The sequence below is a fragment of the Rhea pennata genome, chromosome 1, assembly GCF_028389875.1.
Source record: "Rhea pennata isolate bPtePen1 chromosome 1, bPtePen1.pri, whole genome shotgun sequence".
Lineage (NCBI taxonomy): Eukaryota > Metazoa > Chordata > Aves > Rheiformes > Rheidae > Rhea > Rhea pennata.
This window is the reverse complement of record NC_084663.1, coordinates 102,677,916-102,744,554: the sequence shown is the minus strand read 5'-3', so window position 1 is coordinate 102,744,554 and position 66,639 is coordinate 102,677,916. Positions and strand designations below refer to the sequence as shown.

At 44.2% G+C, this 66,639-nt stretch overlaps 2 protein-coding genes across 2 annotated transcripts; both read right to left on the bottom strand.

The window, feature by feature from the left end:
- Window positions 1–6,193: 6,193 nt before the first annotated feature.
- Window positions 6,194–19,826, bottom strand: CD2 (CD2 molecule). The gene is made up of 5 exons (XM_062572802.1): window positions 19,757–19,826; window positions 16,514–16,807; window positions 12,931–13,173; window positions 8,854–8,970; window positions 6,194–6,747 (listed from the first exon to the last, which is right to left on the bottom strand). The coding sequence occupies exons 1-5, from the start codon at window positions 19,815–19,817 to the stop codon at window positions 6,539–6,541; spliced, it is 924 nt and encodes a 307-aa protein (XP_062428786.1). The 5' UTR covers window positions 19,818–19,826; the 3' UTR covers window positions 6,194–6,538.
- A 10,039-nt stretch (window positions 19,827–29,865) lies between these two features.
- Window positions 29,866–39,914, bottom strand: LOC134139826 (uncharacterized). The gene is made up of 6 exons (XM_062574631.1): window positions 39,854–39,914; window positions 38,788–39,066; window positions 36,421–36,672; window positions 32,693–32,827; window positions 31,928–32,047; window positions 29,866–30,026 (listed from the first exon to the last, which is right to left on the bottom strand). The coding sequence occupies exons 1-6, from the start codon at window positions 39,912–39,914 to the stop codon at window positions 29,866–29,868; spliced, it is 1,008 nt and encodes a 335-aa protein (XP_062430615.1).
- Window positions 39,915–66,639: the final 26,725 nt, after the last annotated feature.

Sequence of the window (66,639 nt, the reverse complement as noted above, 5' to 3'; positions counted from 1 at the left end):
AGCGAGAGCAGCAAGGCCACGGCCGGCACCGAACTTCCTCAAAAGCAGGCAGCCCAGCAAGCTCCTTCCCTGCCCGTCCCGTGCCGCAAACGCAGCGGGCTTTCGGGTGCCTCTTTGGGTGCCGAAGGGACTGAGCGGGCTTGGAGAAGACCCCGTCATGGAAATGGGCAAGACGCAGGGAAGTTTGATGGACAAGCAGCTGGAGATCGGGGCGTTCTTCCACAGGAACTCGTTAGCAAACTGCATCCCTCGTTTAATTCCCATTCGCTGCAGGAAAGCTCACCTCGCCTGGGATTTCCTAAGAGATGAGATAAACATTCAGGGAAAAAAGCACTTTACGGAACAAAAGGGATTCGTCCGACTCAGGCTGCTCACAGGAGCAGTCCTGGACTACCCCACCGGGCATTACTTATCAGGCTCTTCGAGGGAGAGCCGTGCTCGTGCACCGACCTTTCCGCCTACTCCAGCTGTTCGCAGCCACGTGGCTCTTGCACCGCGCGGTCACCCCGTGCTCTCGCCTGCCCCGACCCACCGAGAAGGGCCAGAAACGAAAGGTGCTGGAGAAGCGGGCATTTACGTGGGAGGCCAAGCGCAAAACGCTTTCTGTTATTATGTAGGCAGAGAAGCGCGTGGGAAACGCAACCAATGAGCACCATGGCGCATCTGGCTTCGCTGTTGTGCGGTTATCTCTTCCTGGTATCTTAACTGAGACATGTCAGCAGCGCTGAAAACGGAGGCCCTCCAACAATCACACCCAAAACAAAGGCGCACAAAGTGCCGGCACCGCTTTGAGGTTGGTGCTTGCTGCCCACAACTGAGAGGGCTGAATCAGGCTTCCGCTTACTCATTTCGCCGCCCCAGTTTTTGTCCCTTCCTTCTCTCCACAGACGCTTCACTCAAACCGCTAGCCTACCAGCAACACCACGCCACGGGCTCCCTGCCAAGGCGGCCACCATGCACTCAGCGAGGCTTCAACAGAGACGGGGGAGAGAGAAACCACGGCACTAAAACAGTTGGGCAGAAGCAGATGAGGGGATGTGAAGCAGAGACGGAGAATCAAGCAGTGAATGCTGAAAACAGCCTGCAAAATATCCCTTTAACAGGAACGCATGGAGATCAGGGAATCACACAGACAGGCACCAGCTAACCCACTGTTTTGCCAGACAACATCGGTACCTCTTTGCCCATGCTTCCTAAGCGCCCGAGCAGCTCACAAGCTGGTGTATTTATCAGTACGACAGGACACTGAAGTAGGAAGGTCCCAGGATCCACCTCCTCCGGATGGGGTCATGTGGCTAAGGACACATGCGTAGCCCAAAGCAGAAGAGGCAGGGGAGGCTGTGCATCCCAGGCAACCTGCCTCCTCTGCAAGGAGACATATCCCTGCGCTTATCCTCAATCCTTTCCAGACCAAACAGTTGTTTCCAGCAGCACAATACAGGCTGATCATAGCAAAGAAACCAGGAGAGGGGCTTCTTGCAACAAGCACGATTCTGGAGCCACTCAGGAGCTTCGGAAGTCCCCTCTCCTCCTGCTCAGCTGGCACATCATCTTCAGGCTGAAGTGTAGGTGGACTGCAGAGGTTTCAGAGGAAAAATAAAGTCTGAGTGGGTGGTTTGTAGGCAAGGAAAACGAAAAGAGAAAGTAACACTAAAGTAGTGCTGCCCGGGAAAGTGTCACAGAAGGCAAAAAAATCCCATGCTGGAATTACAAAAGCAGGGGGAGGCAGGAGGCCCAGAAGGGTATGCATGACATGCCCTCACTAACTGTTAGTCCAAGGGGTAGGACACAGCACAGACAACATCTTCACATAGGGAGAGAAGCCTCACGCCAGGACTGGGAGCACAACAGAGTTACACAACTTGGTTCTTGCCCCTCAGACATTCAAAAATCTAAGGCCAGACCTTGATATCCCTCACAGCAGGAAGGCAAGCTCTTAGTCTCTCTGGGCCCAGGATCACCAATACTCCGTTTGGAGATCAGGTGGTGATGGCCCACCCATTTCACTGTTGCTGCCTCCACACGGCGCTCACCAACCAAGGTGAGCTCTGTTCCTGCCACTGCCCACAGTGCACCCCTAAGAGGGCTGTGGTCTGAAAAATGAACTCAGCATTTGTTGAGCCTATTGCAAGGTTTTGGTGCAGTTGGAGAGATGATGCCCTGTCAGTCAGAACAGAGAAGAGAGCTGATGGGCAAGGGAGTCCCAGCTGCACTTTCCCTCCACATCAAGGCCTGAAGATTTATTGCAGAATAAAAATGAAACAGATCTCTCCTTCCTCATGCTATCGTTTTAGCAAGCACTCTAAGACAGACATCTGAACTAGCCATGAGCTCCTGCTTGAATTTTCACAGGCACAAGGTTTTATTTTAGAAATGAATTTATCTAACTATAGATAGATATAGATAGAATGCTCCAGCACTGACTATGAGAGGCCCCCCTGGAGCAGCTAATGCCCAGGTAAGATTACAAGCAGGTCTTGTGTGCTTTACTAGAATGGCCAAGTTTGGGTAGCAAGCTCTGCTGATGTCAGCTGAGTCAAGCAGCCCAACACTGGGATAAGAGGCAGGCCTTTGCTCTCGTAGCTGCCTTCTCAGACCACTGTGTAACCGGTGAGTGCTGTGTGACCATAATACTACTACGGCCTCACTCTGATCCGAGGGTTGCACTTGCTTCCCACTCCACTGGCTCTGCAGCACATCACCAAACAGAACAGGTTCCTGCTACCATCTGCAAAGCATAACCTGCATTTCCCAGACTGGGGGAGGATAAGCCAACATCCTTAGGGAATGCAGCTCGCCCTGTCAGCCCTCTTGCCTCATTCCCCCGAGACATGTGGGGAAAACATCTTGGTAAACAAGCAACATGCTGAGAGATGCGTCTGTGAAAGAAGAACCAAGAAAGGCTGCAGCAAGTATCACCAGAGCGGAGCACTTCCTGCCATTTCTTACACCTTGATGTCAGCTCGTTTTCCAGAAGCGAAACATCCTCTACAACATAAAAGGTTAAGATTTGAATGTTCCATGAGACCCCTTAAGAAAAATTGCTGCCTTTTCAAATATGCACCAAGCAGAATCTGTGGGTTACCTCCCTCAGAGCACACCAAAGGAAACATGAGCCATCACAAAAGCAGTTGTGACTACTAAAAAAAAAAAAAAAAAGGAAAAGAAAAGAAGAAGAAAAAGATAACAAAGGTAATGGAATCAAAAATAAGCATTGCCCTGACGAGACTTCCCACTGTGTGGGGTACTCTGTGCTCATAGTATTCCCTTGTCCATGTGAGGGATGGCTGCATTTTGGTGCAGCTTCTCCCAACAGCGCTCTTCCGACTTAGCTTATGGTCCCTTGGCAGAGAAATATTCAGCTGGAAAGTACCACAGCAAGAGTATAACAACCTAGAGGAGCCCTCAGCAAGTTGCACTGAGACCAGAAGTGCTTTTTCCAGCTATGCAGAGGGCAGTACTAAAACAGGTACCTTTGCACTTCACTCACTCCTGCTGCTGCAGCCTGTGGCCTACCCTGCGCTCAGGGCATCTGCTGGCAGACACGCTCTCCAGAAACAGACACCAGAATTAGGGTGTGCTCAGCCCTTGCATATCTGAAGCCAAGGTAACACAGTTTTCATGGATCACCAGATGTCTCAAAGGTGGGTTTGGACCCAGTCTATAACCAGTGGCAGCAAAGTTTCTTGCCTCTCATTCACAGTGCCTAACCCTGTGCAGCTATTCCTTGCCAGAAGATCTAACACACCCCTACACTGGACCAGAGTCATCTCAGCAGTGCTCTGCACACCCACTGGTGCCTCCCACAAGGTGCTGTAGCAAGTGTTACCCCACTGGTCACAGGCATCAGGGGAAGCAAAATGTCAGGCAGCAGCTAACAGGAAACCTAGGAGGGCTCATGAACCATGTGGTTCACAGCTTCCTGCTATGCACATGTCTTGCTCTGCCTGTCAGTCACAGCCTTTCATAGTTAAAAGCAGAGAACAGGAAACCACAGGTAATTTACAGGTTAGGGTATTTTCTGTTTGCAAGAGGACTAAGCAGAGAGCTAAATGCAGTGCCTTGGCTCTCTTCAGCTGAGGAGCAGAATAAGGAGCTGAAACCAAAACCATGAGCATCCACTGCTGCTACAACCATGACTAAATCACAGAACATTCCCTGCCTAAGAAATCAGAAACCAGCAACAGGGATCCAGCAGAGGGTAAAGGCCTGCTACCCACTTCATAGAAAGGTCAACTACAAGCAAGAACCAAGCTGCAGTAGAGTACCTAACCTGCCACATGCTTACCTTACAGATGCTTGTCTAGCTGCCACTCCAGAGAGCCATAGGCACAGTGGCTGTATCACGGGCTCTGCATAATTAGTGCCAGGTGATGAAGAAAAGCAGCCTGGCACAAAGCAACAGCTAAAGGGATCCCCGCTGAATAAGCCAGAAGAGCTGGTTCGATGCCTCAAGCAGGTCTCTCTACAAGAAAACCGCTTTACAGAAGCTCACCAAGCCTTAGCAACAGAGTAGGAGCACCTCCAAAGAACTCCTACAGCAAAACACTTATCTCAGTACTTCAGTACCCAGCACACCTGCAACCCCTTCACATATCCCAGGCATGGGGTGGGATACCTCCAGAGCTGCCCCCTAACAGCTGTGGCAACTGCAAGTGCATTTCTCTTAAACAGCTAGCACACCCCCCCCACCCAAGAGTGCTCATACAGAGGGAAAAGCCTGCCATTTCTCAAACAGCCCCTGTTGCTATGCCTCCTAGCCCAGGAGGATGTTTTAGCAAGGCAGCAGGGAGGCTCAACAGCAGCATAGCTCTGCCTCAAGGCTCACAGTCCTGTTTCGCTGGAAATCATCCCAAGATACAAGCATATCACCTTGTAAATCAGAGACTGTGACTTCTCCTCACCTTCAGCCCCTCAGGTCACAGTAAGCCTTCCTCTCTCCCAGGAATGACCAGTGTTACCATAAGTGCACACGAGTCCAACCTCAGCTGCTGGCTCTGCAGAGGGCACCAATAAAGCTCTAGCCACCCACAACAGGCAGAGCATGCCAGCACAGCAAACAGCCTGGCCCAGGGGCTGTGCTCATCCATGCTGACCTGAGACCATGGGCTGTGGGTGCTCACATGGCCATTGGTCCCTCCTGGGATCTGTGTAAAACCTCCTGCATCCGTGTTTTTGGCTCAGGGGCCAAAATATCTTTCTTGTCTCCTTTATACCAAAGTAAAATACAGATACTGAAGTACCATTGAAGTATGAGCTAAAATCCTCTTCACCCACTCTTATCTTTATTCATTCACCACAGGGTGAAATAAACTACAAAATATTTACTAAATGCAACTTTAAATATTAAAAGCCTTAAAACAAGCTGCAGAAGGCTGAAGCAAGAACACATAACACTCCCATTCCTGTGTCCGTGGTTGGGGGAAAAGTTAAAGCAAAGTGACTGAACTCTGGAGGAGGCAGAGGGACCTCCTTCTTCCTCACAAGGTACTTCAGTGCCTCTGCCAAAACACCAGAAGATAAAAATAGCCACATTTCTGAGGAGAAATAAAGGATGACCGTTTAACTCCCCTAACATGAATAGGATAGTCAAGTCTGAAAGGCAACTACCCATTCTTCCGCCTAATGCATCAAAATGGAGGTCAGATATCTCACTGTCTGTGGCTCTGGTAGCTCTCTCTTTCTCCACGTGTGCCGTCTTTCACACCAGATAGGCTAGTTTATCCATTCAGATTTTGCTCTGAAGAGGTCTTTCTTCTCTTGGCTCCTCAGCTCCCCAAAAGAGGAATTTATGGACATTTCCAAAAACAAAATGAACAAGCAGGGTTCATCCAGCACACGGAAAGTGGTGCAGAAGTATTTATTGCAGTCCAGCCACATACCTGTCCCTCTGAGAAGGAGAGATCTCTCAGTAATTGTCTATAATCACCTGGTTATACATGAGGAGCTTATCACTGTTCCTCATCATTGGATGAATGGCAAAGAAACTGAACAACTTACTCCTTTCCCACTTGCTTTTCTTCCCACACACATGCAGAGGCTAAACAAGTGTTTAATTACATACAATTATTTTTCTGTCCAGGAGATCATGGATTTGATGCTGAAGCCAGAGGGCTGTCTGAATGTGTGGAAGCAGAAAAGACAAACACATGACAAAACCACATAAGAGCAATAAGCCCATGTTGTCTCACTAGAGCTTTAGATCCTTCTTGATATAATCCATCCAAAAAACAGGAAGACAATGAGGTGCAATAAAAACAAGTGAATTATAGAAAGACACAGATTTCAAGGCTCAGTGCTCCATACCCTAGCCTGGAGTCACTTGAAGAAAAATAGCCAAAGGTATGAACCTCCATCACTATGAATCTCCTCCACCTGGAGTCATTTGATGCACTCTCTAGTTTTCTGCAACCAAAGCCGCCATTTCATAGCTAAGCATTATGCAAGCCTAGGGCAGGAGGGGTTGCTGACTTTAGAAACTTTCTTTTTCCAGTGAATCATGGTGCGAAGAGTCCTCCATCATGCCCAGGGCAGCCATTTAAGGTCTTTCCCTTGTGCGGTTTGGAGTTTGCTGCTGAGTGCGTGGCCTGGGCCGTGGGGGCACTGCTTGCTGCTGCATCTGTGGCTGTGGCAGAGGCCTCTGCTGCACACGCGGCTGCTTCACGGGAGGGTTGGATGGAGGCTGAGGGAGCTCCCGGACCATCATTTCTGTGTCCACTTGGCGAATTTGCTTCATTCTCTCCTCATCTGCAATGACAGCAGAAGAATGATAGAAGGCTCAAGTAATCAGGCAAAGATTCAAGTCTTATCAGAAGACAGTACTTTCATTTATAGTGAGCAACTGGGAAAAAGTGTTGGCCTAAGGAAAAAAATTAAAAGGTCAAACGTTGGTCTTGTCTGGAAGGCCACTGTCAGTCTCAGGTAGCCCTGTCACTCCAGTGGACCAACAAAAGTCAGCATTGCCCAGTAGAATAACCAAAGTCAGTGTTGCTCATTCCCATCAGGCACATCTGAGAGCTTTTTGGCTGCCAAGCTGAGGTCAAGCCATGTGGGGGCATTTGGGGCAGCTTTGCCCTCTCCATTCTGGGAGACCTGGCTCTGCTGGGGATGTCCCATTTGTCACCAGAGATCCCCAGCCTGAGCTGCTCTCTCGTCTATTGGAAATGGCTCACTGAAGAGAAAGTGAGATGCACCTGCAGGGAGCAACACGTGGCAGGGAGCAACTGTGCCCTGCCACTATTTATGCTGTGATGGCCCTGAAAATTTCCAGGCACTTGTAAAACTGAGTTCCTACATTTTGCCAGCATTAATTTCCCCTCATGTAGAAGAAGTAAATTCATGTCAACTGATTTTTGACTACTAACTCATCATTTATGAAATGTCAGTCATCTTAGTTTAGGGATTGAGGAATTTACCATTTGGGACATTGAAATGACCTTCAACACACACTGAACAAACAAACTGGTCACACTCTTAACTTCTCATTTTCCCACACTTCTGTGCTTCTTGTGTCTTGCTGAAGCCAGACTCCAGAATTAAGAATATGCTATCACTGCACAGTTAAAGGGAGTAATTTATCTCAGTCAAATAAGAACAGGAACAGCTGTAAAGTAAATAATGCTCAGCTACGTTCACACTAGCATTGTGCTTACAAGCTAGGCCAAGCTTTCTGAGATGATATCGTGTGGTTGCACTGTAGTGAGCTCTCCTGAAGGACAGGCAAAGCACTTGTCTATTTTTCCTGGTCTTAGCTTACAGGGTAAGTGAGAGGACCCAGAGGGTGACCTGTGCACAGATGGAGAGAGATTGCACTCCCGCTCAGCCAGGGAATAGGTTATGCTCACCCTAGCTGCCAGCCTGATCATAGCACCTTTGAGATAGCAGCCAGAGTTTCTTTCAGACTTTATCCTGTTTATCTTGATAACACTGTTGTGGTGTGAAAAGGAGCTTTTGACTCCATTTTGTAGACTCACAGAGAGATTAACTGTTATTTAAGACCACACAGGAAGCCTAGCACAGTGTGAGGGTAGGGGGACTTGAAAACAAGCCTTCAACGCCAAGCTGCCTGCCTGGCTGTAGGACAACCTCCCTCTTGTTTTAGGCTCCCCTTCCAGGTGGGTTGGCCAACTCACCTTGAACCACAGTTCAGTATCCTCTGGTTTAAGTCTGTCTGTCCACACTAACCGGGATGGGCAATGCTTGGGTTATAATTCAAGCTACCCTCTCCATCAAAAAGGCCACACTGAGAGAAGGCTTTGACCAAGTATTTTCTATGGTCTCAAAGAAGCCTGAATTTCAGTCAACAAATGAAGGTTCTGCCCATTCTGAAAACCTGATCTCTTTAAAGTGCTCCATGTTAGACCTCTGTCATTGATGGGTCTCTAATAACTTTGTTTTTTTAGAGAGGACAGGCTGTATGAGATGCCTGAGGAAACTCATGGAAAAACTGAGCCTTTCTTGCCCCTTCCCCCCTACTTACTTAACCTAGTGATTTCAGAGACCTCACTTTTACACTACATAAACTTAATGAAAAAATCGGCTGACAGAATACCTGATCTTAAGTTTAGTCCTGTGGATGTTCATGGCACATGGCTGGGGCCAAGCCTCAGAGGAATCATTCTTCCGTTATGGGTAAACAAAAGGACTCAAAAACAAAAAAGTCTTTTATGCAAAGTGTATGTCAGAAACCAAGACTGACAATGGCAGCTGATCTTCTGGGACTCGCCACATGCCAAACTGAGCTCTCGCTCACACAAAGGCAGATAGTATGCTCCTGCCCACAGGCATGCTGTCAGTGGCAAGCTCTAAGATTTTAGGTGGCTGGATAACAACATAAAGCTCTCAGAGACTTACCATCTTCTTCAAGCCTTTCTGTTCTCTTCTTCCTGATACAATAAATAAGCAAAATCATGAAGACGACAAAGATTACGCCTCCTACTATGCTTAAGATGAGATAAAGGTCCAGCTGGCCTAGTTAAGAGAGTGAAAGAGGATGTTAGAGGGGAAAACAAATCACTGCAAGACTAAGCCTGTGGTTCAGGCCTGATCTTCTGAGAGAATATATGTATGATCACATGATTATATTTTTGTTAAGTAATGCTTTCTTTTCTTTTTTTTTTTTTTAACAAAATAGCGAGAACACTTTTGTAAAGAAGTAAATTAGATGCAATAGCCATCTGACCCACTGATATCAAGACCTGAGGAAACTTAAGAGGCAAAAATGTCAAATAATTGGCCTATGGACACAGAAAACTGGTGGAAATGTTTAGACTAGAAACAAGGAGGCCAGACTCCAGGAGTTAGAGTCATCTGACCTGATACAGAGGTTGGTCTACATCTGAGTTAGTCATCCGAACTTGCATAACATCTACATTAGACAATTTCATGGTGTGACTCATCCTAAAATCAGACAAATAGCTACTAGAATTCTGTATTCTTCCCCATCAACTATAAACGCAGCCCAGGTGCGTTTGCCATCTTTGCCCTTTCTCCATACATGACAGAAAATTACTGGCCCTCACTGTGGAGAATTTGAGTTCTCCCAACTGGATTCAAGTTCTACAGAAAATTGAAACCAGAGCATTCATTTGTGCCAGCACATCTTATTTAAATTACTCCAATTGCTCTTTTCCTGCCAACAATGGACAAACACAAAGACACTTCATAGAACAGCACAAAAACTTCTTGATATGTCTCTGAACCCTTACAAGGACAACAAGCATCTAGACAGTGCTCAGCATCTAACAGAATTAAACATTTTGTAAGTACTTCCTATTGAGCTGGAAACACTCAGACCAGCTTGCCTCGTATCATTTTGGCACTTCCTTTCCAATTTTTGGCCGTATGCAAATTTAAAATAACAAAGAAGAAAAAACAAACGTAACCAAATATCTCACAGATTCAACATGAGAGTTCAGTTTGTCTAGTGAGCAAAGATTTATGAGTGTTCTTTATTTTGGCCAGATAAGGCTTGCTGGATTCTAGCCTTCCTATGTCAAGTTCCCTTTGGGTTATCCTGCCAGGATTTGGTGCTCATGCTTGAGAATGGGCACTGTGGAGCAACGAAAGAGCTGAATCCAACAGAAGTGCACCTTCCTTTGCTCCTTGACAGACAAAGTTTGTAAGGAGGATAAACCACTGGCACTATGTTTAATATTCACTGGGCAAGCATGTGTAGGGCAAGGGTTATGACACCAAAGTTGATGTATCAGCACTACAGAGGCCAGCACCTGCCTGGGCTTCTCTTTGGAGTAAACAGAGAGAAATGAGGCCCCTCAATGATCTGACTCTTCTCACTTATTTTAGCTATTAGGGCTGAACTGAGATCTATTTTGCCCTTAAAGTGCCTGTTCCTCCCAGTTAGCTATGAGTCCACTCAGATTCACTCATAGTTACACTTACATGAAAATTCAGCTGAGCTGAATTGTCTCTGGAGTGTGCCTTGCTCACTGAGGGTCAAAATTTAATGTGATTGGCCTCAAATTCAGGATACTTATTCTCTTCTAAGATGGGATTTCTACTACAGACAAATTTCTAACAGGTGTTTCGCATTCCTTAGTCCAAACTCCCACTGAAAGGCAAGGTGGGAGAAGTTTAGAATAAATACTGCTGGATTTTGTCTAATTCTGCCTGGATAGAGGAAAAGTAAGGCAGTAGCCAAGGGCACCAGCAGTGGGTACACCAACAGCCCTCCCTCCTGTCCCACAGCTCTTCTGCCCGAGGGCATCAGGGTTGGACTCAGCCCAGTACAGAAGGTCGGCCCCATGGCTACATGCAGGTCGGCCTCGCCACTGTGAGGCTTGGCTCAAGAAGGGCTGGCAAAGGTGGGCAGACATTTTAACTTTAAGAACAGTGCTTATACCAGTTAAGACATTTTAATTTTAAAAACAGTGCTTACACCACTATCCCAAGGGCTTCAGCTCCCCCTAAGTGCTGTGACACTCATTGACTCCACTTCTCAAAGCACTCTAAGATTCTCAGATAAAAGATACTTTACTGATTTTCCATTATTATTATTTCCTGACTGGCTTCTAAAGTAGGCAGGCCTGCTTCTGTAAAAATGTTCAAGGAGGGCAGTAGGGTGGGAAGGAGGTTTGGCTGAAACCTGAGTGATTTTTAATCTACTGTGGAGCTGTGTAACATCCTATCCCTATACTAAAACATCTGTGAGGTTTTTAGTTTAAGTAAGAAGGGTACTGTTATGTGGTTTCAGCGTTTTCTCATGGTTTGACACATGCTGTATTTGTACCTAAAAAACCAATGTGACAAACATTTTACTGTTAGTAATTTGAGAGAAAATAAACTCTTCCATCCAACTCACCCTGTGCAAAAACAAACAAAAACAAGGAGATTTGGCTACTCCATCTTAAGGGTGACCAGTTAAATCAAAATATCTAGCTGAAGGATCACACCTGCCTGCACCAGCAATGCAAGCCTAAACTTGCCCTGCTCATGCCCAGGGCTGCCTAGGCACAAGCCAGCTTCAGGCAGCATGACCTTATTAAAGCAATGTAACTAGGCTAATTTTCCCTGCCTTCAGTGAATCTAATCCAGTAGCATGCTTTTATGCCTGGCCCCAAAGTCCATACCACATCTTGCTCCCTCTTACCCCAGCCCCTTTCCAACACCAGCACCACTGTGGTGGTGCAGCCCATCTGGGCAGGCAGCTCGTACAGTGGAAAACACTTTTTAGTCTTTATTAGGTGTCAGGGGATCCTTTAGGAGGCTCAGGCTGCAGGAGAGTGGGGGCCACCCCATGCATTAGCTGTTTGTCCTTTGGTCAGCAGCAGCAGACCTTGGCATCACTTCAGTAAGACCTGGATAAGCAAGATAGATAGTCCAAGTTCCCTATATGAAAGCATCCACCCACACCCACATGGAGTTGTAGTTGCCCATCACCTTTACAGGTATTAGTGTGAAAAGGAGAAAAATAAAACCATGTGCAACTGATTTTCACCCTATGAGAGTGTAACTGAAGTGCAAATCCCCTGACATCAATACCATGGTTTTATATTCATTGAAGACAATCCCAATCCACATTTACAAAAAATGAGCTGTTAATTTATATCCTGGTACTTTCTCTACTCAGATAGTTTTATTCTACCTTACTAAAGTCATCTCTTTAGTTCTAATCCTTTGAAAAGTACTGCTGGTTTTAAAGGAATAAAGAAGGATAAAAATGAGGGGAAAGTTCTTTCAGTCTCTTGCAAACTATTGTGTGCCATTAAAACACATGCCTACCTCCCCAGTTTCTCCATTACTTTGTTGCTTTATCACTACTGATGGCTGACACCATTTGAGTCTGTCAGCATACCTCTTGGTCAGTAGTGATGAAAGGCAGGGTGAACCCAATGGGGTGAGCAAGATTCTCTTGTTCCCTAATCCCCCGACCAGCTTGATCTCTCTGGCAAGCTGTGGTTTCCCCTCAGAGATCTCCTTTCCATGTGGAAGCAGCGTCACAGAGTGCCTGGGGCCTCCCTGCCACCCACAGGGCTCTTACCCCCAGCCAAATCTCACCCTGTTCCAGCGACCCCAGCCCCCCCTGACCATGGGTCACCACCAGTGGTGGCACTCTGCCACCAGAAGGGAAACAAACTCCATCAGCTGCAGGGATGAGGGGGAGTACAGCCCACCTTTCATCCCTCCACCCCTGCGTTGGCATGGAGATGCCACAAGGGTAGTGGTAGGACAGGCAGCAGCGAAGTGGGGAGGGCAAAGGTGCAAAGAGGCTGAGAAATGCCAAGCAGAGTGCACAATGTGCATCTGGGATACCGCAATAGCATCACCTGCCAGTAACAACAGCATCCTTAGATTCACAGTGCTGGGAAACATCCTTGCTCCTGGAATCTGAAACAATCTTACAGATACATGCAACTACATCAGACTTTGTGGATCAGTGTTAGGAGATTCAGGCAAAAATAGATTTTCTACCTGAACACTTGATTTTCTTCTCAGCTGTTTTTTCACTGACTTGGTTCTTCAACACACATCTGAATGTCCCAGAATAACGTGTATGAAATTCCACCTTTGTCGCGTTCTTTTGGATTTTTTTGATTTTATCTTGCATCACCTCTATCATAAACATATGGTCCTCAGTCTTCTGCTTCCCCTCACATGTCACCAATACGGATTTATTAATACAGTCAACACGAAGGTTTGGCTGAGGGACAGGTTCTGAAAAAAAGAAAAGAAGGGATAGGCATATCTGAGAGGTTTCTCCTCTTGAAAAGCTCCGTTATTAAGCAGAACAGAGAATCAGCCATCAATAAGCAATGAAAAAGTAATACCATTGAACGAAGCCAGAGAAGAATGAGGAACATATTAGGCCTTCACTGGGAAGGTAACATGGTAGTAATAAAGAAAATACAGTATTTAGCCTAATATACTTCTTAACTCCTCCTTTCTCTCTCTCTATTCCCTTATCACTGCTCTGTTGGGTGTTTTTTGTTTTTTTTTTTTTTGTTGTTGTTTTGTTTTTTTTTTTTTTTTTTTTTTTTTTTAAAGGGGGTTATGTCAGCAGGAGCATCAGCACTCCACCTGAATCCATTTTCAGGTTGGTATTATCTCAATTTACAAACTGAGTTTTATCCCCAATCTGGTTTCTGAATAGAAGTATCTGTAGTTCACATCATAAGGCCTTTACACTCCAGTCAGTTAGCTGTATAAAGTGCAATTTGAAGATCAGGTGCTGCTATAGCATATTTCATTAATTTGGGGCAAGATGGGGAAGGAGAAAAGATCGTTGCAATGGAGACAGGGGTGAGAAGCTACAGGCAGCCGCAAAGCTGCTCACTTTGCATATAACTATCACTACCACCATGCCATCCACGTGACTGGTGAGGGTGTGAGGGCCATCTGCTTGGCCAGCTCCAACACCACGGCCAACATGCTTCTGACAGCAGCAGCCAGGAATGGCTTCACATCAGCTGTTCCAGTATTTCTAGAGATACACAGAGGGACACAGCTGTGAGTAAGCAGGAGAGTGAGAAGACAGTATTTGTTCCCTTCCCAAGAGACAGAGAGAGATCCTCATGCAAAGGAGAGCATGGCATAAGTGGAGGAAGAAATGTAAGTCTATTTTGTGGCACACAATAGAACCAGTCCTCTCTATGCCCTTTGGCATGCGTGTGCATGCCATGAGCTATGGACATGCCTAGACCACAAAACAGAGGGGGCTGTGGAAATGTGTGAGTGAGCACAGCTCAGGTAGGCATATGCTCCACAGCAGCACTCTGCTTGGCTTTACTGAGATCTAGAAACAGTCCAACAGTGTTTTGGAAAAGCAGGGCAGCACCAAAATAGCTGGGTTATTTTCAGGCTCAGCCTGGCTCCCAGCCAGCCAGCAGAGGGTAGGGGAGAAAGCTGTGTTTTCAGGAGGAGGCGGCAGACTGAGGACTTGGAGCCACAGTCCTCTGCAACTCTGGTTCCACGGTTTTGGCGCAGTCAGCCCTTATCTGCCATGTCCTTCGGGTAGATGGACATGCAGCTACTTACAACGCTTAAGGTATCCCTAAAGACCTTCAGTCAGAATGACAACCACAGCATGAAAACCCATCAGAACAGAACACAATAGAAAACACAAAACAAAAGCCTCTTAGGTCTCAATGATGATATGAAAGAACTAATTTACATCTTCTTTCTATGTCTTGCAAATACTTTGCTACTTTCCAGTTGCAGATTCTCTATCACTGGTGATACTGCATGAAACAGAAAAGCCCTGCAGGACTTTCTCCAGCCAGGGTCAACTGTCAGGAACATCAGATGGAAAAAATATCTCTAGGTATATGTATTGTAAGCTATGGGGAACATACATTTTAAAGCCAGGAAGGGCTGTTTGAAGTAAGTCTGGGTTTACACTGTGATGTCTGCAAACTCCCTTTCCTCCTTAAGCCCATTCCTCTTCTGCAAGCTCTGTCTTTTAGGAGAACCTCCTAACATGAAACACTGCGCATGAGGGTTCAGCTCCTGATGATGGAGTTGTGTGATGATGTCATCAGTTATATTATTATTTCTAAGAACAACTCTTTTTCCAGCTGTAATAATAAAGTATAATTTGGCTGACAGATGACCTTAGCACCTCAAAGTTTCTGAAGGGTTTTACTTTCAAAACTACATAATGGATGTTGGGGGCGGGTCTCCCCACCATACAGTAGATAAACAATTGCATCACATAGCTAGGATACAGTCTATTTCCTTAACCCAAAATTGAACCCAGAACACCCAAACGAGTCAAGCATGAGTTAAGTAGAATCAGGCCCCTGATGGCTTCCTGAATCTGCCGACAGCTTGTAACAATAGTTCCCAGCAGTGAGAAACCCTCACTTCTCAATAGTTCATTAGCTATGGGGCCTCCCCCTACAGAGAAACGGTGCTAAAATCATTCCAACCGTCTTTGCTGCTGCCTCACCAAAACATTGTTTCAGAGCTGCCTGCTGGTGTCCATGGACTCAGTGTGGTTTGGCAGAGATGTGAAAGTGGGCTGAGGAAGGTGGGGGTTAAATCATCCTCTGGCTGCAAAAAACCCCACCCTACACTGTAGCTTAGTGGTCTTCAAAGGTGGTAGCAATTACAAAGGGACAGAATATCCAAGCCTATCCTCCCTCCTCATTCCCAAAGTTTTGAGATGCTACTTTTCCAGTCTCTGAGGACAAGGTACAGCACAGGAATGGTGCCTCGGTACTTTCATACTTTGAATCAGTGCAGCCAGACTCTCTGGGCATGTGCTTAAGCACACCTTAAACAGCATGGTCTTTGCATTCGCTGTATTATGCTATCCCAGGATGGGATGCAAGAGTCTCCTCCCCCTGCACATACAACTCCTTGCCTTTTCTGGTGTATCTTGAGGCAGGGGGTGACTCTTGGATATTTTGCATGGTAGAGAAAAAATTATGAGTGCAATCCTATTGCCTAAATACAAGTATCTCTAGTGCCACCTGCGCTCAAGAGACCTCCCTATTGAGCTGGCAGATACAACACAAGGTTTTCTGAATCAGCAGCTATGAGTCAAAAGGCATAACTCAGTGCTAACAAAATGGCATCAGAAGCCCACATTGAGGCAAGCACACAGCGCAGCAGCAGCAGACATGAGTAGGCTGTGCAAGATGTTGCTGGAAGCAATGTAGCCTTTTTCCTGTGGCATTGCTTCAGCTCAGGAGTCAGCACCCTGAGCAGTCCCAGCACTGCATGCCGCACTGCAGTGTGCCCATACCCACATTGCCAATGAACACACAGGTGTTTGTGGCTGTTTCCTTGGGCATACTCGGAAATCTGATAGCTGATAAAGAGAGGAGCCAGGCAGAAAAGAGGTGCAAGAGGGAATCAAGAGTAGCAATAGAAGGGAAGAAAGGAAAAGCAGACTGCTGCCAGCAGAGGGACAAAAGAGGTACATCTTACAACAGTTTCCCCTAAAACAGAAAGAGGGGTGGGATGAGTAGGAAAGGCTGTATGAGACAGCATGAACACCAAGCCTTATTCAGCTGTGGCTAGGAGTGATACGAGAAGAGCAAAGACTCACCCTGAACAATGAGCATTATATCCTCTTCTGCCTTAAGCTTCCCATCCCGGTCATAAACAAGGACTGCGTACTTTCCGCCGTCACTTTTCATCAGCTGCTGGATTTGCAGAGTCCCATTCAGGAGTATCTTACATCTGCATTCGTCCTTGTTAACGTAATATTTGATTTTCCCATCTTTTATCTGAAGTAATTTCTTGTCTCTTAACCACGTTACTTCATGTATGCTCCCAGCAGCAGCAACACTAAGAACCACCGAGTCATTCACTGCCACATAAATCCATTTGGTGACAGCACCTTCAAAGGGAAGCACAACCAGCCTCATCAATGCACTTCTAACAGCCCCTGCTGCTGCATCCGTCAGCAGCAGTAGTGACCCAAAACATTGTATTTTCTGCTCTGAGTTCCCTAAGCTTCTCTTCATTGCTGAGGCTGTCTTTGTCTCATGCTCCAAAGCTTCTCTTGATTCTTAATTAGTTAAATGTCAGCACTCTATTCTGAGAAATCAAGAAGTTAAGGGCCTAATTTTCAGAAGCTGGCTTTATATTCTGGCTGACTTACTTGTACGGGTTTTAGATGCCTCGATTCACAGCTGCCCACAGACTTAACTCTGAACTTAACCCTTTCTGAAAATCAGGTCTCTTCAGTGTGTTTTGCACTGGATACTGCTGACAATCAGAGTGCTCATATGTGACAATATGGTGGCCCTGGATAGAAGGAGCAGTAATAATAGTGATGGCAGCAGTAATAATAGTGGCCTCAAAAATTTGCCCATGTCAAGCTGTAAGTGAGCATGAGACACTGCACTGGATGAAGACCCAGCACTGGTAGCCTGCAGTGCCCGCTTCTGAATGATCCCCAGCACCCTGCACCCTCAGAGTATTTGCAGCTGTTATCTCTAACACAGAGTCACGAGAGGAAGTAAGGGAAGGAGAAACGAACAGCTAACTGCAGCCTTTGAAGTCAGCAGGCATTGGTTATATTTGGAGACAAGTAAAGGCAAAAAAAAACCCCAAAAAACAAAAACCACCCATCTTTTCTTTGCAGGTCTCCTTTGATCATAAATGCCTTCTGCAAAATAGCTAAGAGTAACCTACTTTACTAAGGCACTACCAGGACTTGGTAGCACTTACTGTGTGCTGTTGAAGGTGATAGTAGTAAGAAAACCAAGGCTGCTAAACATCAATTATATGATTAGCAATAGAGATCACATACTCCTCACGCTGTGCCTGGGCCTCGCACCCATCTACACCCAGCGCTGCTTCACAGCCTTTGCAAGGCACTCTCACCTCTGCGGTGACCGTAAAGAGCCCTCAGGGACTTCTGCGTGCACACTTCAAGTAAGGCACTGCCTCCATCATGACAGCAGGTGGAAAATTTGCAGAAAGGGATGGAGAAGTGCTTACAAGTGCCAGATTAAATATGCTCTTTAATAACTGAACATACATTTAGAATCAGAACTTACTTCATTTGCCATTTTCTGTATTACTTTCTCTTCAATTTATAGGATAAAGCTGATACGTAGGATGGCATTCCTCTTCACATCAGGTAGAGAGGATTCTGCCCTAGTTTTACATCTTTTAAGCACTACCTCCCCTCCAAAACAAGAGTCTATACATTTTATTACAATCCTTCAACATAAAATATAATCCTTTATTCATTGTGCCCAGGACAATGATAAAATACATCACAGAGGGGAAACTGAAACCCAGTTGCTACTTCATGAAACTAACAGTATTAGAGATAATCAAAGAACTAAAATATTGTGCCTCTGCAGCAAGAAAATTACACTGAAGTGCTCCCAGCAATTCGCCCACCAGGCTAAGAAGAGGTTATTACTTCACTATCACATTTCATACAGGGTATTTGACATGTCTAGTGAAATATTCTGAAATCAAACTATCAAACAATCTGGAAAGCAGCGATCCTTTGCACCGCTGACACTTCAGATTATATTCAAATATTTAAATTCTGATGCTTGTTTCTGCTCAGAGTCACCCACCAATATTTAGAGCTAGTTGAAGGAGTTCTTCATATAACAGATAAAATCATTTGCAAGTCAACAAAAAAAAACTTTCAGGGAAAATTCAGTGGCATCTCTATGGGCAGATCATCTAGCCATATCTCTGGCTGTTTAATGAATCTCCATAGCCTTGCTGACAGAAAGCTGAAGATCTCACATACATGATACTAAAAATCTGTTTAGCTAAAGGAACAGCATTTCTGCTAGTGGCAACTGAAATGCTCTTCGAGGGGCAGCAAGATCAGAACCAGTAGCATGGAGCCCCTTGCAGTCACAAGAAAAATCGTATCATTCACAGGTATAGAGATAAAAGGAAAGGCTCCAATAATAACTTCACAAAAGTAATGAAGTCTTCCGCTTTAAGATTTTGTATATATTCGAAGTAAGTTGTTCTATTCAAGTGAATAATCTTTGTTTTTGCTAGATAGGATGTTTAGATATATCAAGTACAAAAATAAATTCCTTATTTATCTATTCATTTTGTTCTGGAGGAAAAAAAAAGCATTAAAAAGCCATACACATGATCTACAGTTGCATGAAAGGAAATAAAATCTACAAGCAATTGTATTGTCTTCATCTTTTATAACCTTCTCCAATCTGTGAGTTAACACCTTAATTAAGTTTTTAGATTAATATTTTAAAAAATAACGAGTGCAATAATGCACAAGATATACAACTAATACATATTTTCTTACTGTTTTTCACAATCCAGACTCCTTCAACTCCACTTATCTCTGCCAGGATGTACTGCTCTTTCTCTTAATATTTATGGAAGAATACAATTTGCATTTTCAACAGATTTGCTCATCTTTGATAAGAAAAGGAAATTACATGAGATAATGACTCTACACATTGCACCGCGAACTAGATCTCAAATGCACTACAAGCTACCTCGAGGGCAGAGAGAAAATGGCGTGCCGACATTTCTCATTATACATGTGTCAAATTAAGGCTCATTAACTTAAAACCAGAACTGTTTGCAGATGATTATTATAATGGGAATAGGAAAACTCAGGTCCTGCCCTCCCCCCCCAGCTGAAAGCTAAATCAAGTAATAACAGCAATAACCCAAAAGTCTCCAAATACTTTACCCATTGGGGAAGCGGAGCCAGTTTGTTACCAGTAACATTCTACCAAGTTTTAAAAGCCTGTAAATACAATGTTAACAGAAGTAGGCAGAAAAGGCAAAAAAAAAAATCATAATAATAATGACACAGACTCACATTTTACACTGGGAAATAAAAGCAGCAAGCAGTTGACTAGGAAAATCCTCCTGAAGTTCATTTTCAGGGTCAAAACCTCCATCGTCTCCTTGCCTAATGACAGCTGCCAGAAGGTGAAAATACGTTGTGTCACCCGGAGGCAGCTGTGGGACGTGCCAGCACAGCCCTCGTGCCCCTGTCCCCTCCTCCCATAGCTTGCCCAAGCACTTCTTCTTTCTAGCCCCGGCACAGCCGTGCCTACAGAAATATCTCCCGCTCTGCCCCCTCCTCAAGGAGGGGTGATGCGCGGCAAGCAGGAAAACCCGCGCTCCCAAACGCGTGAAGGTGCCGAGGTCCACCAGCCCGGCTCGGCGGCCCGCGGGCGACCTCGTCTCCTGCGGCCATCCCTCGAAGGCATCGCACGCGGAAGGCGGAGGCGCCTCCTCCGCGGGAACCATGGCGTCGGCCTCTTCGCGGCGCCATCCCTATGCGGTGGCTGAGCGAGCCGCCACAGGCAGGTGAGCCCCGGAGAGGACGGAAACTTTACCTCAGTCTCACCAAAAAATCAGCCCCACAGCTGATGTCTGAAAGACAGTGAGGAAGGAAGCTGGGAGGTGGGATGGGGGTTAGGCCCAGATACAGTGAGAAGTTGCTTTCATCTCCACTCCTGTTCCCAATGGGAAACCAACAGAGGTGGTGAGGATTTCATATCAGATCCTCCCTGGCACAATCCTTTTGCAATGGTGAAATCTTCCAACCAGACATAGGCAAAGAAAGGACAATAGAAAAGCTAAAGCATATGAAATGTAAAATATTAAGTACATCTTTCTCTCCAATTCCTGTCATTCCTGTCAGCATTGCTGCACCAAAGGCAGAACCGCACGTTTCCTCCTTCCTTTTATCATCGTTTCCTTGCAAAAAACATGCGGCAGAGGTAGGCACAAACGCAAGAGGAAGCAATGGGGACAAGACACACTGCCTTCGGGCCGTCATGCTCGGGCTTCCCGCAGCGAGCAACGTTGCCATCAGACCCCAGGCCGTGCCCTGGCAGTGCTGCAGGACACTCTCCTCGGCCAAGCTGCCAGGAACGGGTCAGGTCTGCACTGCCAGGGCTTCAGGCAGTGGCAGCAACCCTGACCTCTCGTCAAACGGAGATATGAGAGAGACAGAGAGAGAGAAAAGGAGGTAAAGCTCCAGAGAAAACAGCAGAACAAGGATTAAAAGAATGGTCTGCATTGATAACGATGGCCACCATTTTCAGTTCATCGAGTTTCTGCCATGCCCAGATGCCTGTGCACCAACAAAAATTGCAGCTCAAACAACTCAGACGGGAAGACCCTATGCTCCACCAACACAGTTTCAGCACATGGGCCACACTATCCCTTTTCCTGTTAGAGCAACAGGTAGATAACAGCAAGAAATAAATCCTAAAGAATATAAAAGGCCTACTCAAAAATTAGCTTATTGTCACCAGTCAAGAGAACCCAAGAGACGTGGTGAGGGTTCAATAGCCATTGTCCCTTGTCCTCTGCACATCACACAAGTCACACTAGGCCTAGATGTTTCTGAGTACAAAGGCTTGAGTGTGAAAAAACAACTTGCTTAGTAGTTTCACATAATAAAATTGCCTTCCCCTCCCAGATTTCATACTGCTTTGTTGTACTAATTTTCTATGCTAAAGAGCTACACATCACAGTTGCTAGGTTGTATTACTGGGCATGGTAAAAAAAATTTGGGCCAGCAAACTGCCATGCCACCCTCCTGCCAGGATCTAGTGGGGAATCCATGCTGCATGGTCCTCTCCCATCCCACCTCAACAAGCTGTCCCATTTCTAACCAGCATCAGAAACCTCCTATGGCACCAGAACCTGCTGGACAAGAAGAAAGCAGTCATGTTTCTAATCTCAAGCTCCCTGACAGAGAAGAAGTGGGAAACCAGTAATATCCTCATGGCTTAACCATCCCCTCCTATCACCATATTGCAGCCCTGGCCCACCACAGCCACATGGTAATTTAGGGAGAAAGGATTACTGTGGCATTGTTCTCTACAAGGGCTAGCGAGAAGGTTTAGAAACAGTGAATGAGAAAATAAAGATGGGCTTTTGGTCATAGTTTTATAAGGAGGAAGAGATTTTCTGGAAGAAAATATACATTACTCTGCAGAGGATGAAAGAAGCACTGTTGCCCCAGTAGCTCTGGTAAATGTCATTCCTCGTGTCCCCGGCAGCCAGACATCCTGTGGCAACCAGATCACAGCGCTTGCTGTGCAGCCCCAGCGGTCCGGCCAGACCAGAGCATGCAGCACCCCAGTGGGTCCCTTGTCTCTTGGCAGCACAACATGCAGTGTCAGGTACCACTGTGTATTACCTGGACAATAAATTGTACACAGAAGACCAAAATGACTGTCTCAATGACACAGACAGGAAAATGGAAGCAAAGGATGATTATAAAAATAACTTGCTGAAAGTCAACCAGCAAGTCCAAAGAAGAGCTAATTGAATCAGATGCTCCTAAACCCAAAGCAGTGCTGCCTGGCATCTGTCTACACAGCACCATTTAAAAGCATTTTCCTCTAGAGCATCTATTGCCACAACCAGTGTCTGAACAGTCACGTTCAGGATCGCATCACCATCCTTTTCAGCCATCTCTCTATTTTCATTACAGAAGAGCAGACTTTTTTCCTTTTGACTATGTTTCTCTTTTGTTCCCTGCACACATCACTCTGGGCGAGTCATGAAAAATCTGCTGAACCTTAGAGGCCGCTTTGCAGAGCTGCAACTCTACAGTGCAACCTCAACGGAAATTTATTGTAGATGTTTTGTGCCACATACGTAAAATGCACTGGGTTGGAACTATAGCTCCAGCAGTTATTTGTATTATGAAAGTTCCTCTAAGCTACGCAACTTCAGTGAATCGGTATAAACACACACATCTATTTTTTTCTTTCACTGAGATTGTTTAAACATTGTTTTTTTAAATACATGGTATCAAATTCATGTCAGCGTCAAATCCTACTCATCTTCTCTCCAGCTAAGAAGGGCCTCTCCATCTATATAGCTGGTTCTCCAGAAAAAGCAGTAAGCCATCATTTACCAAATAACAAGAGTTTTTAACTCTCAGCGACAGGTTTGGGAACAAAACTTATCAGAAACAAAATCAAAAGAATAACAAACCCTCAACAGCTGGGAAGGAATACATACCCAAAAAAACCCCGTAACTTGCACATCTGTCTTCATGTCCTCATATTACAGCAAGAGACTTGGCCTATGCCCAGCAAGCAAAGTGAAATGGTATGTTTTTATCTGTCTCCAGTATACCTAAACCTGGCCAGTGTCGTGACTTTCCACCACTCTTCTCCCATCACATTTGGTACCACTCGTATGAGAAAGTGATGTCAGTAGAAAATACTGCAAGGTTGCTAGTATTATAGATTACAGGAAATAAAATATGTACGGTATTTCCCTTTTGCTACTATGGGGAGAGTTTCCTTTGTTCCCCTTGCCTGGCTCCTCAAAACCATCACAATGTAACCGCTGCAACCGGCTCACAAGAAGCCTCTCATCAGAGAGGCTTTCAGACTCAGGAAGCTATAATCTATCACCAAGAGAAAAGCAGCTATCTGGGGAACATTTGACTTCAACTGTCAGAGATCTGAGTAGGAAGGAGTAGGAAGCACCAGTGGGTATCATTTTCTGGAAGAAAACATTACCAGCTAGTTCACAGGATGACAGAAGTCTTGCCTGAAACTCCAGCTTGACTCTTTGGGGCGGGGGGGGAGGGGAACAGTATACGACTGCCATTACTCACCATCGCGTCTGCACCCCTGATAATTATCCCAATGTCCTTTCTTCCTTCTGGATCCTCCCCAGGGGTCACTTTGCTGTTTGAGGGATCTTTCTCTTTCAGCCCTGTCATGATTAATCCTGTGATGAGACAGAAACGAGCAGTAGAAGCCATGCCACCCAGCAGGTTAATTCTTGCTCCGGGCTCAATGTGCCATGTAGGAAAAGTCTTCATCCATCCCAACTTTTGTAGTCAGTTCAATATTCATTAAGACTGACCGCCAAGCAGCTGACAATCCATTTACCTATATCACTGCTGCTCAGGCAAATCCCCCTTGCTATCCCGAATCCCATAATTTCAAGTTTGTCAGCTGTTTCAAAGAAGAAATTCCTGGTACTAATCATACCATGATGAAAACCTCTCTCCTAAACTCTTTAATGCTCATCGTTTAAAGTTGTATATATTTCCTTACCAAAGTTGCTGTTGCAATTCTTGCTTATCCTCTGCTTATCATTACTTCATTTTTCATTTGATGATCTCTTATTACATGACTTTCAGCATCAAATAAAACTTTCACTCCTTAGCCTTGAAAACATATATTTTGCCTTCAAATGGAAACCTGTTTAAGTCAAAGCTGGAACAGTAACACTCGAAAAATAATACAGTCGATTTATTGTATTTCTTTGTTCCACCTGCATATATGGTACATGAGTAAATGATAATTCACTTGAATATTTGTAATTCTAAATGACTTGCAGAAATTGCCTCTAAGTAATTCTTGGTCTGGGGAATTAGTTCCTATGAGCAGTGGACAGCCTTTTGGTTCAGCCACACTGCTTGCTGGTGATCAAGAGAGCTAAAGTAACAGTCTCTCAACCCTGGCTGGCTAAGAGCTTCGCTTGATCCCTCTACCAGCCTGGAGTGGCATAAGTAGTGCCCTAACAAGGTCAGTCAGAAAGATGCTGCACTTCCAGTGGGCCAGCACAGGCCAAGAAGATCTGTAACTCATCTTGTCAAAATTAAACCAATCTCAATACAATTAATATAACTCCTGCCACCATCTTCCTGTTAGAAATGTACAAGTATTTAGAAATGCTTGGTCCAAAAGCCTTCTTTTGCTCCAACATATTCGAAGTTCCCTGTAAAGATTCCCCTACCCTCTCCAGCCATGACCCCTACCTGAGAGGTAAGTCACATACTCCAAAAAAGAAAAAAAGTGAAAGAAAGTAAGGAAGAAATAGTTCACTGTGAACAAAACTGATGTAAGGTGTAGTCACTAGGTTTCAAGAATCACAGGGTTCTCACTTGGCTAATAATATTCTGTGCTCAGCTGTAAAACAAGATGGGAAACAAGGGAAGCATTTTATGTGCTCCAGAGGGATTTCTCCACAGCTAGCCAGGTATAGGTGGCGTAACAGTTCATCTCAGCTTCCAGGGTTAGAGCAAGCTTTGATTACACCCAGACAACAGGCAGACGGGCCAAAGGCACAAGCAATGTCCAAACAGTAACGCCAGCCTTTACAATGACTCATCACTAAATTCTACATCTGTCTCAGAAGGAAACTGGTAATGCTGCTCTTTTTCCCATTTCTGTTACTGGTTTTGTGTATTTATCTGTTGAGAGTTATGGGGCTTCTCACTCCTCCATGCCTAGTGGCAGCATCAGCAACACCCACTGTTCTTAGAGCACAATAATTAACTAAGCTAGTGTTAAGGAAATGGTTTTGAAGATATGCATCAGTGACCTTGTATCTTTCTGCTGCCCGTAATTTACAGGTGAGCAATTCTTGTTTGCTTATTTTGAAGTGAATTAAAACCATTCATTAAAAAGTGGCATGAACTTACTACATACAAGCCTAGAAGCTAGGATTTTCTTCAAATACAGGCTATTTCCACCACAATGCCAATACAATCACTGCTCACAGACCTTTTCAGTTATTTACAACACAAGTTTCTTTTTCTATCATAAATTAGCCCTTAAGTTACTGATTTTGCCTATCTGCTTTCAGACCCACCAGCTTCTGCCCTATCACTCCTTCAGAGCTAATGGTAAAGATGGACCTTCAGCTTCTCACCAACTGCACGCTCTTGCCCTAGTGCATCTCCCCTGTACTGGGCTCTGAGGAAGGAACCTGAGAGTTGCACACACAGCCACCAGGACATCTGTACAGCAACACAGGTAAATGTTGGAAAGCAGAGAATTACTATTTCATTACTGGAATATGGATCTTTACTGACACAATCAGGATTTTGTGGGGATACATTAAATTTGAATAGTGAAATACATAATTGAATCATTCCCCTTTCCTTACTCCATCACTGTATATTTCTGCTTTTTGCTTCTATCTATGTAGAATAAGAATTTCCCTATTGTTTTCCTTTTATATTCATTCACACACTGCATGAGGTACATCATAAAAAAGGGCTTACATACTTTGTTTCATGCCATTTACTGCTTAACATATGCTGCAAGTGGAGTGAGACTTTTCTCTTCCCACTACAAAACTGACACGGAGTCAGATCTAAATACTGACTCCACAGAGTGCTATAAATCACTGGTGGCTTGTCTGTTTGGGAAGAAACCACATCCCCAAACACCCACATTTCCCACAGGGCAGAGCTCCCCTTGTCCCACCAGCACTCAATTAACATAGCAATGGACTCTGCCCCACTCTCAGCCCCCCGCAGCCAGGGGACCGGGGTGCCAGGATTCAGGCACAAAGCCCCCTTCCCTACCAGCAGCTGGAGGGAACAGCCTAAGCAGCAGCTCCCCCTGAGCCGCCCCTCCCCAGAAAGTGCCAGCTCCTGACAGGAGACCAGCAGCACAGAGGGACTCCTAGGTGCTAAGAGCCAGGCCCATGCTGCTGAGATCCCGCCTCCAGCCCACCCAGCCAGTGCCCCTAGCAGCAACACCACGCAGCCCGCCCGCGTGAGCATATGGCCATCCTCACCCTGCAGCCACCCTGGTGTTCTCAACAGCCCGGAGAGGGCAGGAATGGCCTCACCAAAGCTACCAGAAACCCTGAAGATGCAGCACAGAGATCCTAGTTTTCTGTCAAACTCCCGACAGCAACATACACATTCATGTACTCCCATCACTCTGATAGATAGCCCCAGTCCAAACTGTCACCCAGACAACAGAGAGGATGCTCACTGCCACCTCTAGGCTGGAAAGCAACAGCAAATCCAGGTGGGTGACTCCTTGAGGTGCTGAGGTCACAGGTGGCAGGACAGTATCACCTGTGTCCAACCATGCCACTGTTCCAGGGCTAACCCTATAATGGAAAAGTCAAAGGATTTTGTATGATCACAGACAACCAGGACATTGATTTTACCCATTGTCTGGGTGCACTGGTCTGTGTGCTAGCGTAGGAGTCAACACGTTTCATCTCTTCCTTGCGGAGAAAAATTATGTAGGCAAGCATCCCCTCTAACAGCTAAGGTGAGAGGTGTCACCAAAAAAAAAAACAAAAAACAAAAACACACCACAGATGGGTAAAAAACTTCTGCACACGAACAACAAGCAGGAATGTTTATACTCATGGTGGCCTTTCCCTGTTTGGTCCCAAAGTGAGGCAACCTCCCCACACCCCTTCCCACCTCACAGTTCAGCAATGCACCAGAGCCAGGTTCAGTGTGCTGCTAGTGCACACAGATGTGCAGACATACACATACGCATGTACACACACACTCTCGTGGGAACAAGTTACATGTCACTGTCCTACAGCCCTTCCAGGATTTACAAATAGATGTCCATCCCTCTGATCTCTGTTCCTTCAACTATCCACAGTCAGCTCTAGTCAATATAAGTTGTCATCATCTTTCCTTTTTTTGCCAAGTAGAAATATAGAAACCACTCCTTGCATTTTCAGTGAAAATCATAAACATTTATTAAATAACAGAATTTCCAAAACAAGTTAGAAAACAGATACTTTTATTAAGAACAAAATCATTCTGCAGGAAAAAAAAACACAAGATGAAAACAGCTGGGTATGTACATGTACAGCTTAAGTACAGGATGCACAAATATTCTCCTGACCCCACAGCAACAGCAATCTTTAACTCAGCTGCCATACAGGCACTTCAGAGGAGAAGTAAGGAAGACCAACATGATCTGCTTCCTAAAGATGTCTGAAGTCTTGGATTCCCATCTCAATGGAAAGAAAATCTTCCAAGGATTACAGCAGTGACAGTACTGTCACAGCATACCTAGGCCAGGGTTTGCTCACAGCTCTCCCAGGGCTAACAACAGCACAATGGCACTAGAGCAAAATGCACTCATGACGCAGCAGACCAGCAAAGCAGGTTGGCCCAGCTTATCCTGCTCGCAGTGCTGAAATACATCTTTTCCAGTGGGACTCAAGAGCACTTTTCAGCCCCCAAGGTTAAGCATCTGCTGGAGTTGGCTGTCCCCTGCCTGTGCCTGCCAGATAGTGCAGAATGGAAACACAACCAAAACTGACTGCATCTTCCAGTTTCTGTTGCTCTAGGCCCTAACTGCTCAGTGTCGCTCGTGCTACATAAAGGCAATTGCGGTCTCTCTCTCTCTAGGCCATGCACCATTCATCCCAAGCACCCAGCACCACGTTTTTATCATTTAACTTGCAGCTTCTGAGGAATGTTTGTACTGAAAGAAGGTGACACAGCACCATGAGAAAAAGAACCATCCCCCTCTTGCTGCTGAAAATCTGATTACTACAGCAACTTTAGAAAGCACAGATAGGCTGAATCACCACCAACATAGCTCACAAAATCCAAAAATCTTTAAAACAGTCTTAGAAACAACAACAAGCACAATCTATGTCTGGGTATAACCGCTACGAAGCTTTGCCATGAGCAGGGACACAAAAGGCTTTCACATAAGCACGTAGCTGTCCTGCCAGCTCCCCCACGAGGGGAGAGGAAGTATTCAGCAAGCTTTTGCTTTTTTCTTCACTGGGGTACTTGCAGACCTTGTTGGGTAGTATTTACAAAGTAAATCTTAAATCCGTTTTTAATGGATTCAGGACACAATGTCAGCATGATGAGAAAAATCAACAAAACATGGGAAGAAAGAGAAATGCAACACACACCTCTCCATGCATTTCAGTCTTGATCTGCATCACCTGCTTTTACTTAGCCATGCCTTTCTAGTCCAAGGCAGGCACATACTTTAACACCAATGTGCTTTTTACTACCAGAATACTCTTAAATGATAAAATTTGTATTCTGACAGTGTGTCCTGCAGCCTCTGGCAGCCTTGCCAGAGACTCAGCTACCCACTGCCCAGGACCCAGTCTTTGCTTTCTCCTTGCAGCTCTACACCACTTGTTCCACTCCTCAGTCTCTCCTAAGCAGAGCAGGTGTGTGTAGCAGCAAGACTCAAGAGATTCTATAAATTGCTACTGTCTGTACAGATAAAACAGTATAGAAAAAACCTACATATACAGGCAGTTGGCCAGCTTAAACAACCCACAATAGACAAACCATTACACTAAAGGCAGTAAGCTCTAAGGCTTGCACTGATTAATGATCTCAGTATAACAACCAATGATCCTGCCAAAATCACACACCCAAGCCCCCAGGAGCTCTTCTGCTGGAGACAAGCAAGCTAGTGATTCAGCTGTTTTAACTCACTCATCCAAGTAGTTAACCTGTGGTGAAGGTAACCAGCAGCCTCCCACCATCACAACACAGCAAAAGCGAGCTGACATTATCTTACATTATCTTTTACAATTTGTATGCGAACAGTCACAGCCTGGTATCATGTTTCCAGGCCTTGCAGTAAGTAGCAAAAGCCTAAGCACAAAGGAGTTCGGAGCTCAGAAGAGGGATTCAAGAGAAGCATAAGATACTTACTGAAATCTCTGCCAAGCTCTTTGCAGAGCCTGTGATATATGTCTGGAAATCTCCTGAGAACAACATTTTTCAGGAAATGAGTGGCAGATCCTTGTTTTGGACTGGGACTAATATGCTGCTTCAATCTGCCTGTCATGTCTGTCCCTTTCAGGAACTGCAGGCTGACAAAGACATAAAAGAGCATGGAGTGAGCAGGGAGCATGAGGAATCACCCATCTTACTTCAGGCTGTCCTCTAGGACTCCACCATTCAAGTGCTGATCTATTAGAAGACAAAGCATAAAGGAGCTGCCAATTTTATTTGTTGGTGAACCTGTCAGCCTGCAGCTGCGCAGCCTTGAAGCCACACACATATGTATTTCTTTTCTTAATGAAGTTAGCAGGCCTGATGCCTCAGGGCTTTCCTGCAACGTAATTTTCCAGATCAACTCTTACACACAATGAGACTATGGGATGCAAAGGACTAGTGCCACAGGCTTCAGGACAGGATGCAACAGCAACCTTGTCAGATCAGGCATCAGTTGGATCTGGGAAACAGTCCGACGTATTTCCCTGGCTTTCAACATCAACTATGACCTCTGGTTCTGGCATTTCCTCAGGCTCAGCCTCCACCGGGATATTTTCTTCCATCAAGGGTTGGGGCTCAAGACCTTGACCAGTCTGGGCAGCATCTGGAAAAGAAGTGAGAAACGCATGCACCCATGTCCATCTCTGTGGAAATTCTCTCTCTTGCTTTGCCTAAAACCACAGGCTGCCTAACCAGCCCAGGTCCGGCTCCCCAGGCTCCTCCAGTATGTGCCACGACCCCCATTCAATCTCTTGCCAGAACCTTGTGTGTGCTGCCTGACCCCACATGCCAAGTGCCCATCCTGCTCAGCAACCTGTTCAAAACCACCAAAACACTGTCTTCATTCTCATTTACTCCCAAACTCCTCTTATCTGCACTTCTTTGCATAAAACAAGCTTCTGTCCCTCCTCCATGTCCTCCTGATCACTGTTGGAATAATAAAGCCTTTGCGGGACAGCCTCCCTTGCTATCTCTCTCTTCCACATCAATTTTGCATGCATTTTCAGACCTCTGGATCAAATGTATCCCTTTTTCCTTTTTTTCCCCTAACATCATTCTCTTTTGCTTTTCAATTGTCATTCAACCCAGCCAAACATTTTGGCAGCAGAAATATAAGGTGATGTGCATCTGAAGGAACCTTTCAAGACAGCTTCTGCAAGCAGTGATAGAAACAAATCTCATTTTCCTTTGTAAGTGCTCATTTCTTGACTGGTTCACCATGACTTTCTCCAGCTCTGCAGCACAATGCTGAAACCCTCTGGGCCCAACAGCCTAAAATGCTTTTTAAAAGAAACCCTTAAGCCAAATCAATTCAGTTACACGTGAGTAATTAAAGTCAGCTTAAAGTACTTTAATTTACTATGTTCTCAGCTAAACATTTTGCACATGCATCTCTGCTTTTGCTAGCTTGTTTGTAGAAAATTTAACTATAGTATGTTTTGTTAGTCAAACTGACTAAAATATCATGTTTGATTTTTAAATCAAAAATTAGTTCTACATTTTTTAATACGCCAATAACAAAAATTAAACAATGACCTGGACAACTTACCACATTTTAGTTATCTTTGTCATGCCATGCTCACTAGCAGCATTTTAGGATACTGAAAGCAGGGCAAGGAAGCATCTAAGGATAGCTCATGTAAAGGGACAGCTGAGCTGGTAAGAGGCTGTGTGTGGTACAGTGAAGGATACCAGAGGTGGAGAGTAGAGCTGAGATCACACTTTTGACCTATATAACATTGCTTGAATTATCAATGTCTCTGCTAGATCTACTTCAACTGATGGCGCATCACTGGGGCAGGTGCTGCCAGCCTTCATGTTTATGAAATAAAACTGAAGAAATGTAAAGTAAGAGTTGACCACTAATATCAAGCATTCAGAACTGATTTCTGAAAGGCTTTTACGACTACATTCACTTGATCATACCATATTAAATCTGTATTTTTAACTCATTTCCTTGAAAGATTTTAAAAGTGACCATTTTCCTACTTTACTGACAATTTAAGGAACCACATAAGAGTCTGATAGAATTCAGCTGTTTGCATCTCGACATAGTGGTAAATGCTGTCCTGAAGGCAACTGCTAACTAAAGCAATGCTGGTTCTTATAAAGTAACCGATGAACAGAGAGTTGGTGATTAAAAATTGCAGAAAAGCTCCTAAACTTTGGGGCTGGGGGTGCTTTCCTTTTTTAATTAAAGGCATGCATATTTTAGCACAGGGGATACTGGAACAGATGGGCTGTAATCTGCTGGCAGCACCTTCTGCTGCCACATCTCATGGCTGGGTAAAGGCAAGAGCTACTCATTTGTGGAAAAAGAGCACAAATAATATACAGATATATGACCAGATGAAGTATCTCTTGTTTTGAGAGGACAGGGTATCTTCCCCACACTAGTCACACTTTTCCAATCAGCTCCTCCCCCTTCAGTCGCTTATGTTCATTTTGTCCTTCACTCTCCTAAACAGGTTATTTATCTGACTTGAAACAAGTCACTGGACCCACCAGGCTTTAGAGGGCAGTCAGTTTGGACAGCTTGAGCATCAACATGATCTCCATTGGGGGGACTCTTTACACCTTCACTGGAGACCACTGACATTGTTACTCCGTCATCCTTTTCCTCCTCTGTAAAAGGAAAATCAGAGACCTGAAGGAAAGCGGTTCCCCCCACATTCCACTGGCCCAGGCATACTCATCACGAAGCTGCATTGTCAACATACACTTGCATCTCCTCCTAACATGGTGCTGGCTCCATTCCCAGAGCAAACAGATGCCAAGTTCAGAGGGTCACTACCAACCTGCAAGAGACTGGCTTTGCTGTGCTAGCAAGATCACAGCTTGGGGTGGCCCACGTGGGTCTGAGCAAGAGCATACAGAGACTGGTACTGACAAACAGCTGTCATCAGAAGCATTCAGGTCCTCTCAGGGTAAGACCTGAGCTGAAGAATGAGGGTTTTTTTGTTGTTTTTTGTTTGTTTGTTTTTTGCCTATAGAAAAGGTTTTGCTGTTGCCTTCTAGCCAGAAGCACATAGTAGCAAGTATGAGGTGAAAAAAGGATAAATAAGGTTGTCTTCAAAACCGTACTGGATATACTACTTGCCTATTAGTGCACAGTTTTCTGCTCCACTAGTCCCAGCCAGTGAGGGCTAAATGGAAGACAAGAGCAGCTACAGAGTTGAGGACAGCTTTATACTGATGCAATTTCAACCTTGGCTGCAGAGACTTAGTACTTCATGAAACTCATTCCAAGAGACAGTATTCTCCACTCACCTGAAGGCACTGGGATGAACTTGTGTTTCCTCTTCATGCAGCAGCATATAACAGAAGACACAATGACGACCAGAATGACTGCACCTCCTGCACATCCTGACAGAATGTAAAAGAACCATGGATTCTGTAGCAGGTCTCCTGCAGGAAGGATGCAGCATTTTTAGTTACCAGGGTGGACAGGCTTCTTCTCTAAAAACTAGGTAAGCCCTGCAGTCAGATTAGAGCCTGTGAGTATTACTATAAGTTTGGTCTGGAACAGAGGAGCTACACAGAAATAATCAGCTCCAGCATATAATAATTTATGGCACATCATTTAATTACAGTACAGAATTTTTCATTAAGAGGCTTGTGCAAAACTGCTATCTGTGCATATTTGTCTGTTTCTCCCTACTCAGCTTAATAACATTGAAAATAATTTGCAAGTGTCAATCAAACATAACAGAGAAGGTGCTCACTTAAAACACAGTGTATTTGAGAAAGTTTTATGAAAATACATGGCCCAGAAGAGGAGAAAAATACAAAATAGTATCTATTGCTGAAAGCTGCAAAGCTCAGCTCATATTAGGCCCCAGAGAATTCACCTGAAACAGCAGTATTGAGACTGCGACAACCTCAAGGAAAGTTTGATTAAAGACTGCACTTTATCAGACACCAGAGAATCCAAACATCAGGGTCAGAACTCTAGAAAACTAACTTAATTGCTGCTCATGAAAGGACTTTTCTTTATTCCCCTCCCCCACCTGAGATCACATCCTCCTAGCAGGAGGCTAAGGCTGCAGATGGCTGAGCAGAAGGTCACACACAGGCTGGTGGTAATTATTATCCTACTCACAGTCCCTTGGCTCAGGGTTGCTCAGATGCATGCATTTTGACAGGTCAGACCTGCACATACATTACTGCTGTAAGAGAGAATGAGTAGCGAGGCAGGTAGAGGGCATCACAGACTTACAGAAAAGAGATCCACACAGAGTCCTTTTATTAGATGATTTGTTCCAACTTGGAGTAGTCAGTAAGAAAACTTTCTTCCCAATCCAAAAAAAAAAATGGGGAGGAAAAAGATACACACTATACAGCTCAAATATCACTACACTACAAATTGCTTAGAAGTACTGCAAACCTCAGCCATCACTTCTACAATCATTTGGCCTCTTTTCATCTATTCTTTTCCTTCGAACAAGACCTATCCTTCTAAGTAACTATGCAGATTAACATACAGTAGCTTGCTTAGATAGGCTGAACAGTTAGTAACTAGACTGCCTATTTAAACTGTATTTACCTTGTATCTGTCTTAAAAACAATAGGTAAATTCAGAGCAAGGCCATTCAGATCTCTCTAGGAAAGCCCAAGACCACCTAGTTCCTGAACTGGATGTAGCACAGCTGCACTAACACAATTCATCTGCTCTACAAAGCTGAACACATGTATGCATAGCATGGTAAAAACACATCAGCTTATCCGGAGCTTGAACACAGCACGACTTGCTATGTAAAAACAGCTATGTATCCCTAAAGATTTAGAAACATTTCAAATTGTTCCAAGACACAATGTAGTGTTCTACGCAGCTGGAACAACAGTTAAGAACAATTACAGACAGCCACTTCTACGTGTGAAAAGATACACTTTCAAAGTGCTCATTCCAGTCTCTCACAAAATTAAACTTTTAACAAAGGAGAAACTATTTCACTAATCACTGTTTCATTTTTGATGGAAGCCTAGAGAATACTGTCAAGGGTGCTAGTATAAACTGCTAATATTTTCCTGAGTATTTCTTCCTTAAATAGTGCCATTTGTTAAGATGACCATTTGGGGATAAAATTTATTAAAAATTGGAAATCCAACAAGCAATAATAAAACACATAAAAGGATTTTACTGATTCATATGTTGACTTGTTAACTTTGAGCCATCAGCTTTAGATCCTGCATAATCACAGCCCTTTGGTGCCTATGTGTAGAATATTTCTGCTGAAGTGTTTTATGTTAACTATTATTTAGAGTGAACTTCGTTCTGCAGGTTGCCCAAATAGGTGCTTTTACATATACCTTATACCTACAGCAGAATAACTATGAGACAATTATATTCAGTCATTTGCCTGAAGCAAGTAATAACCCAAAAGAATAATGAATTTATCTTTAATTAATGTAATTGAATTCATCTATGTCTTTAATTCATTTCACCGGTGTCCGTAACTGGTTTAGTTCACTTTTTTTGAACATGGTTGCATTTGGTCACAAGAAAGTAGACCGGCTGCTAGTTTCTTGCTTTCGTATCTTTCAAAAAACACGTGTTCATCCCTGCAGAGCTAATCACTAGATTTCCTTGTGGGCTTTTGAGGAGGAAACAGGGAATTAATACTACACCCGTGACATGGGCAGCCACTTGGAGTCAACAGTGGTAACTGTCTACACTCACGTGGTTTATCTCATTGATAGACAGCTTGATAGAGAGCTCAAAACCTTTTGCATCCTTGTTCCCCAATGCCTCAGCTGACTTTTGGATCTGATTATGCAGTACAGCCTTTGAACAATTTAACTGGACAAAACTAAGAGAAATATTCCACAATCCCAAATGCCAAACCTGTACAGCTCAGCCAGGAGCACTGATGTGGTCAGGAGTGTACAGCCCTCAGAATTTCTACCAAATTCCAGAATACATGATATAGGGTTCATGTCAGCATTTTTCCTTCCTAGTAACTATACACAGACTACAGAAGAACAGACAATATTGGATCTACTATAGAGTGACTCAGACAATTTCTGAAATGGCAGCATCTTGTAGGACACTGAGGGCTATTGTACAGTATAATTTCTTTAAAGTAAAGCTGGATTAGGTTATGCTGATTACTATTAAATTAGTCAAAACTATTATGGTTCAATAATGTCATTTGGCATAGTACTGATGGACATCTTTGCTCACAGGACAAAAATCTTCACTGCTGAGGTACAAGTGAAATCACAGCCAAAGTCGCCGAACCAGTATTTTTTAGTGAATGTGATCTGACAATACAGACCACTGCTTTGCATCATGAGGTTCTAATTGTTTTGATCAGTTTTAAGATCCAGATTTACTTTCTCATTAAACTATGCCTTCATTCAAACAGAACGGTTAGCACTTACACATAACTTTCAAATGAGCAAGATCATAGCCTTTTCTTATGTTCCTTTGTAGGGAAACACCTTACATTTTCTGAACAAATTATCTCTGATGATGTGGTTTGTTAAGAAGACTTTTGTATAATCTCGTGTATCTTTGGGCAGTTTGTCTAGAAAAGCAAAGAGACATCCCAAAATATCTCAGCTGAAGCCAGCAGCAATGGGCTAAATCAGCAGATGTTGCAGAAACTGGAAGGCTGACTGGGTAACGGATGAATGCCAGAGAAAGAAGCAACCTGTGTTTCTAAACTGACATAGAGGATCGGTGTGGAGGATAAGATATCCATCACTGGAAGTAGAAAAAGACAATACAGAGATCTTTCCTTGGAGCAGAATTGGGTAAAAGAACCTCCTAACCACACTTTTACCTTTTCTGTGATTGTAGGTAGTATCAGTGTGAGGTAGAGTAGGAAGAAAAAGAGGAAGTTGAAGGGACACTTTTTAAAGTGAGAATGTGACAATTCTAGAAGGCAGCTGTCAGAGGACAGGAGAGCCCATTTTCACTGAGACAGCAACAACTCCTTTGATTTCCTTTACAAGAGACTGGAAGGAAATATTCGGTCGCTGCTGTTACTCACCGTAGTAGTCGCAGGATAGTGCAATGGGTCTGCTTCTCGTGATCCCATTCCCACGGTGAATCTCACAGACAAAGTCCCCAGACACGGTTTTGTCCAGGCGAACCTTCTTCCCACCATCCTTAACGCAAGCCTCAGGGGCATCCAGTGCAGTACCATTCAGCAGCCACATAAACCCAGTGCTCTCATTGCCAATCACATCACAGGTCAACTCTCCAGTCCCATTAGGGAAGCACCGGATACTAATGGCGGGCTCTGTTCACACAACACAGGGGTAATGGGATGGAGAGGGAAAAGAGACACACTGAGTTGACTCAGGAGCAGATGTGAGCGAGACAGAAGTTTCCCTTACTAGGAGCTCTACTACTAGCATATTTGCTCTTAGCCGGGGAGCAGAGAAATAAGTTACTGGATTGACTAAGACTCTTCAATGCCTGCCCTCAGCCTGTAATAAACAGCAGTACTCACCCAACCCCATTAGTCACTTTTGGTTCCTATTTTCTTAAAGGAACCTGACACAAGTTGTATCACATTAATTAGAATAGGCTTTGATATCCACTGTTCTGAGAGATATCATCTACTTCAATGTTATATGCATTTGCATTTCACAAAAACAGTGTCTCTTGTTTTCCCTTGTTGAAAATGAAGAGATTGGAAGTATCAGCCCAAGAACTGAGGACTGTGGACACACTTTAAGCATCTGGTGGCCACAGACTTTCTTTGTAATTGGTAGAGAACTGTAGCTTCAGAGGGGATTCAGCCCTCTCCTTGAAGACGGCTATTTCTGCTGTCACTGTCTCTTCTTCCCTTTTAGAAGGAAATTAGTGCAACCTATATCCAACATAGGTACCAACACAACACATCTGCAGATAGGATGCCTCACACTGGGACAATTTAAACTGAAGGAATGAATCACCGTATATTTTTCTGAATTTCTCTCCTTTAGTGTACTACAGGAAACCAACCTATTTCCCCACATTTGCCACTTGGCAAATATAGACTAGGTGGCAAAGTTGTACGGTTTTCTGACAATTAAGAATCACGCAGAAGACTGATGCAAACAAACATTCACATAAATTAAGAAATAACTCTTCTCAACTATGACATCAACTGAAGTTCACTACTTCTAGAAATACTTTCTCTGGCAAATTGTTTCTCTAACATATGCACTGCAAGAGAACAGAAGAAGATAAAAGCTCATAATCAATGTAGATTCACTTAAATAGAGGTTAAAACCAGGCTATTTCTGCAGTCTTTGCCCAGTTCCCATCTAAATCCCTGATCTTTGTGTCAAGAAGCCATATCCTTGACCTACTCTGTGGCAGTTCCACTTGTTTGCACTTGAATGGCATAAGAATTAATTTATCTTCACTGACCTCAGCTTGCTCTAACACTTTCATTAAACTCATACACTTCAGTTTCTTAAGAGATCTATGTGAATAAAATCTCTGTAAAAGGAAAGGCAGGGAAAAGCAGCAGAAAAATTGTCCCCTGGGTAGAGTACTACCCAGAAGTGGGCAAAATCTGCTTAAGCCTTCTCCATACTACCCCAGACAATGAGCTGGATTCTGCATTACAGTGACTTTGCTTTTTCCCTTTACTGATTCTGTGGTCTTTTTTTCGCACTGACCAATGACCAGGGTGCTGCAATCCTGAGGCCACAGAAAAGACAAAACGGAAACTGGAAAGATAAGGTACCTACTGTTAACCTCTGAATAAACCCAGAAGATGCTGACATTTAAGCTGCAAGTGGGCAGCTGAGAATCAGAAAGTCACAGCTGAATTCCTTTAATATCTTAAGTGCATAAAACAGCAGGAAAATGCACCTAGGCATCATACCTCAAAGCAGACATGCACAGAACTCTTGTTTTCAGAGCCAAGTCAGGTAGGGTTAATCTCTTTAGGAAAGCTCATCTACAGGCAGCAAAATGGTGGCAGCTACAATGAGAACCTTTGAAAGACATCAGGAGGAGTACTCTAGAAACGGACTGAAACCTCCAGCTACATGTCTACATAGTGTAGACTCATTTACGAACACTTCATGCTGCTCTCTTAAGGCAGAGAAAACCATCACATACCTGAAGTGACCTGAAGTGACTAGCTACTTTAAATAAGGCTCAAGAGAAAGGGGAGACCTTTCTCTCCGAAAACCTCAAGGAGACCTCCATGTTATTACATGGATGCAAAATACATCCTTTGATTTATGATTACTGTTTCCTGCAGTGCCAGAAGCTTACGAAGTTATGCCTGCTGCTCCAGAGGCACCTTAGCTCCCAGCAAGCTCAAGAGCTCTCTTAAGAATTGCAAGGCAGCAGCTTACAGCCAAACTCACAGGTTCAAGAGTGATTGGTTTCTAACAAGGCCACTTACCAGACACCTCCAATACAAAAAATTTGCTGGTGTTGTGAAAAACAAACTCGTATTCTCCTTCATCCTCTTTCTGCACGTTCCTCAGTACCAGAGAACCGTTCTGCAAGTTCAGACATCTAGCAGAAGAAGTGCCACACTTGGCCAACAAGGTGTTGTTCAACACAGCCATTGAGCATTTTGCATTGCCCTTGCTTATTTCAGAGATGCTCTGCAGGCTTTGAATTCCCAGAGAGAAGACTGCTGAGCTGCCGCTCAGTGCAACAATCCTGGAAGCAGAGGCTGAAATGAGAAGCACAGAGCATTGGAAGTGAGCCTGCCATGTCCATCCACCCCTCTAACCTCTAAGCTGTCTCCCAAGAAGGTCACTCCACCCCAGTGAGAAGCTGGGGATACTAGTAATTGAAAATCAGAAGAATGGGAGGGGTGACAGTATACCTTCTATACAGGCTAACTTTCTCCCCTGACACAACAGTGACATGCACACCATGCACACAGAGAAACAAGAAGTCTAAACAGTGATTTTTCTCCTCTCAAGGTTCATACGAGGAACTGAGGAAAAAGATCCTCAGAGCGTTAGTGCCCAGTACCTTGTACAGATGGTAGCAAAAATAAACTGCTGCTTCCACAGTTCTTCTTACCCAGAGACAGTACTGTTGAAGTACTGTTGCAGTTTCATGTGGACAAGTCTCGCAGTATCCCTGTATATTAATATTTCCTGAACTCAAATCCCAGACAAGCAAGAAAACAGCAGCTCAGGGACTGACCCAAGGTCATACTGAGTGTTAGGAACTCAAACAAGCATTCTCCATAAGAGGCTTGTAAGTTCTCTGCTGAAACACTATACCGATGCAGTACGCTGAGCAAGTATCATACCGTTAGTTATCATTAGTTTACTGAAAAAATCCGTCTCACTTTGGTCTGATTGCCCTCCTTCATGCATTAGCAGTTATACTATTTGACATCTCCCCAAACCTGGTAGAGCCCTTTAAAGATTTCAGAGAAAAATTAAGGTGACTGCTCACCTACATAAATCTGTGACAGTTTCATAAAGAAAAGAAACACTTACCACCAGTAACAGTTACTATCACAAGCAGGCACTGCAAGATAAAAGAGGAGTTGAAATCCATTTTAAAGAGCTCCTTGCATCATATGCTGAGAAGACGATCTGGCTACAGAGCTCAGTGGATATAGTGTTCAGGAAGTGATGTCAGAAGCAAGAATAAAAAAAAAAACCCACCATACTGGACAGATTGACTAATGTTTCAAAATAAACCTGCAAGGTTTTGGGTGACTGAACTCAGACTCAAGCAACATGAGCCGCAATGTGCTTTGCAAAGTCTTGCACCTTGGAGCTACTGCAAGTGCAGGAATAGGAGTGAAAGGTGAGGAGGAGAAAAAACTCTCCTGGACAACGTACCTGTTCAGATACAAGCTAATGTAGAGAACAGGCAAAAAGGAAATACCTCTTTCTTCCATCTTCTTCTAATTTAAAGTACAGCATCTCCACATGGGGGAGAAAAATCAGCCAGATAAAACGCTACGTACACAGACAAGCTCATTTTCTGAAGCACCAAGAATCAACCACTGAGAGTCTGACCAGCAGGAGCCGAGAGAGAACACTCTTCCCACTTTGTACATAAAAGCTATGGTGTATGTCTGAACTTCCCTGGGCTCTCCAAGAGACCAGGTGGTACTCACCATGCAGGAAATGGCTCCAGGCAACCCCAAGCAGAGAATAAAGGTTACATGAAGTTGACTGGGATTGCTGAGCTGGACCCAGAAACAACTGAAGGCCATGTCAGTACTATTCAGACCGCAGCTCGCAGAGAGGAAGCTGAAGAACTAACCTGTAGAATCACTGTGAAACAGCTATCATCTAAAGGGCTGCACCAGTTTACCTGGACCAGATACTTTCTTTGCACTTGTTTAGGTGACTTAATCCGCTGTGTCACTAATGTATGATCTCTGCACCTCCACAGAAAATACCAGCAGGTTTTATTTCTTTTCTCCAGTCAAGCGAAGGGAAGTTTATCATAGCACTAAAGCCCACATCTGTTTAAGACATACTTAACAGATGTGCTTGGAAATGACAAGTTCAGGATGCAACTAAGAATACTGTACTTTTGTGTTAGCCGAACACAAATGCACAAACAGTCCATTAAGGTAGCTCCACATTGTGGAATTATGCATATACACATTTCTAGAAGCTGTGCCTTGTGTTGTAGTTTACATTTTTTAAAAAACAATTTGGCTCTGCTTATAATTCCGTATTTCACTCACTAGTTTCAGTCCCTCCAACTTGACGACAATTAAGTATCACCTTCTGTTCCCAATGTCAAAAATCTATGAACTTTTTCAAGGCTACAGCAGCACCATCTTGTCTTTATCATACATGCAAAAGACAAGCTTAAATTGATCTAAGATGTGACAGAAATAGCTGTGTCTGAGAAAAGCAGTGAAGTGAGTCTTCAGGCACTCACAGTACCAGAGAGCAATAGGGAGAGAGAAAAGTATTTACAGTAAGAAATACTTTCATTTCCTTCTGTGCTGCTGAAGTTACTTGGACAAAATCACTCTCCAATATCATTGCAAGACTGGGGCTAAGCATCATCTTTGGACGTGCACTTTCACCTTCATTTCACCTTCACGTTTGAAGGCAAGTGGCCAAGGTCAGGATTGCAGCGCTATGGTGGAGGCAAGAGACAAAGATAGCATGGGATTTTGTTACTTCAAAATAGAAACCCTGAAACATCCAGAATCACAGAGAAACCACCCTTAGTCAAAAAGGTCTGTGTACAAAGAAATTCAGCAAAAGTTCACCTAATCTTCTTGCCCAATGATAGCTACTCCAAAGGGCTCACTTGCAGATTTGCTTGCTGTTAAATGAAATGAGAATTTGGCCTTTCTTTTGTAGCTCCATGGTTAAAGTGACTCTGCATGACTCTGACATTGCGGTGTCCTGTATTACTCCCTCTCAGTGACTCCAGAGCAAATGAGTACATTTATGAGTACAATTCCTCTTACTGCTTAGTGCACCATATATTATCCAGTATATTAAGTCCCATTAGGCTCCTTCTGTCGCTCTCATCCTCACTAGCTGAAATAAGGAAATCACAGCCGGGATAAAGATGACAGCACATGCACAAGCAGTGTTATCAATAAATCAGTAGTCTTTTCGTAACAGTAACCTTTCAGATTTCTTTCAAAGAAATTTTATTATATGAGATTAGACACCAATATCTGACATTAACTAATGAATGCTCCGAAATCCCTTGACTACTCAGATAAATCACTTTTTTTTATACAAAATGCATAAAGTTTTGTGTGATCACTACAGGAAAAAAAAACAGGTTGTGAGGCTTAACAGAAACCACCAGAAAAAAAGGAAGAAAAAGAAGAAAAGAACAGAATATTCAGTTGGAGGGTGAACTGAAACTCTTTTTACCTGATGAGCTGTGAACTCACAGGGCCATTTTGTCCTTCCAGCCACTGATGGCATCACTAACCACTTATAACAGAGAATAGAGATTCATTCCTTACATGACATGAAGCATTAAGGGAGCACAGGAAATTGAGAAACCTGAAAAAGTTAAGTAGGAAATGAACTGTGGTATTACGAAGTGAATGTGTACATACTAAGTCTGCACATTTTCTTTAAATAGTCTGGTAACTTTAAGCAACTGCTTTAAGCAGTGCACCCATTTTTACTGTATTACTGCATGTCAGCCTTAATGGGGGAAATATTCATGCCTAGCTTTACACAGATAGGGTTGGTAGAACTAAGTGCCAGAAAATGAACACACCAAAATGAAAAATAACACCGTGGCTGCAGCGATGCAGAGAATCAGCTCTGGCATGCTGCTCAGGGCATTCCATCCCAGCAACAGCCTTGAGCCAGAAAGTACTGCTTTTTGCATGTGGCCCACTTTTGAATTCCTGCAAGATAGGACTGTATGACCTTGACCATGTGACAGCATGCTAGGGCTTGTACAACTTGGATTGGGCAGCACCGGGAAGACTAAGAGCCATATTAACTTTCCTGTCTAGTCCACACCTAGAGCTATTCACGCCTAAGAAATTTTTCTTCCAAGAACATACTGTGGTCCTGATCAGAATAAACTGAACAGCCATAAGGCAGGAATAGCAGGCAAGACAGAGAAGCTTCTGCGTGGGGGCAACAAGATCCCAGAAACTACAAGCTGAAGATACAGGGGAAAATAAACAAATAAATCTGAATTCTTTGTTTTTTAAATGAAACTAGCCCAGAGAGCTATGCTGGGACTCTGAATTCTTTCTTGACCAACAAAGCCAGTGAGCAAGCTCTCATAGATAAATATAAATTTTTAAGCTTACATGCTCATAGACTGTCATGCATTTCATTTAACTGTGAAACTATGTGAACAGCTACCTGACTTCCTGTTTTGGAAGTGGAAATGCACGAAGTACTCCGTTAGATTATGTTCAGAAGTGCACTAGCACAGCAAGAATGACCAGAACTTCTGATCTGGACTCTACAGCCCTACACAACTGTAAAATGGAAAGCATCATGTATGGGTACCCACATTCCCAGCTACAGACAACCAGGAAGCTGGAAACAGGTAAGATTTCCCCAACAGTCCAAAGGACCGTGCCAGCCACAGGCCATGTGTTGTGTGTGAGACCTGTTCTACTAGCCTTTGCTTCACATGCTCTGCCACAGCGTTGTTATACAGGACAGCAGCTGGCCTGGTTTAGTACCCAAGACAACCAGACAAAGCCACTCAGCCTGATATGCGGGTTCCAGCCAGCTGTGTCTGGTTTATGTGGCCCTGGAGGGGCAGAGGAACTGAGATGCTGCATAACAGCTGGCAGTAAGCATTATTTTACATACTGTAGCCTGTTCTAAAAGCTGACTCACACCTTAACTGCACATTCTTATTTCTTAAATGGACACACATACCCTTATCTGCTAGGGTGATGGACAGATTAGGTGCTCTTCCCAACCACATGAACCAGAAAAGGGACAACTCACGTGGCAGGCCAGAAACATCTCCTGAAATCATCCATTCCTCACAGTTTCCATAAGAAGTGACACCTAAGTAATTCTTCCTTACCAGCTCTCACCTGGTATCCAGTGAACCAGATAATGCTGTTCCGCCCAAAATGTAGCGTTCAAGAAACTTGGCCTGGCATGGAGAATCCTGAAGGGACGACAAGAACAAGATTCTGCATAGCCGCCAAGAGCAAATGGAGGATCTAATCTACAGAAGCCCTCTGCTAAAAATAACCCAAGTGGAAAACACACAGTAGCACTTAAATTTTATATATATGGTGCACTCTTTCACATGTTCTGTGTGAGCAGATCTCTTCCCTGCCCAGCAATGCACTCTCACTCAACTCCCACTTCTAATAAGCAACTCTCACTTCTAATAAGCTGGAGTCTATGCTTGTCATAGCTCCCACAGTTTATACCCAAACTTCAGTTCCCAGGGCTCTCATATGCTGAATGAGACCAATCAAGGTTCATAGAATCACAGAATCAGTAAGATTGGAAGGGACCCCTGGAGATCATCTAGTCCAACCTCCCTGCTCAGCAGGGACACCTACAGCATGGTAGACAGGGTTGCATCCAGGTGGGTCTTGAAGATCTCCAGAGAAGGAGACTCCACAACCTCTCTGGGCAACCTGTGCCAGTGCTCTATCACTCTCACAGTGAAGAAATTCCTCCTCACGGTCAGGCGGAACTTCCTGTGCTTCAGTTTCTGACCATTGCCTCTTGTCCTGTCACACAGGACAACTGAAAAGAGTTTGTCCCCGTCCCCTTGACACCTTCCCTTCAGGTACTTATACACATTGATAAGATCCCCCTCAGTCTTCTCTTCCCCAGACTAAACAGGCCCAGCTTTTGCAGCCTTTCCTCATAGGGCAGGTGCTGCAGCCCTCTGATCATCTTTGCAGCCCTCCGCTGGACTCTCTCCAGTAGCTCCACATCTCTCTTGCAGTGAGGAGGAACAGAAGAACATCATTTTTTGCTCATAAACATCCTCCTGTACCCTGTATTTATGGGTGTTTTCTGCTTTTCCCCAGCCATCGAACAGCTTCAAGGTGTATATCATGAACCCTCACCCATGTAACCCCCAACTCCACTACTGCTGAGCAGCTACTGGAGGAAAAATCTAGGTAGGTCCACTGAGAAGCAGACACATGAAAGAGGTGCTATGCCAAACTGCCTCCTGGGGTGCTGGGGTATACTTACTGCTGAATTTCAAGTAAATGCACTAATGGGAGAGTTGTATACTATCCTGACTGAACACATCTCCCACATACTGGTCCAAATACACACACTGCATAGTACCATGGACTCCGGCTGTCCTTGGGAAAGGCACAAATTCTGTTGATGTATGTCCCAACATGAGCTATCGCCTGCAAACTCATCTTGGCTGCTCAATTTGTTACTTTATTTCCAAGTAACATGAACAGTAACATCAGAATCCCAGGTGTCCAGACCAAGTATTATAAATGCCTACAGTTCTTCTGAAAAGGCTCTTATTTGGACCCACAATGAGAAGAGACAAATAAGACGTCTACATATAGATGTAACTGCTACAGACTACACATTTTACATTCAGTGAAACTGTGTGCAAGGTGAAATGTTTTTCATTTGGACCTACAGTTTGTTTCATACTGCAACATGAACAGAACTTGACTGGAAGAACCACAGAAAGGAGGGCAAATGCAATGCCTGTTGTCTATGTTTTGGCCAGTTTCTCTGAAATCAGAAAGAAAACTGTGTCTATGACCAGACAACACTAGAAGTCAAGCTAAGGATCCAAGCTGCTACAGGTTGGTACATGACAGTCGTGTCCCCCCTCTACTTTACTCTCTAATTTAACTTGAAAGACTCAGATAAAGTTCAGCCGCCTATTCGCTCCACCTAGGCCTTGCTCAGAGGCAGCTACTGGGGAATTCTGCCGGTGCCCTCAGCTCACTCTTCTTTCTGCCTAGCCTGTTCTTGAGGATTTGGCCAAAACTGTCTCTAACAGAAACTGCCAACTCCTGTCAATCGGAATTCTTTTTCAGCCACTCACTCGTTCCTCATATACCAGACCATCTTGTTCATCTCTTCCTGTTTCTCTTTCCTTTGCTTTGCATCATTTTGGTGAAGGAAAATAGGCTTAGCAAAATCCCAACTCAGAAGGGAAACTTGGGAAATTTCACTAACATTGTTATCTCCAACCTAACTGCATAAACATGAATTGCATAAACATGATTTTAAAAGTCAAAGAGACTTCACAGGCTAAATGTTCTCTGTAGGGTTCATTTAATGTCTTAGCCTTGTATTTGGTTATGAAAAGGTTAATGCTAGAGTCATTTAAGGAAAAAAAAAAGATAAAACCTTAAAACATAGCACAGAATGTGGACAAAAGCCACCAAAACAGCTTCACAACCACAAGATCACAGATGGCTACAACAAGGATTCTCCATCCTGTCATGGAAAATTAAATGCATCAAGTTAAAGTATACAAGAACTTTAACAAGCTTATTTTAAAAAGCACAGATACATTCTGTGATCCAAAACACATCCAGCTCAACTAACTTTACACTTCTACTGGAATTGCTTAAAAAATACAGATCAAGGTATTTATAAAAAACACGCTTCTTGTCAGCAGACTAAAATTCACTGGACTGGGACTAGAACTCCAATGGAAAAACTTTAGGGCCCACAAACTGAAAGAGGCTAAAAAGCAGTGTTGTATACAATCAAAACTAAACACATGGAAGACTGAAGCCATGAAGCCTAGAAACTCTGCTTCAGCATGCAAACAAGAACTTAAAAGGCAGGATGAAACGTCGTTTTTCACCTCACACTAAGAAAACCAGGCAGCAGCTAAGTGAATTAAACAGAGTCAATTAAATATTACTTTTTTCTGACCAGTTAATTCCTGCATACCTTGAAAATCTGAAATGAATTAGATTTTAGGAAGTATAAGCAATTCTTCTGTGTCCTTGCAGTGCCAGAAAGCTCCCAAGTATTTCTCTCATACTCTGTTGTACCAGATGTGGCCATCTAGATTGATAGTTTAGTTCATAGCAGAAGAAACAGGGTCAAGTCTGAACATGAGGGAGGGTAGAACACCACGATGACCAATCCTCCACTGACGGAGTTGCCCTTGAGCAGGTCCCAACCACACTGCAATGAAGCTGCTCAGCTCCATGGAAGTATCACCGAAGTATTATCAGACCTAAGCATTCTTAGAACGAGACTGACATTTACATCATGGAAATTTAAACATATAGATTGCAGGGATTTCTACCTTACATTTACCAGTCTGCAGGAGCACTTCTGAGCATTTTGCAATTGTAGACAGTTAGTTTTTCCAATGGAGACACATATCCTGTCAAATGAGTTTCTGATAATGCTCACAGCAACCTTAAAAGTACTCCCTGAATATTTGAGGGATGTACAGATGAAGTTGAGACTCACTCTCTGGTAGCTGAAATGTAGCTGAAATATTCTTTTATAGAGGAGATCAGACAACATCCTGTTCTTTGGCAGCATAGTGTACTGCATCCTCTGTGTTCTCTTGAGAACTAAGGCCCCATTAAGGAGGATATGAAATCTACTATTGTCTAAAGAAGGCTGATTACTCCAGTTCTTCTCCAATTTCTCTTGTACCAGGCAACCCAGTGGGATCGTTACTGGAGTGCAATACATTCCTGAGCAAAACGATAAAGTGTTACAGGGAAGCTGGACTCTAGCTGTAATACAGCTATGCAAACCTGATTAGGAATGGAGCTGGAAGTTCACAATGCAGGGGCCATACCCCAAAAGTGCTCCTGACTTGACGTAAAATCTCAGGGGAAAGTGTTTCTACCTTCCTCTTCTTTATCTGCTGCATCTGCAAAGGGCAATAATATATTGATATTTAATTAAAGAACTTAACTAAAGGCCTTGCAATCCACTGATGTTTTAGGAGGAACAACAATCATCATATCCCCAGACAAACATGCAGTATTTTCTGTAAAAAAACCACAAGTCTTGGATGGATTTTTAAGTAAAGTTCCCTTTCAAAGAGAAAGAGTTCAGGGTTTTCCAGAAGATCCTGTCTGCCTATCTTAGGTGTCTACAGCAGCAGGACTTCCTTCTCAAGGCCTTCAAGATGACCTGCTCATTCCTAGCGATGACCTCAGAACTTGCACACTTTCTTTAGGTGAGCCACATCACAAGGCCTCCACAATTTAGGTAGAAGTCAGGTCACTACAGGTCAGTCACACTGGATCCCAGCCAGCATGCTGCCATTACACAAATGCAATGGAGGGCAGTGCTCTTTTCATTCAGGAGCTCTGATGTCTCTTACCTCTACTAACACATCACCTCGCGCTTACTTCCTTATGCAGTTATAGCTGAAACTTTCTTGCACTGGAAGTCACCTACTCTTTCTCAGAACAGCCTCCCTGGAAATTCAGGCTCCCTCAAACACAAACTGCAATGCAATGAACCAAACTGGTAGCGTTTTTTTGCTTCACTTCTGCTTTGTTTCCCTAAGATCTGATCACATACACAGATTCATGCTAGAAGCAGTATATTTTCAGATATATCATGGGTTGAGTAACAATCTATCCCACTTGTAGAACATTACTGAGAAACTGCAGCAGAAGCCAACACACAAACAAAGCTTGTCTTCTGAGAACAGGAACAGCACACATTGTAGGCTACCAAGCAAAAATGGACAATGCACAAAAACTATTTCTGCTCAGATACTGTCTGCTTATCAGCACCTATACTATCTGAGGACTGCATCATATGCTTTTAAGACAAAGAACACACAGAGGAACATTTAGCTATCTTTCATCGTTTCCTTACTAGCACCAATAATTAACAATCCACTAGTCATGGAAGAGACCCAGGTCTCTCTGAAGAAATACCACATGATTTCAGCCAATGTTAATGAATCCAATAAACTAAACTTGCACTTGCAAGGCACACTGCTTAGAAGCACACCCTGTACAAATCACTATAGTAGAACGCGTTTACGAACGATTCTTGATATTATTATACAGATACGCAGTCTCACCAGGATAGAGTCAAAGAAAGAACAGCTGTGTCCTGAGTCCACATCATCTTAACTGTTAGGAAGCTACAGAAATTTTATTAGTATCTATAGCAACAGTGCACAGCCACTGTCCCATCTGCGCAGCCCAAAAGACTCAATCTTCATTTCAAGATGGAAAAAGTTCTCTTGGCAACTCATTTATTTTGGTCACTGATGAGGCGTTTTCTTCACATAGAAGGAAGGACAGCCAAACATGTTTCTACATGTCAAGTGCAGACCATGAAGAGCCAGAGGACCACACAAGAGTTTTCAATGTACACATTGTGCACACACTACAATGTGCACATCTCAGCTGTGCTAACCTTGAGCAGCTACTGCCCTGGAAGCAGCTAGACATTGCTGAAAAAAATGGAATATGCATGCCTGGCCCTGATGGGAATGTGGTCGGTGAGTAGTTTCACATGCTGAGCCTGCTACCATGTAATCTGCCAGTCACTGACTCCTTGTCAGACCTTCCACAGGTGTTCTCATCACACTAGGCCATACCTTCCCTACAGCAAACAAACCTAAGCTGTATTTTTTGGAGGCTAGTAGATGTACTCTGCCACAACAACAGACAACGGTACACAGCCTTCTGTTCAGCGTTTGACTGACATACAATACAAAGCCTTATAAAATAGAAATACAGAAGACTGCAGAACTTCCAGAATGTCTTCATTTATTTAGTAAACTAAATAGTGTGTGCTGGCTCTTTACAAAGGATAATTTTCCAACAATCTGCGACATTTTCTCTGAGAACTGTGGTTACCACTTCTGGCGAAAGTAATTACTTAGACGAAATATTTAAAGAAAATTAGCTTAGTTTTCCATGATTTCTGTAGATTCAGCTTACACATCATTCATATAGCTAACTCTGTACAAACATTCTAATGCTGCTGCTTCTGTCTCTTATCTCTAATGGGAGATGCTTCTGGACTACAAAGACATTACAATCATCCTACGACAGCTACACATAGTGACAGAACTTTTACTTGCTGAACATAAGTTCTTCTTTAACTTCTACCTCTATGTACCTTCCTGTAACGCAAGTACAGTCACAGGGACTTACCTAAACTAAGGGGGGGGGGGGGGAGAGGGAAGAGGAGAAGATGAGACAGGAGAAACCCAGAAATGTTTCTGTAATACTTCGCTATCCTTAGGAAAAGCATGTTCTGAAGTCTGAGTAACATCATCACCATGGAAGACTGAGACCTGGATGTGCATCTTGCAGAAGTAATTCGCTCTCAGTTTCTGCACAGCACTCACCAGCGTAACTGTGACTGCAGCACCAGGAAGTGAAACAAATATAGAAGAACTGAGTCTTAATGGCCAGTCTTAGCTTAAAGACAGGCTACTGCTCCTTTCTGCAAATGAAAGCCAAGCTGTCTCAAACACCTGCAAATTATGTATTCTATAAACTGCTGACTTCCGTAATAACTTTAAGTAGCTCAGAAAACAAAAAATATTTCACTATTAAAGATTTAAGTGATTCATATTCACATTATGGAATACGCTTGTTTGAAATTTGATATGCTGGAGGGAAATACTACTTTTTTTTGCTTACATTTCATCACATGTAGTCTTGAGACATGTGACTTCCATGACTTCAGTAGGTTCAGCTCATGTACTGTCCGTAGAGCTAACGCTGTGCACATATTCTAGTACTGCTGCTTCTATTTCCATCTCTGACTTGCAAATATTGCCTTGCTACAGAGTTCTCTCAGAACCCAGCATGTTTCCATCATTCTGCTTTTGAACACACGTACACTGCAGCTTACCCAAAAGGGAAAAAATGTGCTGCTAAGATACTTCTCTCTGATGGGCATCATTTTCCCTAAAGAAGGCCCTTGCATGTTGGAGTTTCTCACGTAGGGCTTCCTGAACATAGCAGCAACCAGACAGGCTCAGCAAATTGGAACAAAAGTAGTAAAGGAAAACAATTTTCTCTGGGTTGCTTGAAGAAGCCTAAGAGCAAAGTTCCAAGTGAACTAACCAACAGATAGGAGAAGAGGAATCCTGAGGTCAGGAAAATATCCTGCAATAATTATTTGCTCCCCTTCCAATTGCTTTTTATCATATCTAACCTCTGCTTACACATTTAATGCAGTTGCCCACTGCAGAAGTGACATGCAGTAAGATTTACCACTCTATGCCATAAAGTGCTAAAGCACTCTCTTCATCAATTTTTCTTAACCATTGTACATTTGAGACTTCATTTCAGATGTCTCAATTTGGCCCAGCTACTGAGAATGAGAGGTGGCTCAAAGACAGCTTGAAAACTGCATGTTATTGGAAGTGTTCACTTAGCAACTGCATACCCAAGAAAGGTACTTTGGGGCATCAGATGTGGTGTAACATCATGATACTGGTCAGGGGAAAAAAGTAAGATGTTTCTGAGGCTCTTTTGTCTTAAAAGAAGCTCATGTTCCTGGCACAAAGTACTGAGCTTACTGAAGGCCTGTAGTTTTCCTTCACCAGAAAGAAAACTGCTTAGGTAAAGAGTTAAAAAATAAGGCAACATCCACATTCTGAAACAATGCCACTATAGGCGTATCTGAGCAATCAGTTCAGTTCTGGGAAATCACTGAAGTAATCGCAATAGCAGCATGCAAGTTAATTGTACTAACATAGTTTGACTCTATGGAATGCTGGCTGCCAGTGAAAAGTCTATAAAGTTTGTGTTTTGAAATGCAAGCTGGGATACTGAAATTACAAGCAAAGAAACCTTCATCTGATCTGTGAAGACACATCGCTTTTGTTAGATCATTTGACAAAAAAATCAAGTTATCCATATACAACATTAATGCAAATCTGAAAGTGCGCAAGATACAAACTTTAAGCAGAACAGAGAGAGCTTTCATCATGTACCATAAAAGATTGGTACCTTTATGATTTCTTTGGAATGCCTGTGGATTTAAATACCTGTTCCAGGTTCCAGTTTAAAAATAATCAAAATATCACTGAGTAAACTGATCATATTTTGCAGGTATTGCCAGTTTCTGAATACTTCTCTTTGCAAGTTTTTTTTTTTTTTTCTCTGTTTACATACTTGGGAGGGTCGGATGGTTATGGTTTTACTTCCTCTTGCACAGCACAAGGAATTATAAATGACATTTGAGATATGCAATGGTGCACTTAAGACAGACTGATTATGTCTGTCTCTAATAAGACACAAAGAGCACACAGCTTTCTGCTCTGTTAATTTTAGCTACACAGTATGAAGACTAAAGTGAGTGTTGTCCAAATAAGGTCACATGAAGCAGGGGCTGCATGTTAATGCCAGCAGAACTGCTCTGACTACAGCATCTCTCATCCACAAATAATATTGATTAAGTTATGGCCATGTTTATTATGTGACTGCTTTTGCATCAAAAACTCCCTCTAACTTGACCACCAGTACTGTCCGATTGTATTATATGAATACTTTCCCCAACAGCCTCCTACTGGAAAAATCAAATTGGTCTTTGTTCTGCTTATCTGCTGCTGCTCCCATATCCAGGGAGGGTGACATGAAGAGGTAGAATAGGCCTGAAATACAAATATTATACTTGGGAAGAAGTATTACAGAGAGGTTTTCATGTATGAACCAATAGGTGGGGGTCTCAGGCCACATCTGTAGTCATGAAGCTCTGGATTTGTTTCATAGCGTGTGTGCAGTCACCTGTGGTAACACCATTGGTCTCTTGTGCCATGTAATTACCATTGCAATTCATCAAATTAGTATCAAACGCTTTAAGGTCTGAACTTTTCTTTCTTTTTCGGTTCAGCCAGCACTATGTTTTTCAGCTTCATATCTGACTAAAATATATCATCTGGTAGTTTTGTATGTAAAGGTATGGGCTTGATACCCGGTTGCAGCTCACTTGCATCATACACTGCATTATCTTTTCCTTTCTCCAGACAACCTAATCATTATCACCTTTAGGATCTACAATTCCTGTCTCTGGGATATACTCTTCCTCTGATCCATCTTAAAAAGACACACATATAAACCACACAAACAAAAAACAAACAAAAAACACACTAAAACTTGTTTTACCAAATCAAACTATAACTAAAAATTATCCTTTATCTGCCTGCCTGGAACGTTCTCTAGCAACGACAGTGTCATGTATGTTAATACGGTGCTTAGAATTTAATTCTGTCAATCCTGCACGAAACCCACTGTCTCTGTATAGTTAAAGCATACAGAAAAACTGTTACAAGACTGAAGCTGGATACAAATGCCACTGTATTCACCACTCTCTCAACCTTCTTAACACTTTCCTCCATTCTTAAGTACTCCACTAAAAACATACATAAAATATATGAAATACAACATTTTTGAACTCAATAGGCCTCCTCTACTTCTAGCAAATCATCTCCTGCTGGTGTCTACTGAGCATGTGTTACACAGAGTCAGAAATGAGCAGACTGTCTTAGGAAAGAAGGAAGAAGCTGTAAAGAACTACATTTCAGAAGTCTGCCTCTCATCCAACTATTCCTAATCTGAGATTTGTCATTGGTTTCTCTTTTCTCTTATTCCAGAGGTGGTATCTGGAGACAGTAACGAGCAGTGCAGTAAAGCCAAAACTGCAGAGTTTTCAAAAAGAACAACAACGGACTCGGGCTAGTCTGGCACAATGACATGTACAGATCTTAAGTCAGCTCCGGGCTGAGGAGCAGAACTGATCCCCCGAATGATGGCAACAGTTCCAAGCAAATAGCCAGACCTGCTTCACAAGGCTACACTGTGATATCCCAGGGCTGTTATCTGCTGATCAAGATACACCAGGGTCTGAAGCACACACAAGGTTACAGAGTATCAGCAAGCTACATAACACAGTCCTAGAAATAAACATATCAGATAGAAGTAAATTCCATTTTAGTCTACTCTTCCCCAAACCTTTTATTCATTGTAACATCAGGCTTTTACTGACATCCTTCCCCATCCCACCGAACCACAGAGAATCACAGAATGGTTGAGGCTGGAAGGCATCTAAGGAGATCATCTAGTCCAATTCCCCCAACTCAAGCAGGGTCACCTAGAGCACACTGCCCAGGACTATGCCCAAATGGTTTTGAGCATCTTCAAAGATGGAAACTCCACAACCTCTCTGGGAAACTTGTTCCAGTGCTCAGTCACCCTCATAGGAAAACAGTTTTTTCTTACATTCAGACAGAGCTTCCTGTGTTTCAGTTTGCACCTGCTGCCTCTCATCCAGTCACTGGGCACCACTGAGAAGACTCTGGCCCCATCCACTTTATACCTTTCCTTCAGATATTTACACCTACTGAAAAGATCTCCTCGCAGCCTTCTCTTTTCTAGGCTAAACAACTCCTGAGCGCAGCAAACACAGGCAGCAAACAGACGCCGCGGTTTGCACAGCAGGTCATGCAGGAGGAGCACACAAAGATGCAGGAAAACATCTTTGCTTCCAGTCTTTGTAGTGCTCACTTCCACAAACATGGTTGTAACACGCTACAAAGCACATTTGCCTCTATCTGTTGGAGTTACCACATCAACTACGTCAGAAGCTTCAACCCACACAGACCCTCTGACAACAGATGCAGCCCTACAGGTCTCAGGCTGCAGGGAGTGCTTGAAGCCTTTCCAGAAGGCCTGGGCTGATAGTCAGCCCTCCTGCAGCAGGTGTGCTGCTGTTGACGAATTGCGTCATCAGATCAAGGAGTTGCAGGAGGAAGTCAGCACACTGTGAAGCATCCGTGAAAATGAGCAGAAGACAGACAGGGCGTTCTTGGAGACCATACTGCTCCGGGAATCCCAATCCCCTGCAGCAGGGGAGCTGCTGCAAGGCTCTGGGTGAAGTGAAATAGTACAGTACAGCACTGCAGAAGGCGGCTGGAAACTAGTTGCTTCTCGTAGAAGGAGAAAGTCCTTCTGAAGACTTGCACTTGCAGCTGAATAACCGATTTAGTGCCCTCCAGGATGAGGAGGACCTGGACCTGACTTCAAGGGAAGCAACTGAACCAATAGACCCTGTTCCTTGACACTCGGAGGAAGCGATGAGCAGTTGTTGTGGGTGACTCCATGCTGCAGAGGACAGAGGCACCTATCTGCCAACCTAACCTCTTTTCTAGAAAGGTTTGCTGCCTGCTGGGGGCTTGGACATGAGATGTCACTGAAAGACTACCAAGGCTTGTCCACACATCAGACTACTACCCTCTATTGCTCTTTTATGTGGGTTCTAATGATATCAAGGGCAAACTGGAAACAATCAAACAGGATTTCAGAGCTCTGAGCATGGTGGTCAAGGGTCTGGGAGCCCAGGTGATACTCTCCTCAGTCCTGCCAATAAGAGGGAAGGATGAGAGTAGACAAATTGTTCAAGTTAACAGCTTGGTGTGCTGCTGGTGTTGGCAACAAAGTTTTTGTTTCTATGACCATGGGACATTGTTTGAAGATCAGCAACTGACAGGGAGAGATGGGATGAGACCTGCGTGGATGAGCAAGGAGCTCCTGGCCAAACTCAGACAGAAGAAGAAAGTACACAGACTGTGGAAGAGGGGACAGGCTACTTGGGAGGAATGTAAGAATGCTGTCAGAGTGTGTAGAGATGTGGCGAGGAAGGATAAGGCCCATTTGGAATTAATCTGGCAAGGGATGCCAAGGACAACAAGAAGGGATTCAAATACATCAGTAGCAAGAGGAGGACTGCGGAAAATGTGAACCCACTGCTGAATGGGGTGGGGCCCTGGTGATCCTGCTCTAGGTGACCCTGCCTGAGCAGGGGCGTTGGACTAGATGATCTCCAGAGGTCCCTTCCAACCTCACCCCTTCTGTGATTGTGATCCCAGCTCTTTCAGGCCTCTCTCATATGACAGATGCTCCAGGACCTTCATCATTTTAGTAGCCCTTTTTGCTGAACTCACTCCAGTAGCTCCCTCTCTCTCTCCTACTATTGAGCTTAGCACTGGACCCAGCACTCCAGATAAGGCCTCATCAGGGCTGAGTAGAGGAGGAAGGGTCACATCAGACCTGCTGGCAACACTCCTCCTAATGCAGCCCAGGATACCATTGGCCTTCCTGGCCACAAACGCACATTGCTGGCTCATGGTCAACTTGCTGTCCACCAGGACTCTCAAGTCTTTCTCTGCAGAGCTATTTTCCAGCAGGTCAGCGCCCAGCCTGTACTGCTGCATGGAATTATTCCTCCCAGGTACACTTGCCTTTGTTGACCTTCATGATATTCCTCTTTGCCCATTTCTCCAGCTTGACGGGCTCCCTCTGAACAGCAGCACAGCCCACTCATGTATCAGCCACTCCTCCCAGTTCTGTATCATCAGCAAACTTGCTGAGGTCAACCTCTGCCACATCATCCAGGTCTTGATGAGTAAGTTGAACAGTAGTGGACCCAGTATCAACCCCTGGGGGACACTGCTGCTGCCAGGCCTCCAGCTGGACCTTGTGTTGTTGATCACAAGCCTCTGAGCTCAGCTGTTCAGTCAGTTTTCAGTCCACCTCACTGTGTGCTCATCTAGCCAATACTTCATCAGTTTGCACAAAAGGATGTTATGGGAGACAAAAGCCTTACTGAAATCAAGATAGACAACATCCACTGCTCTCCCCTCATTTACCCAGCCAGTCATCCCATCACAGAAGGCTATCGTGTTCATTAAGCATGATTTCCCCTTGAAGAATCCATGCTGACTTTTCCCAGACACCTTCTTAAAATCATAGAATTGGTAAGGTTGGAAGGGACCTCTGGAGATCATCCAGTCCAATGCCCCTGCTCAGGCAGGGTCACCTAGAACATGTTAGATGGGATCGCATCCAGGCGGATTTTGAATCTTTCCGGAGAAGGAGACTCCGCAACCTCTCTGGGAAACTTGTTCCAGTGCTCTGTCACTCATAGGAAAGAAATTCCTCCTCGTATTCAGGTGGATCTTCCTGTGGTTCACTTTGTGCCCATTTCCCTCGTGTTCTCTCGCATAAGACAACTGAAAAGAGTTTGTCCCCATCCTCTTGACACCTTCCCTTCAGCTACTTATGCATGTTGTTAAGATTCCCCCCTTCCCCCATCTTCTCTTCCCTAGGCTAAAGAGGCCCAGCTCTCACAGCCATTCCTCACAGGGCAGATGCTCCAGCCCTCGGATCTTCTTCGTGGCCCTACACTGGACTCTCTCCAGTAGCAACATGTCTCTCTTGTCCTGGGGAGCCCACAACTGGACGCACTACTCGAGATGAGGCCTCCCCAGGGCTGAGTAGAGGGGCAGGATCACCTCCCTCCACCTCCTGGCAACACTCTTCCTAATGCCCCTCCAAGATACCACTGGCCTTCCTGGCCACAAGGGCACATTGCTGCCTCAGAGTCAATTTATCGTCCATCAGCGCTCCCAGGTCCTTCTCTGCAGAGCTGCTCTCCAGCCCCCAGCTTGGACTGGTGCCTCGGGTTATTTCTGCCTAGGTGCAGGACTCTGCACTTGCCCTTGTTGAACCTCAGGGGGTTCCTCTCTGCCCAACTCTCCAGCCTGTCCAGGTCTCTCTGAATGGCAGCACAGCCCTCAGGTGTGTCAGCCACTCCTTCCAGCTTGGTAGCATCCGCAAACTTGCTGAGGAGGCACTCCATCCCCTCATCCAGGTCACTGATGAAGAAGTTGAACAGGATGGGACCCTGTACTGAGCCCTGGGGGATTCCACTAGCCACAGGCCTCCAACTGGACTCCACGCCACTGATGACAACCCTCTGAGCTGTCCATTCAGCCACTTCTCAATCCACCTCACTGTCCACACTTCCTGAGCTTATGTAGGAGGATGTTATGGAGACAGTGTCAAAAGCCTTGCTCAAGTCAAGGTACACAACGTCCACTGCTCTTCTCTCATCTACCCAGCCAGCTGTTCCATTGTAGAAGATTATCAGATTGGTTAAGCATGATTTTCCCTTGGTGAATCCATGCTGCTACTCCTGAGCACCTTCTTTTCCTCCATATGTTTGGAGATGACAACCAGAATGAGCTGTTCCATCACCTTTCCAGAGATGGAGGTGAGGCTGACTGGCCTATAGTTGCCTGGGTCCTCCTCCTTGCCCTTTTTGAAGACTGGAGTGACACTGGCTTTCTTCCAGTCCTCAGGCACCTTTCCAGTTCCCCACAACCTTTCAGAGATGATGGAGAGCGGCCTAGAAACAACAGGGTGTACCCCATCAGGATCCATGCATTTGTGAATGTCAGGTCTGCCCAGAAGATCTCTAACCCAATCCTCCTTGACCAAAGGAAAGTTCCTTTCTCAACCTTCTCCCTTGCCTCCAGGCTCTGGGATTCTTGAGGGATGACTTTAGCAATAAAGACTGAAGCAAAGAAGGCATTCACAGTAATGCTGCCTTCTCTGTATCCTCTGTCACCAGGGTCCCACCCCATTCAGCAGTGGGCCCCCACTTTCCACAGTCCTCCTCTTGCTACTGATGTATTTGAAGAATTCCTTCTTGTTGTCCTTAGCATCCCTTACCAGATTAATTCCAAATAGGCCTTATCCTTCCTCACCACATCTCTACACACTCTGACAGCACTCTTACATTCCTCCCAAGTAACCTGTCCCCTCTTCCACAGTCTGTGTACTTTCTTCTTCTGTCTGAGTTTGGCCAGGAGCTCCTTGCTCATCCATGCAGGTCTCCTGCCCCCTTTGCTGGACTTCTTTCTCCTTAGGATGCACCGCTCTTGAGCTTGGAGGAAGTGATGCTTGAATATTAGCCAGCTCTTTTGGGACCCCCCTCCTTCCTTCTAGGGCCTTAACCCATGGGATTCCTCCTAGTAGATCACCAAAGAGCCCAAGGTCTGCTCTCCTGAAGTCCAGGGTTGCAGTCCTGTTTGTTGCCTTACTTCCTTCCTGCAGGATCCTGAACTCCACCATCTTGTGGTCACTGCAGCCAAGGCTGCCCCCAACCTTCACATCTCCAACCAGTCCCTCTTTGTTGGTTGGGACAAGGTCCAGCAGGACACCCCTCCTCCTTGGCTCCACCACCAGCTGTGTCAAGAAGTTATCACAAGTGCTCTGCAGCAGCCTCCTGGACTGTTTATGCCTAGCTGTGTTGTCCTTCCAGCAGATACCAGGGTGGTTGAAGTCCCCCACAGGAACCAGGACCTGCAATCATGACATTACTTCCAGCTGTTTGTAGAAAGCCTCACCTACTTCTTCTTCCTGGTCAGGCGGCCTGCAGGAGACACCCATAGCAATGTCCCCCATGTTAGCCTGTCCTTTGTCCTCATCCGTAAGCTCTTGATTGGTTCGTCCTTCACCCTACGCAGAGCTTATGTTCTAGCTGCTCTCACATAAAGGGCAACTCCACCACCTCGCCTTCCTTGCCTCTCTTTCTTAAAAACCATGCAGCCATCTATGACAGCATTCCAGTCATGTGAGTTATCCCACCATGTCTCTGTGACTGCAATGAGATCTTATCCTTCATATGCTTGGAGTTGGCACCCAGGATGAGCTGTTCCATCACCTTTTCAAGGATCAAGGTAAGGCTGACTAGCCTGTAATTTGCTCCTTCTTGCCCTTTTGAAAACCAGGGTGACTCTGGCTTTCTTCCAGTCCCCAGACACCTCTCCTGATCTCCATGACCTTTCAAAGATGATTGAAAATGGCCTAACAATGACATCCACCAGCTCCCTCAGCACTTGTGGGTGCATCCCATCAGGATGCATGGATCTGTGGATGTTCTGTTTGCTTAAATGACCTGTAATTGGATCTGCCTCCATCAAGGTAAATCTCTCTTTCTCCAAACTTCCTTGCTGGTCTCCAGAGTCTGGGATTCCTGAGAGCTGATCTTAGCAGTAAGGATTGAAGCAAAGAAGGCATTCAGTATCTCTGATTTCTCTGTATCCTTCATCATCAGGACCCCTTCCTCACTCAGCAAGAGGCACACATCTTCCTTTTGTTACTAATGTATTTTAAAGCAGCCCATTTTGCTGACCTTGATTCTTTGCCAGATCGAATTCCAAATGTGCCTTGGCCTTTCTACTCCCACCCCTGCATACTTGGATGACGTACCTGTATTCCTCCGAAGTGGCCTCTCCCTGCTTCCAGCTTCTGTATACTTCCTACTTATGTCTGAGTTTTGCCAGGAGCTTCTTGTTCATCCATAGAGGTCTCTCACTCGCTTTGCTCAATTTCTTGCTCATTGGGATGCACAGTTCTTGACCCTGGCAAAACTGACTCTTGAGTATTAACCAGCTCTCTTGGGCCTCTCTTCCTTCTAGAGCCCTATGCCATAGTTTTCTTCCAAGACCACCCTGAAGAGCCCCAAGTTTATTCTCCTGAAGTCCAGGGTTGTGATTCTGCTTTTTGCCCTGCTTTCTTCTTGCAGGATCCTGGAGTTCATCTCATGATCACTGCAGCCAAGCCTGTCCCCAACCTTCTATCTCCAGCCAGTCCTTCAGCATTTGTTAGTACAAGGTCCAACAGTGCACCTCTCCTCGTTGGTTCCTCTATCATCTGAGTCAGAAAGTTATCAATAGTACTCTCCAGGAACCTCCTGGATTGCTTGTACCTTGCTGTGCTGTTCCTCAAGCAGGTATCAGGGTGGTTAAATCCCCCACAAGAACCAGGGCCTGTGATCCAGAGGCTACTTCCAGTCGTCTGTGAAAGGTCTCATCTACTACTTCTTCCAGATCAGGATCCACAATAGTATTACCCATGTTAGTCTGCCCCTTAATACTTACCCATAAGCTCTTGGCCAGCTCATCTGGCCAAGCTGATTACATTCCAGTTGCAGAGCTTATTACGTTCCAGTTGCTCTCCCAGATAAAGAGAGACTTCCCTACCTCACCATCTGGGCCTGCCTTTCCTAAAGAAGTTGTAGTCATCCACTGCAGCATTTCAGTCATGTGAGCTATCTCATGATGTCTCTGTAATCACAATGAAATCGCAGCCCTGTGACTGCACATTGATCCTCCCATTTATTCCCCATGCTGCAGGCATCTGTGTACAGGCGCTTCAGAGAGGTGTCTGAGCAAGCTCATTTCCCAGAAGAGGTCCAAGAGGTATCCTCATAGTATTATCTGGTAGATGCTTCCTTGGCTGCATGCAATTGCTTGTGGTACCCTCACTTGAGCCCTGTTTTGCTGTCTGCATGGTCTCTAACTCTGCCCTTCCCTCATCTTTCCTAATTTAAAGCCCTCCATATCAGGTTGACCAGCCTGCCAGCAAAGATGAGTGCACCCCATTTAGTGAGGTGAATCTCACCTCTCTCAAGCAGCTGTCCATCTTCAAACAGGATCCCATGGTCATAGAAACTAAAACCCTGCTGCTGACACCAGCTGCTCTGCCAGCTGTTAACTCTGAGTATCTGTCTACTCCTCTACCCATCCTTCCACTTCACTAGCAGAATCAAGATAAAAATGAACTAGGCCCCCACACTCCTGACCACCATCTGCAGAGCTCTAATCTCATTTGATACTTTCCAAGTTGCCTTTGGCAGTATCACTGATACTCACACGGATGAGCAGCAGTAATAGTCAGAAAGGTGGACAAGCTTCAGCAGTCTTTCCATGACATCTCAGATCTAAATCCTCAGTAGGCAGCAAATCTCTCTACACAAGAGGTCATGTCAGCAGATGGGTACCTCTGTCCCCTGCAGCAGGGAGCCATCCACTACAATCACTCATCACTTTTACTGGGGGTTCTTGGGTGACACAGGGTCCATTGGCCCACTTGCTTCACTTGAGGTCATGCCCAGCTCCTCCTCAGCTTGGAGGGCAGTCAATCTGTCTATCAGCTGCAAGTCTTCAGGAGGAGCAAGAGCCTTTCTCCTCATATGAGGAGTGACCAGTTTCCAGCCTTCATCTTCTACAGAGCTACAGCTTAATGTTTCACATGAAACAGCCTGCCTGCATCCCCACTGCTGTTGTGGGTTGAGACTCCTGAAGCTGTAGGGTATCTAAGAATATCTCCCCTCTCATTCATCTTCTTGGATGCTGCACAGCCTGCTTATTTTCTCCCATAATTCCTTTACCTGGCAACACAACTTGTCAACAACAGCACAACTGCAGGAAAGCTGACTGTCAGCCTCAGCCTCATGGAGAGCCCCCAGGCACTCTCTGGAGCCTGAGACCTGCAGAGCTACCACTGGCAGGTCTGTCTAGGTGGAAGCCTCCAACATGGCAGATGCGGCAACTCCAACAGCTACTGAGACTGTGCTCTGCAGCGTCACCAAGGCAGCGTATGCTACTATGACTGCAGACAAGAACCCTTCTGCGCTCTGCTGTGCCAGCTGCTGTATCTGTTAGCTGTGCTCTGGGCCTCACACTTACATAAGCCTCCCCCTAGCACCAACTCACAAGGTGCTTGACCCACACTAATCAAGGGTCAGCTGGAAAAAAGGCCCCAACTCCCTCTGGTTAGGGGCAACCAAGAGAGCTCATAAGCAGTAGCTACACCTAACTAGAGCTTCCCAGGAGAAGTTAAGGCTTCCTGTAACTGTTCTTACCTAGCTCTCCTGTCAGCAGCAAGCACCTTCTAGTCCCTCAGAGGGTCCCCAGAAAACTCCCACAACCTCCAGCGAAGTTATCAGAAGTTTTAATCAGGGCCCAGACACTGCTGTGCAAACTGCTGCATCTGTTGGCTACCTGTTAGTTGTGCTACAGCACAAAGATAATTAACGAGGGCCTCCTTATCAAAGTTCGCTGTTCTTGCAACCACAGAAAAACAAACACAACATAGGAAGAAATAGTGCAATGCAATTTGCTTTGAAGAGGAGTAACAATATGAAAAAAAACATCCACTGGCATCTCTTCACATAACAAAATGGAAGAATTAAACTTTAAATTCATATGGCATTATTTCTTTTTTCACAGTACATACTACCCACTGCACTGAAACCCTCAAATGCAAGGAAGCACTTGAGTTTGGAACAGAAGGGATATCTTATTCAGTTAGGAGCACTAGGGGAATTTAATAAAACTATGTAGTTTGGCCCCCAAAATTTAGTAGTCAGATTTTCCAGCAGTGGTGCACTTGACTGCCATTTATTGCTCCTAATTAGGATAGAGAAACTTGCAAAAGCTTGATATCCAAACTCCATTTCATAGGCACAAAGCTATAAATTCTTCATAGAGCAATTAACATCCTACTGCACTTAAAGCATACACACACTAGTTGGTCTTGGCTGCAGTAAGGCTCCTTCCATCACAAAATGCTAGGTGACATCTTTTTGGTATTGCTGAGTAACAGAATTCAACAACACATCTCTAAAAAGCCTGCAACACCATGCCCTGGTACCAGCTAAGGCCCAGATTCAACCCTGATGTACCAGAAGCATCACATGCCTTTTATTACAGTTTTCCTGATACAAAGACAATGGTAGAAGTATAGAGAGAATTGATGCCCATCTTGCTTTATTTGAAGTATGTGTGGAATGGATAGGTTAATAATTATTAACTCCAGAAGCTTTATGTCACCATCTGTGGTGTTTTTTTTAAGTCAGGACTTTCTATAGCTAGCTAGAAATAGCACTTGCCTGTTTCTTGGTGCAGAAGCTCTTCTCTAAAGTGCAGTTTACAGGACAGTACAAAATCATTGCCCTGAGCCCCATCCAGCCTGATATTGCTTTTGGGCAGCTTCTCAGACCTCTTTTGTATCCCCTTTGGGCTTCTCTCAGCAAGAGTGAGTCATCCTAGCAACTCACAGATATCCCTTCCTCCTCAGCACCTACAAACAGTCTTCTGGGATCGCCTCTATCAGATGCAAGCACATGGTTCTACCATTGAATTCTCTGCTTTCCTAGGACACAGGCACTTCCTGAGGGGAGAACACACCTCTGTTTAGCCGTTCTATACAGAGCAGTCATAGAAGAACTGATTTATACAGTATTAACAGACACACCTTTTTTATCATGATGATATGTATTTTCTCATTCCATTGACTAGCAGATACTTTATTCACTGCATTAAGGTGTCTAGCCAGGATATATTTGTGGGGCTACATCCCTTTCCACTAACAGTCCCTTGCATGCCAGGTCACACAATAGGGGAGCAACACCACAACCAGCTATGTGCACACTCATGAACAGCCAATCCTAACTACTGTGAGATTCCACCTAACTACAGCGCAGCTACCAATGACTGCAGCTCACCTGGATATGCCCGAGTTACCATTAAGCTTGTAAACTTGGGTACTGTGGCTGCAAAGAGCCCAAAGCTCAGAATGTAATGAACTATCCGGAAAGCTTTTACAAGAGTAACTTGGAGGCGGCTTTTATGTCTTTGTCTCAGAGATTGCCTCACTTCAGATCAGGGCCTGAAACACAATGCTGTTTTCCTAAGCGCACCCATAACACTGAAAATTCCAAAGACGTAGAAGATACATGTAGCTGGGTTCCTGGAATGGGGGGTTGTATCAGGGGGGTACATACCAACGAAGCACCCAAACAGCTGGATACTTTACAAGATTTGAAGCTCATCCATGTTACCCAAATCTCAGTGCTCAGGAGCCTGAACACTGGCCAGATAGCAATCATTTTTACAAGAATCATCCTTCTTTGTTTTTTGTCCCCCCAACCCTTCAAGCTAGGATAGTAAATCAGGGAAGCAGGTCATTTTGGTCAAGCCTGAGCAGAATCAAGCAGTAAAGGTAATTTTCACACACAAATGTTGAAACGAGATTTTCACAATTACCTCCAAGCCTTTAAAACTGCGGCTAGGCAGATACTTGCTTTCCCTGTGATAGTAATCACCAGTCAGCACGTAACATTCTTCTTTGCCTGGGAGTTTTCCCTGCAGTAGCACTATTCTTGGATGAGACTAGGAAAACAGTTCAGAAACAACAGGATATGTTTCTGCGCATTCCATCTCTATGCAAAAAATCGGGTGGGCTGTGCAGGACAGGCTCGGCCTACTGAGGAAAGCCTGATCTCTGCGGCCTTAGGTCCCAGAACAACTTACTTTCTGCTGTGTCATCCTGGCCACCTGTCACCCTTCTCTCAGCTGACATGGAACACGTACATCAGAATCCTGCACGTCTAGGCCTAAGGTAACACACTCACCTACACTTCTGAAGAAATCCTATCAGAACATGGCACATTCATGTGCATTTTTACTTCAGAAATGCACACAAAATTATACTTGACCTTTGAATCTTTTACTAGATTGAAGATATTTACAGTTTCTCAAGTCTTTTATAAAGGACTGTGATAATAGAAACAAGTGACTAGTAGCAGTTGAGACTGCGACACGAGTAGAGCATTTTCTGGGAGTGACAGAACGACCAAGTACTTTCAGCAGAGTCCTGCTGAGAAAGTATGATTTACATGGACTGGCTTGGAAGCAGGTCATATTAATGAAAGATTCTGTAGTATTGACAAGAAGCTCACTCTCAAGGCTATACTATAAATGATTATTTGTCACGCTCAGAGAAAAGGGAAGAGTAAGCAGTGGCTGGGAGGGAAGACAAAGCATAGAAGGACAGAGTGTAAAAGAGGCCAATCCCCAGTGTCACAAAATCTGAGAAATTTAACATGACAGAGTCCATAAATCCATTCCAGTGAGCCAAATCCCTGTAGTTTTCCTAATTTCCTTAGCATCTAAAAGCAGCTCCAACTAAGCAGAGAATCAATCCTCTTTAGTTTGGTGCAAATTTTCCTCAAACTATATAAGTTTTTATTTATTTTTATTCAGTAGACATTCCCATACTAGAAATTACACTGAATTACTGTTATTGTTATACTACTCTCAGAACAGACTGGTCATTTCTAAAACTAGATACAAGGACACTCTGGCCAAGATTCTAAAGCAATGCCTAAAATTATGCCCCTATCTCCACTATACACACCAACCAGCTGTAGGAACAAGTGTTTTTATATCTAAATTGTGGCTTAAGAACCTAATTTTAGACTGCTGGCTTAAGTGTTTGCTGTGAAAGACAAGTAAGATACATAACTAATATCAGAGACATCCTAGCTGTGATCAACGTAAGCAAATAAGCCCATGATAAGGAGGAGGGGGATAAAAAGACCTAGTAAGAAACACAAAAGGTTCTGATCAAGCATTCAAGTCACTGAAGTAAACTATCTGCAACTACCACATTTGTGCTGGCTAAGTTTTCTTTGGTAGAGGAGATTAATTGATAAATCTTCAAACTGCACTGTCCTCTTGCTAAGCATTGCTGAGAGCTACGGTTCCATCTTAAAAACACAAGAAATTTGCTGTGTCACGTTTTTCAGGAAGCTTTCTCCTTGTACCAACCAATATGAGTGAGTTGCTTCAAGTCAAGATACTCAAGATCAAGACTAGCAGAACTACTCACTGTCTCTTTTGCAGTTATCACATCACTATACAGGAGAAAAAAATACAGGCAGAATACATATTTTTGTTAATCAAACAGCATAACATAACTTTAAGCTACAGAATGAGATGGTGTAGATGACAGAAGTTCCTCAAGTATGAAACAGATCCATATATACAACTGGAGCCCAGTGCTCACAAATCCTAAATCCTATTCCTTACTGTGCTCCCTACTAAGTTTATGATCTCAGGAAGTATTTTTATTCCATATTTCCTCTATCTATAAAAAATAAAATGCATCTGTGCCAAAATCTTATTAATCTTTCATAGGTGTTTGAAGAGCACTCTATAAAGGCATGGAATTTTACAAAGCACTCTGTTTTGAGGCAAGAGGATGAATTTACAGTAGTTGGTTTTACTGAAGTTAGCAGTGTAGTCATTTCAGGAACTGTAACTAGTGTCATACTGCTCAGAAGCCTTCAGAGAACTTCCAAACAGTACAAAGAACTTACTGATTTCTGAAGCAAATACCATTTTGTAACGTTATCTTGATATACATTCTGTA

Excerpts from the sequence above, each read along its gene's own strand:
- CD2 (XM_062572802.1), bottom strand. The coding sequence starts at position 19,817 with ATGAACTTCAGGAGGATTTTCCTAGTCAACTGCTTGCTGCTTTTATTT. Across the intron at positions 16,808-19,756 it reads TTTATTTCCCAGTGTAAAAT|GTGCTGTCACCAAATGGATT; the intron begins GTGAGTCTGTGT and ends TTCCCTTTGAAG. Across the intron at positions 6,748-8,853 it reads AGAAAGGCTTGAAGAAGATG|ATGAGGAGAGAATGAAGCAA; the intron begins GTAAGTCTCTGA and ends CTGTCATTGCAG.
- LOC134139826 (XM_062574631.1), bottom strand. The coding sequence starts at position 39,914 with ATGGATTTCAACTCCTCTTTTATCTTGCAGTGCCTGCTTGTGATAGTA. Across the intron at positions 32,828-36,420 it reads ACTATCCTGCGACTACTACG|ACCTGCTACAGAATCCATGG; the intron begins GTGAGTAACAGC and ends TTCCTGCAGGAG. Across the intron at positions 30,027-31,927 it reads TGACTGCCCTCTAAAGCCTG|ATGCTGCCCAGACTGGTCAA; the intron begins GTGGGTCCAGTG and ends CTTCTTTTCCAG.